The sequence below is a fragment of the Panthera pardus genome, unplaced genomic scaffold (assembly GCF_024362965.1).
Source record: "Panthera pardus isolate Hobbes unplaced genomic scaffold, ASM2436296v1 HiC_scaffold_316, whole genome shotgun sequence".
Taxonomy (NCBI): Eukaryota; Metazoa; Chordata; class Mammalia; order Carnivora; family Felidae; genus Panthera; species Panthera pardus.
In genome coordinates this window covers 1,205,104-1,276,074 of record NW_026526895.1, presented here as the reverse complement: position 1 = coordinate 1,276,074, position 70,971 = coordinate 1,205,104, and positions in this window count along the sequence as shown.

The window sequence follows — 70,971 nt, the reverse complement described above, 5'->3', positions numbered from 1 at the left end:
TGGAGCCTCCTGGGACCTAACCCTAACCCTAACCCCACACCGAACGGGGACCCTCCACCGAAACCTAAGCCGGCCTCGACCCCTAACCCTGCACTGGAGCCGCCTTGCTGCATGGGCCCTCACTTCAGCCCTCGAGGGAGATCACGAGACCGGAGTCGCTTCGGCCCTGGCCACGTCCCTGGACCGAACCCTAACCCTAGCTAAGGCTCTCTCCCCAAGAGGACCCAATGCCAACGTCTGACAACACCACGCGCCTGGGGTCCGGAAGAGGTGCAGGCTGACTCGGCATGGAACCTGGAAGCTCACCAGGTCGTTTCCCAGGCCCGGCTGCAGCTGCCCAGAGGATTCCGGAGGGCTCCTCGACCAGGGGCCCAATCACGTGTGTGGCCTTGGCAGCCAAAGACGGATCCTGACCGGCACGGTCCCTTGTGCCCTCCACTCAGCCCTTCGGGGAGAACACTGCCCTGCTGTGGGTTGGGCGCCTGGAGCCTCCTGGGACCTAACCCTAACCCTAACCGTACCCCGAACCGGGACCCTCCACCGCAACGTAAGCCTGCCTCGAACCCTAACCCTGCAATGGAGCCGCCTTCTGGCATGGGCCCTCACTTCAGCCCTCGAGGGAGATCACGAGACTGGAGTCGATTCAGCCCTGGCGACGTCCCTGGACCAAACCCTAACCCTAGCTAAGGCTCGCTCCCCATGGGGACCCCATGCCAAAGTCTGACAAGACCACGCGCCTGGGGTCCAGAGGCGGTGCAGGCTGACTCGGCATGGAAGCTGCAAGCTCACCATGTGGTTTCCCAGGCCCGTGTGCAGCTGACCGAGAGGATTCCGGAGGCCTCCTCGAACAGGGGCCGATCGACCTGTGTTACCTTGGCAGCCAAAGACGGATCCTGACCGGCACGGTCCCTTGTGCCCTCAACTCAGGCCTTCGGGAAGACCACTGCCCTGCTGTGGGTTCGGCGCCTGGAGCTTCCTGGGACCTAACCCTAACCCTAACCCCACACCGAACGGGGTCCCTCCACCGAAACCTAAGCCGGCCTCGACCCCTAACCCTGCACTGGAGCCGCCTTGCTGCATGGGCCCTCACTTCAGCCCTCGAGGGAGATCACGAGACCGGAGTCGCTTCGGCCCTGGCCACGTCCCTGGACCGAACCCTAACCCTAGCTAAGGCTCTCTCCCCAAGAGGACCCAATGCCAACGTCTGACAACACCACGCGCCTGGGGTCCGGAAGAGGTGCAGGCTGACTCGGCATGGAACCTGGAAGCTCACCAGGTCGTTTCCCAGGCCCGGCTGCAGCTGCCCAGAGGATTCCGGAGGCCTCCTGGACCAGGGGCCCAATCACGTGTGTGGCCTTGGCAGCCAAAGACGGATCCTGACCGGCACGGTCCCTTGTGCCCTCAACTCAGCCCTTCGGGGAGACCACTGCCCTGCTGTGGGTTGGGCGCCTGGAGCCTCCTGGGACCTAACCCTAACGCTAACCGTACCCCGAACCGGGACCCTCCACCGCAACGTAAGCCTGCCTCGAACCCTAACCCTGCAATGGAGCCGCCTTCTGGCATGGGCCCTCACTTCATCCCTCCAGGGAGATCACGAGACTGGAGTCGATTCGGCCCTGGCGACGTCCCTGGACCGAACCCTAACCCTAGCTAAGGCTCGCTCCCCATGGGGACCCCATGCCAAAGTCTGACAAGACCACGCGCCTGGGGTCCAGAGGCGGTGCAGGCTGACTCGGCATGGAAGCTGCAAGCTCACCATGTGGTTTCCCAGGCCCGTGTGCAGCTGACCGAGAGGATTCCGGAGGCCTCCTCGAATAGGGGCCGATCGACGTGTGTGGCCTTGGCAGCCAAAGACGGATCCTGACCGGCACGGTCCCTTGTGCCCTCAACTCAGGCCTTCGGGAAGACCACTGCCCTGCTGTGGGTTCGGCGCCTGGAGCCTCCTGGGACCTAACCCTAACCCTAACCCCACACCGAACGGGGACCCTCCACCGAAACCTAAGCCGGCCTCGACCCCTAACCCTGCACTGGAGCCGCCTTGCTGCATGGGCCCTCACTTCAGCCCTCGAGGGAGATCACGAGACCGGAGTCGCTTCGGCCCTGGCCACGTCCCTGGACCGAACCCTAACCCTAGCTAAGGCTCTCTCCCCAAGAGGACCCAATGCCAACGTCTGACAACACCACGCGCCTGGGGTCCGGAAGAGGTGCAGGCTGACTCGGCATGGAACCTGGAAGCTCACCAGGTCGTTTCCCAGGCCCGGCTGCAGCTGCCCAGAGGATTCCGGAGGCCTCCTGGACCAGGGGCCCAATCACGTGTGTGGCCTTGGCAGTCAAAGACGGATCCTGACCGGCACGGTCCCTTGTGCCCTCCACTCAGCCCTTCGGGGAGAACACTGCCCTGCTGTGGGTTGGGCGCCTGGAGCCTCCTGGGACCTAACCCTAACCCTAACCGTACCCCGAACCGGGACCCTCCACCGCAACGTAAGCCTGCCTCGAACCCTAACCCTGCAATGGAGCCGCCTTCTGGCATGGGCCCTCACTTCAGCCCTCGAGGGAGATCACGAGACTGGAGTCGATTCAGCCCTGGCGACGTCCCTGGGCCAAACCCTAACCCTAGCTAAGGCTCGCTCCCCATGGGGACCCCATGCCAAAGTCTGACAAGACCACGCGCCTGGGGTCCAGAGGCGGTGCAGGCTGACTCGGCATGGAAGCTGCAAGCTCACCATGTGGTTTCCCAGGCCCGTGTGCAGCTGACCGAGAGGATTCCGGAGGCCTCCTCGAACAGGGGCCGATCGACGTGTGTGGCCTTGGCAGCCAAAGACGGATCCTGACCGGCACGGTCCCTTGTGCCCTCAACTCAGGCCTTCGCGAAGACCACTGCCCTACTGTGGGTTCGGCGCCTGGAGCCTCCTGGGACCTAACCCTAACCCTAACCCCACACCGAACAGGGACCCTCCACCGAAACCTAAGCCGGCCTCGACCCCTAACCCTGCACTGGAGCCGCCTTGCTGCATGGGCCCTCACTTCAGCCCTCGAGGGAGATCACGAGACCGGAGTCGCTTCGGCCCTGGCCACGTCCCTGGACCGAACCCTAACCCTAGCTAAGGCTCTCTCCCCAAGAGGACCCAATGCCAACGTCTGACAACACCACGCGCCTGGGGTCCGGAAGAGGTGCAGGCTGACTCGGCATGGAACCTGGAAGCTCACCAGGTCGTTTCCCAGGCCCGGCTGCAGCTGCCCAGAGGATTCCGGAGGCCTCCTCGACCAGGGGCCCAATCACGTGTGTGGCCTTGGCAGCCAAAGACGGATCCTGACTGGCACGGTCCCTTGTGCCCTCAACTCAGTCCTTCGGGGAGAACACTGCCCTGCTGTGGGTTGGGCGCCTGGAGCCTCCTGGGACCTAACCCTAACCCTAACCGTACCCCGAACCGGGACCCTCCACCGCAACGTAAGCCTGCCTCGAACCCTAACCCTGCAATGGAGCCGCCTTCTTGCATGGGCCCTCACTTCAGCCCTCGAGGGAGATCACGAGACTGGAGTCGATTCAGCCCTGGCGACGTCCCTGGACCAAACCCTAACCCTAGCTAAGGCTCGCTCCCCATGGGGACCCCATGCCAAAGTCTGACAAGACCACGCGCCTGGGGTCCAGAGGCGGTGCAGGCTGACTCGGCATGGAAGCTGCAAGCTCACCATGTGGTTTCCCAGGCCCGTGTGCAGCTGACCGAGAGGATTCCGGAGGCCTCCTCGAACAGGGGCCGATCGACCTGTGTTTCCTTGGCAGCCAAAGACGGATCCTGACCGGCACGGTCCCTTGTGCCCTCAACTCAGGCCTTCGGGAAGTCCACTGCCCTGCTGTGGGTTCGGCGCCTGGAACCTCCTGGGACCTAACCCTAACCCTAACCCCACACCGAACGGGGACCCTCCACCGAAACCTAAGCCGGCCTCGACCCCTAACCCTGCACTGGAGCCGCCTTGCTGCATGGGCCCTCACTTCAGCCCTCGAGGGAGATCACGAGACCGGAGTCGCTTCGGCCCTGGCCACGTCCCTGGACCGAACCCTAACCCTAGCTAAGGCTCTCTCCCCAAGAGGACCCAACGCCAACGTCTGACAACACCACGCGCCTGGGGTCCGGAAGAGGTGCAGGCTGACTCGGCATGGAACCTGGAAGCTCACCATGTCGTTTCCCAGGCCCGGCTGCAGCTGCCCAGAGGATTCCGGAGACCTCCTCGACCAGGGGCCCAATCACGTGTGTGGCCTTGGCAGCCAAAGACGGATCCTGACCGGCACGGTCCCTTGTGCCCTCCACTCAGCCCTTCGGGGAGAACACTGCCCTGCTGTGGGTTGGGCGCCTGGAGCCTCCTGGGACCTAACCCTAACCCTAACCGTACCCCGAACCGGGACCCTCCACCGCAACGTAAGCCTGCCTCGAACCCTAACCCTGCAATGGAGCCGCCTTCTGGCATGGGCCCTCACTTCAGCCCTCGAGGGAGATCACGAGACTGGAGTCGATTCAGCCCTGGCGACGTCCCTGGACCAAACCCTAACCCTAGCTAAGGCTCCCTCCCCATGGGGACCCCATGCCAAAGTCTGACAAGACCACGCGCCTGGGGTCCAGAGGCGGTGCAGGCTGACTCGGCATGGAAGCTGCAAGCTCACCATGTGGTTTCCCAGGCCCGTGTGCAGCTGACCGAGAGGATTCCGGAGGCCTCCTCGAACAGGGGCCGATCGACGTGTGTGGCCTTGGCAGCCAAAGACGGATCCTGACCGGCACGGTCCCTTGTGCCCTCAACTCAGGCCTTCGGGAAGACCACTGCCCTGCTGTGGGTTCGGCGCCTGGAGCCTCCTGGGACCTAACCCTAACCCTAACCCCACACCGAACGGGGACCCTCCACCGAAACCTAAGCCGGCCTCGACCCCTAACCCTGCACTGGAGCCGCCTTGCTGCATGGGCCCTCACTTCAGCCCTCGAGGGAGATCACGAGACCGGAGTCGCTTCGGCCCTGGCCACGTCCCTGGACCGAACCCTAACCCTAGCTAAGGCTCTCTCCCCAAGAGGACCCAACGCCAACGTCTGACAACACCACGCGCCTGGGGTCCGGAAGAGGTGCAGGCTGACTCGGCATGGAACCTGGAAGCTCACCATGTCGTTTCCCAGGCCCGGCTGCAGCTGCCCAGAGGATTCCGGAGACCTCCTCGACCAGGGGCCCAATCACGTGTGTGGCCTTGGCAGCCAAAGACGGATCCTGACCGGCACAGTCCCTTGTGCCCTCCACTCAGCCCTTCGGGGAGAACACTGCCCTGCTGTGGGTTGGGCGCCTGGAGCCTCCTGGGACCTAACCCTAACCCTAACCGTACCCCGAACCGGGACCCTCCACCGCAACGTAAGCCTGCCTCGAACCCTAACCCTGCAATGGAGCCGCCTTGTGGCATGGGCCCTCACTTCAGCCCTCGAGGGAGATCACGAGACTGGAGTCGATTCAGCCCTGGCGACGTCCCTGGACCAAACCCTAACCCTACCTAAGGCTCGCTCCCCATGGGGACCCCATGCCAAAGTCTGACAAGACCACGCGCCTGGGGTCCAGAGGCGGTGCAGGCTGACTCGGCATGGAAGCTGCAAGCTCACCATGTGGTTTCCCAGGCCCGTGTGCAGATGACCGAGAGGATTCCGGAGGCCTCCTCGAACAGGGGCCGATCGACGTGTGTGGCCTTGGCAGCCAAAGACGGATCCTGACCGGCACGGTCCCTTGTGCCCTCAACTCAGGCCTTCGGGAAGACCACTGCCCTGCTGTGGGTTCGGCGCCTGGAGCCTCCTGGGACCTAACCCTAACCCTAACCCCACACCGAACGGGGACCCTCCACCGAAACCTAAGCCGGCCTCGACCCCTAACCCTGCACTGGAGCCGCCTTGCTGCATGGGCCCTCACTTCAGCCCTCGAGGGAGATCACGAGACCGGAGTCGCTTCGGCCCTGGCCACGTCCCTGGACCGAACCCTAACCCTAGCTAAGGCTCTCTCCGCAAGAGGACCCAATGCCAACGTCTGACAACACCACGCGCCTGGGGTCCGGAAGAGGTGCAGGCTGACTCGGCATGGAACCTGGAAGCTCACCAGGTCGTTTCCCAGGCCCGGCTGCAGCTGCCCAGAGGATTCCGGAGGCCTCCTCGACCAGGGGCCCAGTCACGTGTGTGGCCTTGGCAGCCAAAGACGGATCCTGACCGGCACGGTCCCTTGTGCCCTCCACTCAGCCCTTCGGGGAGAACACTGCCCTGCTGTGGGTTGGGCGCCTGGAGCCTCCTGGGACCTAACCCTAACCCTAACCGTACCCCGAACCGGGACCCTCCACCGCAACGTAAGCCTGCCTCGAACCCTAACCCTGCAATGGAGCCGCCTTCTGGCATGGGCCCTCACTTCAGCCCTCGAGGGAGATCACGAGACTGGAGTCGATTCAGCCCTGGCGACGTCCCTGGGCCAAACCCTAACCCTAGCTAAGGCTCGCTCCCCATGGGGACCCCATGCCAAAGTCTGACAAGACCACGCGCCTGGGGTCCAGAGGCGGTGCAGGCTGACTCGGCATGGAAGCTGCAAGCTCACCATGTGGTTTCCCAGGCCCGTGTGCAGCTGACCGAGAGGATTCCGGAGGCCTCCTCGAACAGGGGCCGATCGACGTGTGTGGCCTTGGCAGCCAAAGACGGATCCTGACCGGCACGGTCCCTTGTGCCCTCAACTCAGGCCTTCGCGAAGACCACTGCCCTACTGTGGGTTCGGCGCCTGGAGCCTCCTGGGACCTAACCCTAACCCTAACCCCACACCGAACAGGGACCCTCCACCGAAACCTAAGCCGGCCTCGACCCCTAACCCTGCACTGGAGCCGCCTTGCTGCATGGGCCCTCACTTCAGCCCTCGAGGGAGATCACGAGACCGGAGTCGCTTCGGCCCTGGCCACGTCCCTGGACCGAACCCTAACCCTAGCTAAGGCTCTCTCCCCAAGAGGACCCAATGCCAACGTCTGACAACACCACGCGCCTGGGGTCCGGAAGAGGTGCAGGCTGACTCGGCATGGAACCTGGAAGCTCACCAGGTCGTTTCCCAGGCCCGGCTGCAGCTGCCCAGAGGATTCCGGAGGCCTCCTCGACCAGGGGCCCAATCACGTGTGTGGCCTTGGCAGCCAAAGACGGATCCTGACTGGCACGGTCCCTTGTGCCCTCAACTCAGTCCTTCGGGGAGAACACTGCCCTGCTGTGGGTTGGGCGCCTGGAGCCTCCTGGGACCTAACCCTAACCCTAACCGTACCCCGAACCGGGACCCTCCACCGCAACGTAAGCCTGCCTCGAACCCTAACCCTGCAATGGAGCCGCCTTCTTGCATGGGCCCTCACTTCAGCCCTCGAGGGAGATCACGAGACTGGAGTCGATTCAGCCCTGGCGACGTCCCTGGACCAAACCCTAACCCTAGCTAAGGCTCGCTCCCCATGGGGACCCCATGCCAAAGTCTGACAAGACCACGCGCCTGGGGTCCAGAGGCGGTGCAGGCTGACTCGGCATGGAAGCTGCAAGCTCACCATGTGGTTTCCCAGGCCCGTGTGCAGCTGACCGAGAGGATTCCGGAGGCCTCCTCGAACAGGGGCCGATCGACCTGTGTTTCCTTGGCAGCCAAAGACGGATCCTGACCGGCACGGTCCCTTGTGCCCTCAACTCAGGCCTTCGGGAAGTCCACTGCCCTGCTGTGGGTTCGGCGCCTGGAACCTCCTGGGACCTAACCCTAACCCTAACCCCACACCGAACGGGGACCCTCCACCGAAACCTAAGCCGGCCTCGACCCCTAACCCTGCACTGGAGCCGCCTTGCTGCATGGGCCCTCACTTCAGCCCTCGAGGGAGATCACGAGACCGGAGTCGCTTCGGCCCTGGCCACGTCCCTGGACCGAACCCTAACCCTAGCTAAGGCTCTCTCCCCAAGAGGACCCAACGCCAACGTCTGACAACACCACGCGCCTGGGGTCCGGAAGAGGTGCAGGCTGACTCGGCATGGAACCTGGAAGCTCACCATGTCGTTTCCCAGGCCCGGCTGCAGCTGCCCAGAGGATTCCGGAGACCTCCTCGACCAGGGGCCCAATCACGTGTGTGGCCTTGGCAGCCAAAGACGGATCCTGACCGGCACAGTCCCTTGTGCCCTCCACTCAGCCCTTCGGGGAGAACACTGCCCTGCTGTGGGTTGGGCGCCTGGAGCCTCCTGGGACCTAACCCTAACCCTAACCGTACCCCGAACCGGGACCCTCCACCGCAACGTAAGCCTGCCTCGAACCCTAACCCTGCAATGGAGCCGCCTTGTGGCATGGGCCCTCACTTCAGCCCTCGAGGGAGATCACGAGACTGGAGTCGATTCAGCCCTGGCGACGTCCCTGGACCAAACCCTAACCCTACCTAAGGCTCGCTCCCCATGGGGACCCCATGCCAAAGTCTGACAAGACCACGCGCCTGGGGTCCAGAGGCGGTGCAGGCTGACTCGGCATGGAAGCTGCAAGCTCACCATGTGGTTTCCCAGGCCCGTGTGCAGATGACCGAGAGGATTCCGGAGGCCTCCTCGAACAGGGGCCGATCGACGTGTGTGGCCTTGGCAGCCAAAGACGGATCCTGACCGGCACGGTCCCTTGTGCCCTCAACTCAGGCCTTCGGGAAGACCACTGCCCTGCTGTGGGTTCGGCGCCTGGAGCCTCCTGGGACCTAACCCTAACCCTAACCCCACACCGAACGGGGACCCTCCACCGAAACCTAAGCCGGCCTCGACCCCTAACCCTGCACTGGAGCCGCCTTGCTGCATGGGCCCTCACTTCAGCCCTCGAGGGAGATCACGAGACCGGAGTCGCTTCGGCCCTGGCCACGTCCCTGGACCGAACCCTAACCCTAGCTAAGGCTCTCTCCGCAAGAGGACCCAATGCCAACGTCTGACAACACCACGCGCCTGGGGTCCGGAAGAGGTGCAGGCTGACTCGGCATGGAACCTGGAAGCTCACCAGGTCGTTTCCCAGGCCCGGCTGCAGCTGCCCAGAGGATTCCGGAGGCCTCCTCGACCAGGGGCCCAGTCACGTGTGTGGCCTTGGCAGCCAAAGACGGATCCTGACCGGCACGGTCCCTTGTGCCCTCCACTCAGCCCTTCGGGGAGAACACTGCCCTGCTGTGGGTTGGGCGCCTGGAGCCTCCTGGGACCTAACCCTAACCCTAACCGTACCCCGAACCGGGACCCTCCACCGCAACGTAAGCCTGCCTCGAACCCTAACCCTGCAATGGAGCCGCCTTCTGGCATGGGCCCTCACTTCAGCCCTCGAGGGAGATCACGAGACTGGAGTCGATTCAGCCCTGGCGACGTCCCTGGGCCAAACCCTAACCCTAGCTAAGGCTCGCTCCCCATGGGGACCCCATGCCAAAGTCTGACAAGACCACGCGCCTGGGGTCCAGAGGCGGTGCAGGCTGACTCGGCATGGAAGCTGCAAGCTCACCATGTGGTTTCCCAGGCCCGTGTGCAGCTGACCGAGAGGATTCCGGAGGCCTCCTCGAACAGGGGCCGATCGACGTGTGTGGCCTTGGCAGCCAAAGACGGATCCTGACCGGCACGGTCCCTTGTGCCCTCAACTCAGGCCTTCGCGAAGACCACTGCCCTACTGTGGGTTCGGCGCCTGGAGCCTCCTGGGACCTAACCCTAACCCTAACCCCACACCGAACAGGGACCCTCCACCGAAACCTAAGCCGGCCTCGACCCCTAACCCTGCACTGGAGCCGCCTTGCTGCATGGGCCCTCACTTCAGCCCTCGAGGGAGATCACGAGACCGGAGTCGCTTCGGCCCTGGCCACGTCCCTGGACCGAACCCTAACCCTAGCTAAGGCTCTCTCCCCAAGAGGACCCAATGCCAACGTCTGACAACACCACGCGCCTGGGGTCCGGAAGAGGTGCAGGCTGACTCGGCATGGAACCTGGAAGCTCACCAGGTCGTTTCCCAGGCCCGGCTGCAGCTGCCCAGAGGATTCCGGAGGCCTCCTCGACCAGGGGCCCAATCACGTGTGTGGCCTTGGCAGCCAAAGACGGATCCTGACTGGCACGGTCCCTTGTGCCCTCAACTCAGTCCTTCGGGGAGAACACTGCCCTGCTGTGGGTTGGGCGCCTGGAGCCTCCTGGGACCTAACCCTAACCCTAACCGTACCCCGAACCGGGACCCTCCACCGCAACGTAAGCCTGCCTCGAACCCTAACCCTGCAATGGAGCCGCCTTCTTGCATGGGCCCTCACTTCAGCCCTCGAGGGAGATCACGAGACTGGAGTCGATTCAGCCCTGGCGACGTCCCTGGACCAAACCCTAACCCTAGCTAAGGCTCGCTCCCCATGGGGACCCCATGCCAAAGTCTGACAAGACCACGCGCCTGGGGTCCAGAGGCGGTGCAGGCTGACTCGGCATGGAAGCTGCAAGCTCACCATGTGGTTTCCCAGGCCCGTGTGCAGCTGACCGAGAGGATTCCGGAGGCCTCCTCGAACAGGGGCCGATCGACCTGTGTTTCCTTGGCAGCCAAAGACGGATCCTGACCGGCACGGTCCCTTGTGCCCTCAACTCAGGCCTTCGGGAAGTCCACTGCCCTGCTGTGGGTTCGGCGCCTGGAACCTCCTGGGACCTAACCCTAACCCTAACCCCACACCGAACGGGGACCCTCCACCGAAACCTAAGCCGGCCTCGACCCCTAACCCTGCACTGGAGCCGCCTTGCTGCATGGGCCCTCACTTCAGCCCTCGAGGGAGATCACGAGACCGGAGTCGCTTCGGCCCTGGCCACGTCCCTGGACCGAACCCTAACCCTAGCTAAGGCTCTCTCCCCAAGAGGACCCAACGCCAACGTCTGACAACACCACGCGCCTGGGGTCCGGAAGAGGTGCAGGCTGACTCGGCATGGAACCTGGAAGCTCACCATGTCGTTTCCCAGGCCCGGCTGCAGCTGCCCAGAGGATTCCGGAGACCTCCTCGACCAGGGGCCCAATCACGTGTGTGGCCTTGGCAGCCAAAGACGGATCCTGACCGGCACGGTCCCTTGTGCCCTCCACTCAGCCCTTCGGGGAGAACACTGCCCTGCTGTGGGTTGGGCGCCTGGAGCCTCCTGGGACCTAACCCTAACCCTAACCGTACCCCGAACCGGGACCCTCCACCGCAACGTAAGCCTGCCTCGAACCCTAACCCTGCAATGGAGCCGCCTTCTGGCATGGGCCCTCACTTCAGCCCTCGAGGGAGATCACGAGACTGGAGTCGATTCAGCCCTGGCGACGTCCCTGGACCAAACCCTAACCCTAGCTAAGGCTCCCTCCCCATGGGGACCCCATGCCAAAGTCTGACAAGACCACGCGCCTGGGGTCCAGAGGCGGTGCAGGCTGACTCGGCATGGAAGCTGCAAGCTCACCATGTGGTTTCCCAGGCCCGTGTGCAGCTGACCGAGAGGATTCCGGAGGCCTCCTCGAACAGGGGCCGATCGACGTGTGTGGCCTTGGCAGCCAAAGACGGATCCTGACCGGCACGGTCCCTTGTGCCCTCAACTCAGGCCTTCGGGAAGACCACTGCCCTGCTGTGGGTTCGGCGCCTGGAGCCTCCTGGGACCTAACCCTAACCCTAACCCCACACCGAACGGGGACCCTCCACCGAAACCTAAGCCGGCCTCGACCCCTAACCCTGCACTGGAGCCGCCTTGCTGCATGGGCCCTCACTTCAGCCCTCGAGGGAGATCACGAGACCGGAGTCGCTTCGGCCCTGGCCACGTCCCTGGACCGAACCCTAACCCTAGCTAAGGCTCTCTCCCCAAGAGGACCCAATGCCAACGTCTGACAACACCACGCGCCTGGGGTCCGGAAGAGGTGCAGGCTGACTCGGCATGGAACCTGGAAGCTCACCAGGTCGTTTCCCAGGCCCGGCTGCAGCTGCCCAGAGGATTCCGGAGGGCTCCTCGACCAGGGGCCCAATCACGTGTGTGGCCTTGGCAGCCAAAGACGGATCCTGACCGGCACGGTCCCTTGTGCCCTCCACTCAGCCCTTCGGGGAGAACACTGCCCTGCTGTGGGTTGGGCGCCTGGAGCCTCCTGGGACCTAACCCTAACCCTAACCGTACCCCGAACCGGGACCCTCCACCGCAACGTAAGCCTGCCTCGAACCCTAACCCTGCAATGGAGCCGCCTTCTGGCATGGGCCCTCACTTCAGCCCTCGAGGGAGATCACGAGACTGGAGTCGATTCAGCCCTGGCGACGTCCCTGGACCAAACCCTAACCCTAGCTAAGGCTCGCTCCCCATGGGGACCCCATGCCAAAGTCTGACAAGACCACGCGCCTGGGGTCCAGAGGCGGTGCAGGCTGACTCGGCATGGAAGCTGCAAGCTCACCATGTGGTTTCCCAGGCCCGTGTGCAGCTGACCGAGAGGATTCCGGAGGCCTCCTCGAACAGGGGCCGATCGACCTGTGTTACCTTGGCAGCCAAAGACGGATCCTGACCGGCACGGTCCCTTGTGCCCTCAACTCAGGCCTTCGGGAAGACCACTGCCCTGCTGTGGGTTCGGCGCCTGGAGCTTCCTGGGACCTAACCCTAACCCTAACCCCACACCGAACGGGGTCCCTCCACCGAAACCTAAGCCGGCCTCGACCCCTAACCCTGCACTGGAGCCGCCTTGCTGCATGGGCCCTCACTTCAGCCCTCGAGGGAGATCACGAGACCGGAGTCGCTTCGGCCCTGGCCACGTCCCTGGACCGAACCCTAACCCTAGCTAAGGCTCTCTCCCCAAGAGGACCCAATGCCAACGTCTGACAACACCACGCGCCTGGGGTCCGGAAGAGGTGCAGGCTGACTCGGCATGGAACCTGGAAGCTCACCAGGTCGTTTCCCAGGCCCGGCTGCAGCTGCCCAGAGGATTCCGGAGGCCTCCTCGACCAGGGGCCCAATCACGTGTGTGGCCTTGGCAGCCAAAGACGGATCCTGACTGGCACGGTCCCTTGTGCCCTCAACTCAGTCCTTCGGGGAGAACACTGCCCTGCTGTGGGTTGGGCGCCTGGAGCCTCCTGGGACCTAACCCTACCCCTAACCGTACCCCGAACCGGGACCCTCCACCGCAACGTAAGCCTGCCTCGAACCCTAACCCTGCAATGGAGCCGCCTTCTGGCATGGGCCCTCACTTCAGCCCTCGAGGGAGATCACGAGACTGGAGTCGATTCAGCCCTGGCGACGTCCCTGGACCAAACCCTAACCCTAGCTAAGGCTCGCTCCCCATGGGGACCCCATGCCAAAGTCTGACAAGACCACGCGCCTGGGGTCCAGAGGCGGTGCAGGCTGACTCGGCATGGAAGCTGCAAGCTCACCATGTGGTTTCCCAGGCCCGTGTGCAGCTGACCGAGAGGATTCCGGAGGCCTCCTCGAACAGGGGCCGATCGACCTGTGTTTCCTTGGCAGCCAAAGACGGATCCTGACCGGCACGGTCCCTTGTGCCCTCAACTCAGGCCTTCGGGAAGTCCACTGCCCTGCTGTGGGTTCGGCGCCTGGAACCTCCTGGGACCTAACCCTAACCCTAACCCCACACCGAACGGGGACCCTCCACCGAAACCTAAGCCGGCCTCGACCCCTAACCCTGCACTGGAGCCGCCTTGCTGCATGGGCCCTCACTTCAGCCCTCGAGGGAGATCACGAGACCGGAGTCGCTTCGGCCCTGGCCACGTCCCTGGACCGAACCCTAACCCTAGCTAAGGCTCTCTCCCCAAGAGGACCCAACGCCAACGTCTGACAACACCACGCGCCTGGGGTCCGGAAGAGGTGCAGGCTGACTCGGCATGGAACCTGGAAGCTCACCATGTCGTTTCCCAGGCCCGGCTGCAGCTGCCCAGAGGATTCCGGAGACCTCCTCGACCAGGGGCCCAATCACGTGTGTGGCCTTGGCAGGCAAAGACGGATCCTGACCGGCACGGTCCCTTGTGCCCTCCACTCAGCCCTTCGGGGAGAACACTGCCCTGCTGTGGGTTGGGCGCCTGGAGCCTCCTGGGACCTAACCCTAACCCTAACCGTACCCCGAACCGGGACCCTCCACCGCAACGTAAGCCTGCCTCGAACCCTAACCCTGCAATGGAGCCGCCTTCTGGCATGGGCCCTCACTTCAGCCCTCGAGGGAGATCACGAGACTGGAGTCGATTCAGCCCTGGCGACGTCCCTGGACCAAACCCTAACCCTAGCTAAGGCTCCCTCCCCATGGGGACCCCATGCCAAAGTCTGACAAGACCACGCGCCTGGGGTCCAGAGGCGGTGCAGGCTGACTCGGCATGGAAGCTGCAAGCTCACCATGTGGTTTCCCAGGCCCGTGTGCAGCTGACCGAGAGGATTCCGGAGGCCTCCTCGAACAGGGGCCGATCGACGTGTGTGGCCTTGGCAGCCAAAGACGGATCCTGACCGGCACGGTCCCTTGTGCCCTCAACTCAGGCCTTCGGGAAGACCACTGCCCTGCTGTGGGTTCGGCGCCTGGAGCCTCCTGGGACCTAACCCTAACCCTAACCCCACACCGAACGGGGACCCTCCACCGAAACCTAAGCCGGCCTCGACCCCTAACCCTGCACTGGAGCCGCCTTGCTGCATGGGCCCTCACTTCAGCCCTCGAGGGAGATCACGAGACCGGAGTCGCTTCGGCCCTGGCCACGTCCCTGGACCGAACCCTAACCCTAGCTAAGGCTCTCTCCCCAAGAGGACCCAATGCCAACGTCTGACAACACCACGCGCCTGGGGTCCGGAAGAGGTGCAGGCTGACTCGGCATGGAACCTGGAAGCTCACCAGGTCGTTTCCCAGGCCCGGCTGCAGCTGCCCAGAGGATTCCGGAGGGCTCCTCGACCAGGGGCCCAATCACGTGTGTGGCCTTGGCAGCCAAAGACGGATCCTGACCGGCACGGTCCCTTGTGCCCTCCACTCAGCCCTTCGGGGAGAACACTGCCCTGCTGTGGGTTGGGCGCCTGGAGCCTCCTGGGACCTAACCCTAACCCTAACCGTACCCCGAACCGGGACCCTCCACCGCAACGTAAGCCTGCCTCGAACCCTAACCCTGCAATGGAGCTGCCTTCTGGCATGGGCCCTCACTTCAGCCCTCGAGGGAGATCACGAGACTGGAGTCGATTCAGCCCTGGCGACGTCCCTGGACCAAACCCTAACCCTAGCTAAGGCTCGCTCCCCATGGGGACCCCATGCCAAAGTCTGACAAGACCACGCGCCTGGGGTCCAGAGGCGGTGCAGGCTGACTCGGCATGGAAGCTGCAAGCTCACCATGTGGTTTCCCAGGCCCGTGTGCAGCTGACCGAGAGGATTCCGGAGGCCTCCTCGAACAGGGGCCGATCGACCTGTGTTTCCTTGGCAGCCAAAGACGGATCCTGACCGGCACGGTCCCTTGTGCCCTCAACTCAGTCCTTCGGGAAGACCACTGCCCTGCTGTGGGTTCGGCGCCTGGAGCTTCCTGGGACCTAACCCTAACCCTAACCCCACACCGAACGGGGTCCCTCCACCGAAACCTAAGCCGGCCTCGACCCCTAACCCTGCACTGGAGCCGCCTTGCTGCATGGGCCCTCACTTCAGCCCTCGAGGGAGATCACGAGACCGGAGTCGCTTCGGCCCTGGCCACGTCCCTGGACCGAACCCTAACCCTAGCTAAGGCTCTCTCCCCAAGAGGACCCAATGCCAACGTCTGACAACACCACGCGCCTGGGGTCCGGAAGAGGTGCAGGCTGACTCGGCATGGAACCTGGAAGCTCACCAGGTCGTTTCCCAGGCCCGGCTGCAGCTGCCCAGAGGATTCCGGAGGCCTCCTGGACCAGGGGCCCAATCACGTGTGTGGCCTTGGCAGCCAAAGACGGATCCTGACCGGCACGGTCCCTTGTGCCCTCAACTCAGCCCTTCGGGGAGACCACTGCCCTGCTGTGGGTTGGGCGCCTGGAGCCTCCTGGGACCTAACCCTAACGCTAACCGTACCCCGAACCGGGACCCTCCACCGCAACGTAAGCCTGCCTCGAACCCTAACCCTGCAATGGAGCCGCCTTCTGGCATGGGCCCTCACTTCAGCCCTCCAGGGAGATCACGAGACTGGAGTCGATTCGGCCCTGGCGACGTCCCTGGACCGAACCCTAACCCTAGCTAAGGCTCGCTCCCCATGGGGACCCCATGCCAAAGTCTGACAAGACCACGCGCCTGGGGTCCAGAGGCGGTGCAGGCTGACTCGGCATGGAAGCTGCAAGCTCACCATGTGGTTTCCCAGGCCCGTGTGCAGCTGACCGAGAGGATTCCGGAGGCCTCCTCGAATAGGGGCCGATCGACGTGTGTGGCCTTGGCAGCCAAAGACGGATCCTGACCGGCACGGTCCCTTGTGCCCTCAACTCAGGCCTTCGGGAAGACCACTGCCCTGCTGTGGGTTCGGCGCCTGGAGCCTCCTGGGACCTAACCCTAACCCTAACCCCACACCGAACGGGGACCCTCCACCGAAACCTAAGCCGGCCTCGACCCCTAACCCTGCACTGGAGCCGCCTTGCTGCATGGGCCCTCACTTCAGCCCTCGAGGGAGATCACGAGACCGGAGTCGCTTCGGCCCTGGCCACGTCCCTGGACCGAACCCTAACCCTAGCTAAGGCTCTCTCCCCAAGAGGACCCAATGCCAACGTCTGACAACACCACGCGCCTGGGGTCCGGAAGAGGTGCAGGCTGACTCGGCATGGAACCTGGAAGCTCACCATGTCGTTTCCCAGGCCCGGCTGCAGCTGCCCAGAGGATTCCGGAGGCCTCCTCGACCAGGGGCCCAGTCACGTGTGTGGCCTTGGCAGCCAAAGACGGATCCTGACCGGCACGGTCCCTTGTGCCCTCCACTCAGCCCTTCGGGGAGAACACTGCCCTGCTGTGGGTTGGGCGCCTGGAGCCTCCTGGGACCTAACCCTAACCCTAACCGTACCCCGAACCGGGACCCTCCACCGCAACGTAAGCCTGCCTCGAACCCTAACCCTGCAATGGAGCCGCCTTCTGGCATGGGCCCTCACTTCAGCCCTCGAGGGAGATCACGAGACTGGAGTCGATTCAGCCCTGGCGACGTCCCTGGGCCAAACCCTAACCCTAGCTAAGGCTCGCTCCCCATGGGGACCCCATGCCAAAGTCTGACAAGACCACGTGCCTGGGGTCCAGAGGCGGTGCAGGCTGACTCGGCATGGAAGCTGCAAGCTCACCATGTGGTTTCCCAGCCCCGTGTGCAGCTGACCGAGAGGATTCCGGAGGCCTCCTCGAACAGGGGCCGATCGACCTGTGTTTCCTTGGCAGCCAAAGACGGATCCTGACCGGCACGGTCCCTTGTGCCCTCAACTCAGGCCTTCGGGAAGACCACTGCCCTGCTGTGGGTTCGGCGCCTGGAGCCTCCTGGGACCTAACCCTAACCCTAACCCCACACCGAACGGGGACCCTCCACCGAAACCTAAGCCGGCCTCGACCCCTAACCCTGCACTGGAGCCGCCTTGCTGCATGGGCCCTCACTTCAGCCCTCGAGGGAGATCACGAGACCGGAGTCGCTTCGGCCCTGGCCACGTCCCTGGACCGAACCCTAACCCTAGCTAAGGCTCTCTCCGGAAGAGGACCCAATGCCAACGTCTGACAAAACCACGAGCCTGGGGTCCGGAAGAGGTGCAGGCTGACTCGGCATGGAACCTGGAAGCTCACCATGTCGTTTCCCAGGCCCGGCTGCAGCTGCCCAGAGGATTCCGGAGGCCTCCTCGACCAGGGGCCCAATCACGTGTGTGGCCTTGGCAGCCAAAGACGGATCCTGACCGGCACGGTCCCTTGTGCCCTCCACTCAGCCCTTCGGGGAGAACACTGCCCTGCTGTGGGTTGGGCGCCTGGAGCCTCCTGGGACCTAACCCTAACCCTAACCGTACCCCGAACCGGGACCCTCCACCGCAACGTAAGCCTGCCTCGAACCCTAACCCTGCAATGGAGCCGCCTTCTGGCATGGGCCCTCACTTCAGCCCTCGAGGGAGATCACGAGACTGGAGTCGATTCAGCCCTGGCGACGTCCCTGGACCAAACCCTAACCCTAGCTAAGGCTCGCTCCCCATGGGGACCCCATGCCAAAGTCTGACAAGACCACGCGCCTGGGGTCCAGAGGCGGTGCAGGCTGACTCGGCATGGAAGCTGCAAGCTCACCATGTGGTTTCCCAGGCCCGTGTGCAGCTGACCGAGAGGATTCCGGAGGCCTCCTCGAACAGGGGCCGATCGACGTGTGTGGCCTTGGCAGCCAAAGACGGATCCTGACCGGCACGGTCCCTTGTGCCCTCAACTCAGGCCTTCGGGAAGACCACTGCCCTGCTGTGGGTTCGGCGCCTGGAGCCTCCTGGGACCTAACCCTAACCCTGACCCCACACCGAACGGGGACCCTCCACCGAAACCTAAGCCGGCCTCGACCCCTAACCCTGCACTGGAGCCGCCTTGCTGCATGGGCCCTCACTTCAGCCCTCGAGGGAGATCACGAGACCGGAGTCGCTTCGGCCCTGGCCACGTCCCTGGACCGAACCCTAACCCTAGCTAAGGCTCTCTCCCCAAGAGGACCCAATGCCAACGTCTGACAACACCACGCGCCTGGGGTCCGGAAGAGGTGCAGGCTGACTCGGCATGGAACCTGGAAGCTCACCAGGTCGTTTCCCAGGCCCGGCTGCAGCTGCCCAGAGGATTCCGGAGGCCTCCTCGACCAGGGGCCCAATCACGTGTGTGGCCTTGGCAGCCAAAGACGGATCCTGACCGGCACGGTCCCTTGTGCCCTCAACTCAGTCCTTCGGGGAGAACACTGCCCTGCTGTGGGTTGGGCGCCTGGAGCCTCCTGGGACCTAACCCTAACCCTAACCGTACCCCGAACCGGGACCCTCCACCGCAACGTAAGCCTGTCTCGAACCCTAACCCTGCAATGGAGCCGCCTTCTGGCATGGGCCCTCACTTCAGCCCTCGAGGGAGATCACGAGACTGGAGTCGATTCAGCCCTGGCGACGTCCCTGGACCAAACCCTAACCCTAGCTAAGGCTCGCTCCCCATGGGGACCCCATTGCAATGTCTGACAAGACCACGCGCCTGGGGTCCAGAGGCGGTGCAGGCTGACTCGGCATGGAAGCTGCAAGCTCACCATGTGGTTTCCCAGGCCCGTGTGCAGCTGACCGAGAGGATTCCGGAGGCCTCCTCGAACAGGGGCCGATCGACGTGTGTGGCCTTGGCAGCCAAAGACGGATCCTGACCGGCACGTTCCCTTGTGCCCTCAACTCAGGCCTTCGGGAAGACCACTGCCCTGCTGTGGGTTCGGCGCCTGGAGCCTCCTGGGACCTAACCCTAACCCTAACCCCACACCGAACGGGGACCCTCCACCGAAACCTAAGCCGGCCTCGACCCCTAACCCTGCACTTGAGCCGCCTTGCTGCATGGGCCCTCACTTCAGCCCTCGAGGGAGATCACGAGACCGGAGTCGCTTCGGCCCTGGCCACGTCCCTGGACCGAACCCTAACCCTAGCTAAGGCTCTCTCCCCAAGAGGACCCAACGCCAACGTCTGACAACACCACGCGCCTGGGGTCCGGAAGAGGTGCAGGCTGACTCGGCATGGAACCTGGAAGCTCACCAGGTCGTTTCCCAGGCCCGGCTGCAGCTGCCCAGAGGATTCCGGAGGGCTCCTCGACCAGGGGCCCAATCACGTGTGTGGCCTTGGCAGCCAAAGACGGATCCTGACCGGCACGGTCCCTTGTGCCCTCCACTCAGCCCTTCGGGGAGAACACTGCCCTGCTGTGGGTTGGGCGCCTGGAGCCTCCTGGGACCTAACCCTAACCCTAACCGTACCCCGAACCGGGACCCTCCACCGCAACGTAAGCCTGCCTCGAACCCTAACCCTGCAATGGAGCCGCCTTCTGGCATGGGCCCTCACTTCAGCCCTCGAGGGAGATCACGAGACTGGAGTCGATTCAGCCCTGGCGACGTCCCTGGACCAAACCCTAACCCTAGCTAAGGCTCGCTCCCCATGGGGACCCCATGCCAAAGTCTGACAAGACCACGCGCCTGGGGTCCAGAGGCGGTGCAGGCTGACTCGGCATGGAAGCTGCAAGCTCACCATGTGGTTTCCCAGGCCCGTGTGCAGCTCACCGAGAGGATTCCGGAGGCCTCCTCGAACAGGGGCCGATCGACGTGTGTGGCCTTGGCAGCCAAAGACGGATCCTGACCGGCACGGTCCCTTGTGCCCTCAACTCAGGCCTTCGCGAAGACCACTGCCCTACTGTGGGTTCGGCGCCTGGAGCCTCCTGGGACCTAACCCTAACCCTAACCCCACACCGAACAGGGACCCTCCACCGAAACCTAAGCCGGCCTCGACCCCTAACCCTGCACTGGAGCCGCCTTGCTGCATGGGCCCTCACTTCAGCCCTCGAGGGAGATCACGAGACCGGAGTCGCTTCGGCCCTGGCCACGTCCCTGGACCGAACCCTAACCCTAGCTAAGGCTCTCTCCCCAAGAGGACCCAATGCCAACGTCTGACAACACCACGCGCCTGGGGTCCGGAAGAGGTGCAGGCTGACTCGGCATGGAACCTGGAAGCTCACCAGGTCGTTTCCCAGGCCCGGCTGCAGCTGCCCAGAGGATTCCGGAGGCCTCCTCGACCAGGGGCCCAATCACGTGTGTGGCCTTGGCAGCCAAAGACGGATCCTGACTGGCACGGTCCCTTGTGCCCTCAACTCAGTCCTTCGGGGAGAACACTGCCCTGCTGTGGGTTGGGCGCCTGGAGCCTCCTGGGACCTAACCCTACCCCTAACCGTACCCCGAACCGGGACCCTCCACCGCAACGTAAGCCTGCCTCGAACCCTAACCCTGCAATGGAGCCGCCTTCTGGCATGGGCCCTCACTTCAGCCCTCGAGGGAGATCACGAGACTGGAGTCGATTCAGCCCTGGCGACGTCCCTGGACCAAACCCTAACCCTAGCTAAGGCTCGCTCCCCATGGGGACCCCATGCCAAAGTCTGACAAGACCACGCGCCTGGGGTCCAGAGGCGGTGCAGGCTGACTCGGCATGGAAGCTGCAAGCTCACCATGTGGTTTCCCAGGCCCGTGTGCAGCTGACCGAGAGGATTCCGGAGGCCTCCTCGAACAGGGGCCGATCGACCTGTGTTTCCTTGGCAGCCAAAGACGGATCCTGACCGGCACGGTCCCTTGTGCCCTCAACTCAGGCCTTCGGGAAGTCCACTGCCCTGCTGTGGGTTCGGCGCCTGGAACCTCCTGGGACCTAACCCTAACCCTAACCCCACACCGAACGGGGACCCTCCACCGAAACCTAAGCCGGCCTCGACCCCTAACCCTGCACTGGAGCCGCCTTGCTGCATGGGCCCTCACTTCAGCCCTCGAGGGAGATCACGAGACCGGAGTCGCTTCGGCCCTGGCCACGTCCCTGGACCGAACCCTAACCCTAGCTAAGGCTCTCTCCCCAAGAGGACCCAACGCCAACGTCTGACAACACCACGCGCCTGGGGTCCGGAAGAGGTGCAGGCTGACTCGGCATGGAACCTGGAAGCTCACCATGTCGTTTCCCAGGCCCGGCTGCAGCTGCCCAGAGGATTCCGGAGACCTCCTCGACCAGGGGCCCAATCACGTGTGTGGCCTTGGCAGCCAAAGACGGATCCTGACCGGCACGGTCCCTTGTGCCCTCCACTCAGCCCTTCGGGGAGAACACTGCCCTGCTGTGGGTTGGGCGCCTGGAGCCTCCTGGGACCTAACCCTAACCCTAACCGTACCCCGAACCGGGACCCTCCACCGCAACGTAAGCCTGCCTCGAACCCTAACCCTGCAATGGAGCCGCCTTCTGGCATGGGCCCTCACTTCAGCCCTCGAGGGAGATCACGAGACTGGAGTCGATTCAGCCCTGGCGACGTCCCTGGACCAAACCCTAACCCTAGCTAAGGCTCCCTCCCCATGGGGACCCCATGCCAAAGTCTGACAAGACCACGCGCCTGGGGTCCAGAGGCGGTGCAGGCTGACTCGGCATGGAAGCTGCAAGCTCACCATGTGGTTTCCCAGGCCCGTGTGCAGCTGACCGAGAGGATTCCGGAGGCCTCCTCGAACAGGGGCCGATCGACGTGTGTGGCCTTGGCAGCCAAAGACGGATCCTGACCGGCACGTTCCCTTGTGCCCTCAACTCAGGCCTTCGGGAAGACCACTGCCCTGCTGTGGGTTCGGCGCCTGGAGCCTCCTGGGACCTAACCCTAACCCTAACCCCACACCGAACGGGGACCCTCCACCGAAACCTAAGCCGGCCTCGACCCCTAACCCTGCACTGGAGCCGCCTTGCTGCATGGGCCCTCACTTCAGCCCTCGAGGGAGATCACGAGACCGGAGTCGCTTCGGCCCTGGCCACGTCCCTGGACCGAACCCTAACCCTAGCTAAGGCTCTCTCCCCAAGAGGACCCAATGCCAACGTCTGACAACACCACGCGCCTGGGGTCCGGAAGAGGTGCAGGCTGACTCGGCATGGAACCTGGAAGCTCACCAGGTCGTTTCCCAGGCCCGGCTGCAGCTGCCCAGAGGATTCCGGAGGGCTCCTCGACCAGGGGCCCAATCACGTGTGTGGCCTTGGCAGCCAAAGACGGATCCTGACCGGCACGGTCCCTTGTGCCCTCCACTCAGCCCTTCGGGGAGAACACTGCCCTGCTGTGGGTTGGGCGCCTGGAGCCTCCTGGGACCTAACCCTAACCCTAACCGTACCCCGAACCGGGACCCTCCACCGCAACGTAAGCCTGCCTCGAACCCTAACCCTGCAATGGAGCCGCCTTCTGGCATGGGCCCTCACTTCAGCCCTCGAGGGAGATCACGAGACTGGAGTCGATTCAGCCCTGGCGACGTCCCTGGACCAAACCCTAACCCTAGCTAAGGCTCGCTCCCCATGGGGACCCCATGCCAAAGTCTGACAAGACCACGCGCCTGGGGTCCAGAGGCGGTGCAGGCTGACTCGGCATGGAAGCTGCAAGCTCACCATGTGGTTTCCCAGGCCCGTGTGCAGCTGACCGAGAGGATTCCGGAGGCCTCCTCGAACAGGGGCCGATCGACCTGTGTTTCCTTGGCAGCCAAAGACGGATCCTGACCGGCACGGTCCCTTGTGCCCTCAACTCAGTCCTTCGGGAAGACCACTGCCCTGCTGTGGGTTCGGCGCCTGGAGCTTCCTGGGACCTAACCCTAACCCTAACCCCACACCGAACGGGGTCCCTCCACCGAAACCTAAGCCGGCCTCGACCCCTAACCCTGCACTGGAGCCGCCTTGCTGCATGGGCCCTCACTTCAGCCCTCGAGGGAGATCACGAGACCGGAGTCGCTTCGGCCCTGGCCACGTCCCTGGACCGAACCCTAACCCTAGCTAAGGCTCTCTCCCCAAGAGGACCCAATGCCAACGTCTGACAACACCACGCGCCTGGGGTCCGGAAGAGGTGCAGGCTGACTCGGCATGGAACCTGGAAGCTCACCAGGTCGTTTCCCAGGCCCGGCTGCAGCTGCCCAGAGGATTCCGGAGGCCTCCTCGACCAGGGGCCCAATCACGTGTGTGGCCTTGGCAGCCAAAGACGGATCCTGACCGGCACGGTCCCTTGTGCCCTCAACTCAGCCCTTCGGGGAGACCACTGCCCTGCTGTGGGTTGGGCGCCTGGAGCCTCCTGGGACCTAACCCTAACGCTAACCGTACCCCGAACCGGGACCCTCCACCGCAACGTAAGCCTGCCTCGAACCCTAACCCTGCAATGGAGCCGCCTTCTGGCATGGGCCCTCACTTTCAGCCCTCCAGGGAGATCACGAGACTGGAGTCGATTCGGCCCTGGCGACGTCCCTGGACCGAACCCTAACCCTAGCTAAGGCTCGCTCCCCATGGGGACCCCATGCCAAAGTCTGACAAGACCACGCGCCTGGGGTCCAGAGGCGGTGCAGGCTGACTCGGCATGGAAGCTGCAAGCTCACCATGTGGTTTCCCAGGCCCGTGTGCAGCTGACCGAGAGGATTCCGGAGGCCTCCTCGAATAGGGGCCGATCGACGTGTGTGGCCTTGGCAGCCAAAGACGGATCCTGACCGGCACGGTCCCTTGTGCCCTCAACTCAGGCCTTCGGGAAGACCACTGCCCTGCTGTGGGTTCGGCGCCTGGAGCCTCCTGGGACCTAACCCTAACCCTAACCCCACACCGAACGGGGACCCTCCACCGAAACCTAAGCCGGCCTCGACCCCTAACCCTGCACTGGAGCCGCCTTGCTGCATGGGCCCTCACTTCAGCCCTCGAGGGAGATCACGAGACCGGAGTCGCTTCGGCCCTGGCCACGTCCCTGGACCGAACCCTAACCCTAGCTAAGGCTCTCTCCCCAAGAGGACCCAATGCCAACGTCTGACAACACCACGCGCCTGGGGTCCGGAAGAGGTGCAGGCTGACTCGGCATGGAACCTGGAAGCTCACCATGTCGTTTCCCAGGCCCGGCTGCAGCTGCCCAGAGGATTCCGGAGGCCTCCTCGACCAGGGGCCCAGTCACGTGTGTGGCCTTGGCAGCCAAAGACGGATCCTGACCGGCACGGTCCCTTGTGCCCTCCACTCAGCCCTTCGGGGAGAACACTGCCCTGCTGTGGGTTGGGCGCCTGGAGCCTCCTGGGACCTAACCCTAACCCTAACCGTACCCCGAACCGGGACCCTCCACCGCAACGTAAGCCTGCCTCGAACCCTAACCCTGCAATGGAGCCGCCTTCTGGCATGGGCCCTCACTTCAGCCCTCGAGGGAGATCACGAGACTGGAGTCGATTCAGCCCTGGCGACGTCCCTGGGCCAAACCCTAACCCTAGCTAAGGCTCGCTCCCCATGGGGACCCCATGCCAAAGTCTGACAAGACCACGTGCCTGGGGTCCAGAGGCGGTGCAGGCTGACTCGGCATGGAAGCTGCAAGCTCACCATGTGGTTTCCCAGCCCCGTGTGCAGCTGACCGAGAGGATTCCGGAGGCCTCCTCGAACAGGGGCCGATCGACCTGTGTTTCCTTGGCAGCCAAAGACGGATCCTGACCGGCACGGTCCCTTGTGCCCTCAACTCAGGCCTTCGGGAAGTCCACTGCCCTGCTGTGGGTTCGGCGCCTGGAACCTCCTGGGACCTAACCCTAACCCTAACCCCCACACCGAACGGGGACCCTCCACCGAAACCTAAGCCGGCCTCGACCCCTAACCCTGCACTGGAGCCGCCTTGCTGCATGGGCCCTCACTTCAGCCCTCGAGGGAGATCACGAGACCGGAGTCGCTTCGGCCCTGGCCACGTCCCTGGACCGAACCCTAACCCTAGCTAAGGCTCTCTCCCCAAGAGGACCCAACGCCAACGTCTGACAACACCACGCGCCTGGGGTCCGGAAGAGGTGCAGGCTGACTCGGCATGGAACCTGGAAGCTCACCATGTCGTTTCCCAGGCCCGGCTGCAGCTGCCCAGAGGATTCCGGAGACCTCCTCGACCAGGGGCCCAATCACGTGTGTGGCCTTGGCAGCCAAAGACGGATCCTGACCGGCACGGTCCCTTGTGCCCTCCACTCAGCCCTTCGGGGAGAACACTGCCCTGCTGTGGTTGGGCGCCTGGAGCCTCCTGGGACCTAACCCTAACCCTAACCGTACCCCGAACCGGGACCCTCCACCGCAACGTAAGCCTGCCTCGAACCCTAACCCTGCAATGGAGCCGCCTTCTGGCATGGGCCCTCACTTCAGCCCTCGAGGGAGATCACGAGACTGGAGTCGATTCAGCCCTGGCGACGTCCCTGACCAAACCCTAACCCTAGCTAAGGCTCCCTCCCCATGGGGACCCCATGCCAAAGTCTGACAAGACCACGCGCCTGGGGTCCAGAGGCGGTGCAGGCTGACTCGGCATGGAAGCTGCAAGCTCACCATGTGGTTTCCCAGGCCCGTGTGCAGCTGACCGAGAGGATTCCGGAGGCCTCCTCGAACAGGGGCCGATCGACGTGTGTGGCCTTGGCAGCCAAAGACGGATCCTGACCGGCACGTTCCCTTGTGCCCTCAACTCAGGCCTTCGGGAAGACCACTGCCCTGCTGTGGGTTCGGCGCCTGGAGCCTCCTGGGACCTAACCCTAACCCTAACCCCACACCGAACGGGGACCCTCCACCGAAACCTAAGCCGGCCTCGACCCCTAACCCTGCACTGGAGCCGCCTTGCTGCATGGGCCCTCACTTCAGCCCTCGAGGGAGATCACGAGACCGGAGTCGCTTCGGCCCTGGCCACGTCCCTGGACCGAACCCTAACCCTAGCTAAGGCTCTCTCCCCAAGAGGACCCAATGCCAACGTCTGACAACACCACGCGCCTGGGGTCCGGAAGAGGTGCAGGCTGACTCGGCATGGAACCTGGAAGCTCACCAGGTCGTTTCCCAGGCCCGGCTGCAGCTGCCCAGAGGATTCCGGAGGGCTCCTCGACCAGGGGCCCAATCACGTGTGTGGCCTTGGCAGCCAAAGACGGATCCTGACCGGCACGGTCCCTTGTGCCCTCCACTCAGCCCTTCGGGGAGAACACTGCCCTGCTGTGGGTTGGGCGCCTGGAGCCTCCTGGGACCTAACCCTAACCCTAACCGTACCCCGAACCGGGACCCTCCACCGCAACGTAAGCCTGCCTCGAACCCTAACCCTGCAATGGAGCTGCCTTCTGGCATGGGCCCTCACTTCAGCCCTCGAGGGAGATCACGAGACTGGAGTCGATTCAGCCCTGGCGACGTCCCTGGACCAAACCCTAACCCTAGCTAAGGCTCGCTCCCCATGGGGACCCCATGCCAAAGTCTGACAAGACCACGCGCCTGGGGTCCAGAGGCGGTGCAGGCTGACTCGGCATGGAAGCTGCAAGCTCACCATGTGGTTTCCCAGGCCCGTGTGCAGCTGACCGAGAGGATTCCGGAGGCCTCCTCGAACAGGGGCCGATCGACCTGTGTTTCCTTGGCAGCCAAAGACGGATCCTGACCGGCACGGTCCCTTGTGCCCTCAACTCAGTCCTTCGGGAAGACCACTGCCCTGCTGTGGGTTCGGCGCCTGGAGCTTCCTGGGACCTAACCCTAACCCTAACCCCACACCGAACGGGGTCCCTCCACCGAAACCTAAGCCGGCCTCGACCCCTAACCCTGCACTGGAGCCGCCTTGCTGCATGGGCCCTCACTTCAGCCCTCGAGGGAGATCACGAGACCGGAGTCGCTTCGGCCCTGGCCACGTCCCTGGACCGAACCCTAACCCTAGCTAAGGCTCTCTCCCCAAGAGGACCCAATGCCAACGTCTGACAACACCACGCGCCTGGGGTCCGGAAGAGGTGCAGGCTGACTCGGCATGGAACCTGGAAGCTCACCAGGTCGTTTCCCAGGCCCGGCTGCAGCTGCCCAGAGGATTCCGGAGGCCTCCTGGACCAGGGGCCCAATCACGTGTGTGGCCTTGGCAGCCAAAGACGGATCCTGACCGGCACGGTCCCTTGTGCCCTCAACTCAGCCCTTCGGGGAGACCACTGCCCTGCTGTGGGTTGGGCGCCTGGAGCCTCCTGGGACCTAACCCTAACGCTAACCGTACCCCGAACCGGGACCCTCCACCGCAACGTAAGCCTGCCTCGAACCCTAACCCTGCAATGGAGCCGCCTTCTGGCATGGGCCCTCACTTCAGCCCTCCAGGGAGATCACGAGACTGGAGTCGATTCGGCCCTGGCGACGTCCCTGGACCGAACCCTAACCCTAGCTAAGGCTCGCTCCCCATGGGGACCCCATGCCAAAGTCTGACAAGACCACGCGCCTGGGGTCCAGAGGCGGTGCAGGCTGACTCGGCATGGAAGCTGCAAGCTCACCATGTGGTTTCCCAGGCCCGTGTGCAGCTGACCGAGAGGATTCCGGAGGCCTCCTCGAATAGGGGCCGATCGACGTGTGTGGCCTTGGCAGCCAAAGACGGATCCTGACCGGCACGGTCCCTTGTGCCCTCAACTCAGGCCTTCGGGAAGACCACTGCCCTGCTGTGGGTTCGGCGCCTGGAGCCTCCTGGGACCTAACCCTAACCCTAACCCCACACCGAACGGGGACCCTCCACCGAAACCTAAGCCGGCCTCGACCCCTAACCCTGCACTGGAGCCGCCTTGCTGCATGGGCCCTCACTTCAGCCCTCGAGGGAGATCACGAGACCGGAGTCGCTTCGGCCCTGGCCACGTCCCTGGACCGAACCCTAACCCTAGCTAAGGCTCTCTCCCCAAGAGGACCCAATGCCAACGTCTGACAACACCACGCGCCTGGGGTCCGGAAGAGGTGCAGGCTGACTCGGCATGGAACCTGGAAGCTCACCATGTCGTTTCCCAGGCCCGGCTGCAGCTGCCCAGAGGATTCCGGAGGCCTCCTCGACCAGGGGCCCAGTCACGTGTGTGGCCTTGGCAGCCAAAGACGGATCCTGACCGGCACGGTCCCTTGTGCCCTCCACTCAGCCCTTCGGGGAGAACACTGCCCTGCTGTGGGTTGGGCGCCTGGAGCCTCCTGGGACCTAACCCTAACCCTAACCGTACCCCGAACCGGGACCCTCCACCGCAACGTAAGCCTGCCTCGAACCCTAACCCTGCAATGGAGCCGCCTTCTGGCATGGGCCCTCACTTCAGCCCTCGAGGGAGATCACGAGACTGGAGTCGATTCAGCCCTGGCGACGTCCCTGGGCCAAACCCTAACCCTAGCTAAGGCTCGCTCCCCATGGGGACCCCATGCCAAAGTCTGACAAGACCACGTGCCTGGGGTCCAGAGGCGGTGCAGGCTGACTCGGCATGGAAGCTGCAAGCTCACCATGTGGTTTCCCAGCCCCGTGTGCAGCTGACCGAGAGGATTCCGGAGGCCTCCTCGAACAGGGGCCGATCGACCTGTGTTTCCTTGGCAGCCAAAGACGGATCCTGACCGGCACGGTCCCTTGTGCCCTCAACTCAGGCCTTCGGGAAGACCACTGCCCTGCTGTGGGTTCGGCGCCTGGAGCCTCCTGGGACCTAACCCTAACCCTAACCCCACACCGAACGGGGACCCTCCACCGAAACCTAAGCCGGCCTCGACCCCTAACCCTGCACTGGAGCCGCCTTGCTGCATGGGCCCTCACTTCAGCCCTCGAGGGAGATCACGAGACCGGAGTCGCTTCGGCCCTGGCCACGTCCCTGGACCGAACCCTAACCCTAGCTAAGGCTCTCTCCGGAAGAGGACCCAATGCCAACGTCTGACAAAACCACGAGCCTGGGGTCCGGAAGAGGTGCAGGCTGACTCGGCATGGAACCTGGAAGCTCACCATGTCGTTTCCCAGGCCCGGCTGCAGCTGCCCAGAGGATTCCGGAGGCCTCCTCGACCAGGGGCCCAATCACGTGTGTGGCCTTGGCAGCCAAAGACGGATCCTGACCGGCACGGTCCCTTGTGCCCTCCACTCAGCCCTTCGGGGAGAACACTGCCCTGCTGTGGGTTGGGCGCCTGGAGCCTCCTGGGACCTAACCCTAACCCTAACCGTACCCCGAACCGGGACCCTCCACCGCAACGTAAGCCTGCCTCGAACCCTAACCCTGCAATGGAGCCGCCTTCTGGCATGGGCCCTCACTTCAGCCCTCGAGGGAGATCACGAGACTGGAGTCGATTCAGCCCTGGCGACGTCCCTGGACCAAACCCTAACCCTAGCTAAGGCTCGCTCCCCATGGGGACCCCATGCCAAAGTCTGACAAGACCACGCGCCTGGGGTCCAGAGGCGGTGCAGGCTGACTCGGCATGGAAGCTGCAAGCTCACCATGTGGTTTCCCAGGCCCGTGTGCAGCTGACCGAGAGGATTCCGGAGGCCTCCTCGAACAGGGGCCGATCGACGTGTGTGGCCTTGGCAGCCAAAGACGGATCCTGACCGGCACGGTCCCTTGTGCCCTCAACTCAGGCCTTCGGGAAGACCACTGCCCTGCTGTGGGTTCGGCGCCTGGAGCCTCCTGGGACCTAACCCTAACCCTGACCCCACACCGAACGGGGACCCTCCACCGAAACCTAAGCCGGCCTCGACCCCTAACCCTGCACTGGAGCCGCCTTGCTGCATGGGCCCTCACTTCAGCCCTCGAGGGAGATCACGAGACCGGAGTCGCTTCGGCCCTGGCCACGTCCCTGGACCGAACCCTAACCCTAGCTAAGGCTCTCTCCCCAAGAGGACCCAATGCCAACGTCTGACAACACCACGCGCCTGGGGTCCGGAAGAGGTGCAGGCTGACTCGGCATGGAACCTGGAAGCTCACCAGGTCGTTTCCCAGGCCCGGCTGCAGCTGCCCAGAGGATTCCGGAGGCCTCCTCGACCAGGGGCCCAATCACGTGTGTGGCCTTGGCAGCCAAAGACGGATCCTGACCGGCACGGTCCCTTGTGCCCTCAACTCAGTCCTTCGGGGAGAACACTGCCCTGCTGTGGGTTGGGCGCCTGGAGCCTCCTGGGACCTAACCCTAACCCTAACCGTACCCCGAACCGGGACCCTCCACCGCAACGTAAGCCTGTCTCGAACCCTAACCCTGCAATGGAGCCGCCTTCTGGCATGGGCCCTCACTTCAGCCCTCGAGGGAGATCACGAGACTGGAGTCGATTCAGCCCTGGCGACGTCCCTGGACCAAACCCTAACCCTAGCTAAGGCTCGCTCCCCATGGGGACCCCATTGCAATGTCTGACAAGACCACGCGCCTGGGGTCCAGAGGCGGTGCAGGCTGACTCGGCATGGAAGCTGCAAGCTCACCATGTGGTTTCCCAGGCCCGTGTGCAGCTGACCGAGAGGATTCCGGAGGCCTCCTCGAACAGGGGCCGATCGACGTGTGTGGCCTTGGCAGCCAAAGACGGATCCTGACCGGCACGTTCCCTTGTGCCCTCAACTCAGGCCTTCGGGAAGACCACTGCCCTGCTGTGGGTTCGGCGCCTGGAGCCTCCTGGGACCTAACCCTAACCCTAACCCCACACCGAACGGGGACCCTCCACCGAAACCTAAGCCGGCCTCGACCCCTAACCCTGCACTTGAGCCGCCTTGCTGCATGGGCCCTCACTTCAGCCCTCGAGGGAGATCACGAGACCGGAGTCGCTTCGGCCCTGGCCACGTCCCTGGACCGAACCCTAACCCTAGCTAAGGCTCTCTCCCCAAGAGGACCCAACGCCAACGTCTGACAACACCACGCGCCTGGGGTCCGGAAGAGGTGCAGGCTGACTCGGCATGGAACCTGGAAGCTCACCAGGTCGTTTCCCAGGCCCGGCTGCAGCTGCCCAGAGGATTCCGGAGGGCTCCTCGACCAGGGGCCCAATCACGTGTGTGGCCTTGGCAGCCAAAGACGGATCCTGACCGGCACGGTCCCTTGTGCCCTCCACTCAGCCCTTCGGGGAGAACACTGCCCTGCTGTGGGTTGGGCGCCTGGAGCCTCCTGGGACCTAACCCTAACCCTAACCGTACCCCGAACCGGGACCCTCCACCGCAACGTAAGCCTGCCTCGAACCCTAACCCTGCAATGGAGCCGCCTTCTGGCATGGGCCCTCACTTCAGCCCTCGAGGGAGATCACGAGACTGGAGTCGATTCAGCCCTGGCGACGTCCCTGGACCAAACCCTAACCCTAGCTAAGGCTCGCTCCCCATGGGGACCCCATGCCAAAGTCTGACAAGACCACGCGCCTGGGGTCCAGAGGCGGTGCAGGCTGACTCGGCATGGAAGCTGCAAGCTCACCATGTGGTTTCCCAGGCCCGTGTGCAGCTCACCGAGAGGATTCCGGAGGCCTCCTCGAACAGGGGCCGATCGACGTGTGTGGCCTTGGCAGCCAAAGACGGATCCTGACCGGCACGGTCCCTTGTGCCCTCAACTCAGGCCTTCGCGAAGACCACTGCCCTACTGTGGGTTCGGCGCCTGGAGCCTCCTGGGACCTAACCCTAACCCTAACCCCACACCGAACAGGGACCCTCCACCGAAACCTAAGCCGGCCTCGACCCCTAACCCTGCACTGGAGCCGCCTTGCTGCATGGGCCCTCACTTCAGCCCTCGAGGGAGATCACGAGACCGGAGTCGCTTCGGCCCTGGCCACGTCCCTGGACCGAACCCTAACCCTAGCTAAGGCTCTCTCCCCAAGAGGACCCAATGCCAACGTCTGACAACACCACGCGCCTGGGGTCCGGAAGAGGTGCAGGCTGACTCGGCATGGAACCTGGAAGCTCACCAGGTCGTTTCCCAGGCCCGGCTGCAGCTGCCCAGAGGATTCCGGAGGCCTCCTCGACCAGGGGCCCAATCACGTGTGTGGCCTTGGCAGCCAAAGACGGATCCTGACTGGCACGGTCCCTTGTGCCCTCAACTCAGTCCTTCGGGGAGAACACTGCCCTGCTGTGGGTTGGGCGCCTGGAGCCTCCTGGGACCTAACCCTACCCCTAACCGTACCCCGAACCGGGACCCTCCACCGCAACGTAAGCCTGCCTCGAACCCTAACCCTGCAATGGAGCCGCCTTCTGGCATGGGCCCTCACTTCAGCCCTCGAGGGAGATCACGAGACTGGAGTCGATTCAGCCCTGGCGACGTCCCTGGACCAAACCCTAACCCTAGCTAAGGCTCGCTCCCCATGGGGACCCCATGCCAAAGTCTGACAAGACCACGCGCCTGGGGTCCAGAGGCGGTGCAGGCTGACTCGGCATGGAAGCTGCAAGCTCACCATGTGGTTTCCCAGGCCCGTGTGCAGCTGACCGAGAGGATTCCGGAGGCCTCCTCGAACAGGGGCCGATCGACCTGTGTTTCCTTGGCAGCCAAAGACGGATCCTGACCGGCACGGTCCCTTGTGCCCTCAACTCAGGCCTTCGGGAAGTCCACTGCCCTGCTGTGGGTTCGGCGCCTGGAACCTCCTGGGACCTAACCCTAACCCTAACCCCACACCGAACGGGGACCCTCCACCGAAACCTAAGCCGGCCTCGACCCCTAACCCTGCACTGGAGCCGCCTTGCTGCATGGGCCCTCACTTCAGCCCTCGAGGGAGATCACGAGACCGGAGTCGCTTCGGCCCTGGCCACGTCCCTGGACCGAACCCTAACCCTAGCTAAGGCTCTCTCCCCAAGAGGACCCAACGCCAACGTCTGACAACACCACGCGCCTGGGGTCCGGAAGAGGTGCAGGCTGACTCGGCATGGAACCTGGAAGCTCACCATGTCGTTTCCCAGGCCCGGCTGCAGCTGCCCAGAGGATTCCGGAGACCTCCTCGACCAGGGGCCCAATCACGTGTGTGGCCTTGGCAGCCAAAGACGGATCCTGACCGGCACGGTCCCTTGTGCCCTCCACTCAGCCCTTCGGGGAGAACACTGCCCTGCTGTGGGTTGGGCGCCTGGAGCCTCCTGGGACCTAACCCTAACCCTAACCGTACCCCGAACCGGGACCCTCCACCGCAACGTAAGCCTGCCTCGAACCCTAACCCTGCAATGGAGCCGCCTTCTGGCATGGGCCCTCACTTCAGCCCTCGAGGGAGATCACGAGACTGGAGTCGATTCAGCCCTGGCGACGTCCCTGGACCAAACCCTAACCCTAGCTAAGGCTCCCTCCCCATGGGGACCCCATGCCAAAGTCTGACAAGACCACGCGCCTGGGGTCCAGAGGCGGTGCAGGCTGACTCGGCATGGAAGCTGCAAGCTCACCATGTGGTTTCCCAGGCCCGTGTGCAGCTGACCGAGAGGATTCCGGAGGCCTCCTCGAACAGGGGCCGATCGACGTGTGTGGCCTTGGCAGCCAAAGACGGATCCTGACCGGCACGTTCCCTTGTGCCCTCAACTCAGGCCTTCGGGAAGACCACTGCCCTGCTGTGGGTTCGGCGCCTGGAGCCTCCTGGGACCTAACCCTAACCCTAACCCCACACCGAACGGGGACCCTCCACCGAAACCTAAGCCGGCCTCGACCCCTAACCCTGCACTGGAGCCGCCTTGCTGCATGGGCCCTCACTTCAGCCCTCGAGGGAGATCACGAGACCGGAGTCGCTTCGGCCCTGGCCACGTCCCTGGACCGAACCCTAACCCTAGCTAAGGCTCTCTCCCCAAGAGGACCCAATGCCAACGTCTGACAACACCACGCGCCTGGGGTCCGGAAGAGGTGCAGGCTGACTCGGCATGGAACCTGGAAGCTCACCAGGTCGTTTCCCAGGCCCGGCTGCAGCTGCCCAGAGGATTCCGGAGGGCTCCTCGACCAGGGGCCCAATCACGTGTGTGGCCTTGGCAGCCAAAGACGGATCCTGACCGGCACGGTCCCTTGTGCCCTCCACTCAGCCCTTCGGGGAGAACACTGCCCTGCTGTGGGTTGGGCGCCTGGAGCCTCCTGGGACCTAACCCTAACCCTAACCGTACCCCGAACCGGGACCCTCCACCGCAACGTAAGCCTGCCTCGAACCCTAACCCTGCAATGGAGCCGCCTTCTGGCATGGGCCCTCACTTCAGCCCTCGAGGGAGATCACGAGACTGGAGTCGATTCAGCCCTGGCGACGTCCCTGGACCAAACCCTAACCCTAGCTAAGGCTCGCTCCCCATGGGGACCCCATGCCAAAGTCTGACAAGACCACGCGCCTGGGGTCCAGAGGCGGTGCAGGCTGACTCGGCATGGAAGCTGCAAGCTCACCATGTGGTTTCCCAGGCCCGTGTGCAGCTGACCGAGAGGATTCCGGAGGCCTCCTCGAACAGGGGCCGATCGACCTGTGTTTCCTTGGCAGCCAAAGACGGATCCTGACCGGCACGGTCCCTTGTGCCCTCAACTCAGTCCTTCGGGAAGACCACTGCCCTGCTGTGGGTTCGGCGCCTGGAGCTTCCTGGGACCTAACCCTAACCCTAACCCCACACCGAACGGGGTCCCTCCACCGAAACCTAAGCCGGCCTCGACCCCTAACCCTGCACTGGAGCCGCCTTGCTGCATGGGCCCTCACTTCAGCCCTCGAGGGAGATCACGAGACCGGAGTCGCTTCGGCCCTGGCCACGTCCCTGGACCGAACCCTAACCCTAGCTAAGGCTCTCTCCCCAAGAGGACCCAATGCCAACGTCTGACAACACCACGCGCCTGGGGTCCGGAAGAGGTGCAGGCTGACTCGGCATGGAACCTGGAAGCTCACCAGGTCGTTTCCCAGGCCCGGCTGCAGCTGCCCAGAGGATTCCGGAGGCCTCCTGGACCAGGGGCCCAATCACGTGTGTGGCCTTGGCAGCCAAAGACGGATCCTGACCGGCACGGTCCCTTGTGCCCTCAACTCAGCCCTTCGGGGAGACCACTGCCCTGCTGTGGGTTGGGCGCCTGGAGCCTCCTGGGACCTAACCCTAACGCTAACCGTACCCCGAACCGGGACCCTCCACCGCAACGTAAGCCTGCCTCGAACCCTAACCCTGCAATGGAGCCGCCTTCTGGCATGGGCCCTCACTTCAGCCCTCCAGGGAGATCACGAGACTGGAGTCGATTCGGCCCTGGCGACGTCCCTGGACCGAACCCTAACCCTAGCTAAGGCTCGCTCCCCATGGGGACCCCATGCCAAAGTCTGACAAGACCACGCGCCTGGGGTCCAGAGGCGGTGCAGGCTGACTCGGCATGGAAGCTGCAAGCTCACCATGTGGTTTCCCAGGCCCGTGTGCAGCTGACCGAGAGGATTCCGGAGGCCTCCTCGAATAGGGGCCGATCGACGTGTGTGGCCTTGGCAGCCAAAGACGGATCCTGACCGGCACGGTCCCTTGTGCCCTCAACTCAGGCCTTCGGGAAGACCACTGCCCTGCTGTGGGTTCGGCGCCTGGAGCCTCCTGGGACCTAACCCTAACCCTAACCCCACACCGAACGGGGACCCTCCACCGAAACCTAAGCCGGCCTCGACCCCTAACCCTGCACTGGAGCCGCCTTGCTGCATGGGCCCTCACTTCAGCCCTCGAGGGAGATCACGAGACCGGAGTCGCTTCGGCCCTGGCCACGTCCCTGGACCGAACCCTAACCCTAGCTAAGGCTCTCTCCCCAAGAGGACCCAATGCCAACGTCTGACAACACCACGCGCCTGGGGTCCGGAAGAGGTGCAGGCTGACTCGGCATGGAACCTGGAAGCTCACCATGTCGTTTCCCAGGCCCGGCTGCAGCTGCCCAGAGGATTCCGGAGGCCTCCTCGACCAGGGGCCCAGTCACGTGTGTGGCCTTGGCAGCCAAAGACGGATCCTGACCGGCACGGTCCCTTGTGCCCTCCACTCAGCCCTTCGGGGAGAACACTGCCCTGCTGTGGGTTGGGCGCCTGGAGCCTCCTGGGACCTAACCCTAACCCTAACCGTACCCCGAACCGGGACCCTCCACCGCAACGTAAGCCTGCCTCGAACCCTAACCCTGCAATGGAGCCGCCTTCTGGCATGGGCCCTCACTTCAGCCCTCGAGGGAGATCACGAGACTGGAGTCGATTCAGCCCTGGCGACGTCCCTGGGCCAAACCCTAACCCTAGCTAAGGCTCGCTCCCCATGGGGACCCCATGCCAAAGTCTGACAAGACCACGTGCCTGGGGTCCAGAGGCGGTGCAGGCTGACTCGGCATGGAAGCTGCAAGCTCACCATGTGGTTTCCCAGCCCCGTGTGCAGCTGACCGAGAGGATTCCGGAGGCCTCCTCGAACAGGGGCCGATCGACCTGTGTTTCCTTGGCAGCCAAAGACGGATCCTGACCGGCACGGTCCCTTGTGCCCTCAACTCAGGCCTTCGGGAAGTCCACTGCCCTGCTGTGGGTTCGGCGCCTGGAACCTCCTGGGACCTAACCCTAACCCTAACCCCACACCGAACGGGGACCCTCCACCGAAACCTAAGCCGGCCTCGACCCCTAACCCTGCACTGGAGCCGCCTTGCTGCATGGGCCCTCACTTCAGCCCTCGAGGGAGATCACGAGACCGGAGTCGCTTCGGCCCTGGCCACGTCCCTGGACCGAACCCTAACCCTAGCTAAGGCTCTCTCCCCAAGAGGACCCAACGCCAACGTCTGACAACACCACGCGCCTGGGGTCCGGAAGAGGTGCAGGCTGACTCGGCATGGAACCTGGAAGCTCACCATGTCGTTTCCCAGGCCCGGCTGCAGCTGCCCAGAGGATTCCGGAGACCTCCTCGACCAGGGGCCCAATCACGTGTGTGGCCTTGGCAGCCAAAGACGGATCCTGACCGGCACGGTCCCTTGTGCCCTCCACTCAGCCCTTCGGGGAGAACACTGCCCTGCTGTGGGTTGGGCGCCTGGAGCCTCCTGGGACCTAACCCTAACCCTAACCGTACCCCGAACCGGGACCCTCCACCGCAACGTAAGCCTGCCTCGAACCCTAACCCTGCAATGGAGCCGCCTTCTGGCATGGGCCCTCACTTCAGCCCTCGAGGGAGATCACGAGACTGGAGTCGATTCAGCCCTGGCGACGTCCCTGGACCAAACCCTAACCCTAGCTAAGGCTCCCTCCCCATGGGGACCCCATGCCAAAGTCTGACAAGACCACGCGCCTGGGGTCCAGAGGCGGTGCAGGCTGACTCGGCATGGAAGCTGCAAGCTCACCATGTGGTTTCCCAGGCCCGTGTGCAGCTGACCGAGAGGATTCCGGAGGCCTCCTCGAACAGGGGCCGATCGACGTGTGTGGCCTTGGCAGCCAAAGACGGATCCTGACCGGCACGTTCCCTTGTGCCCTCAACTCAGGCCTTCGGGAAGACCACTGCCCTGCTGTGGGTTCGGCGCCTGGAGCCTCCTGGGACCTAACCCTAACCCTAACCCCACACCGAACGGGGACCCTCCACCGAAACCTAAGCCGGCCTCGACCCCTAACCCTGCACTGGAGCCGCCTTGCTGCATGGGCCCTCACTTCAGCCCTCGAGGGAGATCACGAGACCGGAGTCGCTTCGGCCCTGGCCACGTCCCTGGACCGAACCCTAACCCTAGCTAAGGCTCTCTCCCCAAGAGGACCCAATGCCAACGTCTGACAACACCACGCGCCTGGGGTCCGGAAGAGGTGCAGGCTGACTCGGCATGGAACCTGGAAGCTCACCAGGTCGTTTCCCAGGCCCGGCTGCAGCTGCCCAGAGGATTCCGGAGGGCTCCTCGACCAGGGGCCCAATCACGTGTGTGGCCTTGGCAGCCAAAGACGGATCCTGACCGGCACGGTCCCTTGTGCCCTCCACTCAGCCCTTCGGGGAGAACACTGCCCTGCTGTGGGTTGGGCGCCTGGAGCCTCCTGGGACCTAACCCTAACCCTAACCGTACCCCGAACCGGGACCCTCCACCGCAACGTAAGCCTGCCTCGAACCCTAACCCTGCAATGGAGCCGCCTTCTGGCATGGGCCCTCACTTCAGCCCTCGAGGGAGATCACGAGACTGGAGTCGATTCAGCCCTGGCGACGTCCCTGGACCAAACCCTAACCCTAGCTAAGGCTCGCTCCCCATGGGGACCCCATGCCAAAGTCTGACAAGACCACGCGCCTGGGGTCCAGAGGCGGTGCAGGCTGACTCGGCATGGAAGCTGCAAGCTCACCATGTGGTTTCCCAGGCCCGTGTGCAGCTGACCGAGAGGATTCCGGAGGCCTCCTCGAACAGGGGCCGATCGACCTGTGTTTCCTTGGCAGCCAAAGACGGATCCTGACCGGCACGGTCCCTTGTGCCCTCAACTCAGTCCTTCGGGAAGACCACTGCCCTGCTGTGGGTTCGGCGCCTGGAGCTTCCTGGGACCTAACCCTAACCCTAACCCCACACCGAACGGGGTCCCTCCACCGAAACCTAAGCCGGCCTCGACCCCTAACCCTGCACTGGAGCCGCCTTGCTGCATGGGCCCTCACTTCAGCCCTCGAGGGAGATCACGAGACCGGAGTCGCTTCGGCCCTGGCCACGTCCCTGGACCGAACCCTAACCCTAGCTAAGGCTCTCTCCCCAAGAGGACCCAATGCCAACGTCTGACAACACCACGCGCCTGGGGTCCGGAAGAGGTGCAGGCTGACTCGGCATGGAACCTGGAAGCTCACCAGGTCGTTTCCCAGGCCCGGCTGCAGCTGCCCAGAGGATTCCGGAGGCCTCCTGGACCAGGGGCCCAATCACGTGTGTGGCCTTGGCAGCCAAAGACGGATCCTGACCGGCACGGTCCCTTGTGCCCTCAACTCAGCCCTTCGGGGAGACCACTGCCCTGCTGTGGGTTGGGCGCCTGGAGCCTCCTGGGACCTAACCCTAACGCTAACCGTACCCCGAACCGGGACCCTCCACCGCAACGTAAGCCTGCCTCGAACCCTAACCCTGCAATGGAGCCGCCTTCTGGCATGGGCCCTCACTTCAGCCCTCCAGGGAGATCACGAGACTGGAGTCGATTCGGCCCTGGCGACGTCCCTGGACCGAACCCTAACCCTAGCTAAGGCTCGCTCCCCATGGGGACCCCATGCCAAAGTCTGACAAGACCACGCGCCTGGGGTCCAGAGGCGGTGCAGGCTGACTCGGCATGGAAGCTGCAAGCTCACCATGTGGTTTCCCAGGCCCGTGTGCAGCTGACCGAGAGGATTCCGGAGGCCTCCTCGAATAGGGGCCGATCGACGTGTGTGGCCTTGGCAGCCAAAGACGGATCCTGACCGGCACGGTCCCTTGTGCCCTCAACTCAGGCCTTCGGGAAGACCACTGCCCTGCTGTGGGTTCGGCGCCTGGAGCCTCCTGGGACCTAACCCTAACCCTAACCCCACACCGAACGGGGACCCTCCACCGAAACCTAAGCCGGCCTCGACCCCTAACCCTGCACTGGAGCCGCCTTGCTGCATGGGCCCTCACTTCAGCCCTCGAGGGAGATCACGAGACCGGAGTCGCTTCGGCCCTGGCCACGTCCCTGGACCGAACCCTAACCCTAGCTAAGGCTCTCTCCCCAAGAGGACCCAATGCCAACGTCTGACAACACCACGCGCCTGGGGTCCGGAAGAGGTGCAGGCTGACTCGGCATGGAACCTGGAAGCTCACCATGTCGTTTCCCAGGCCCGGCTGCAGCTGCCCAGAGGATTCCGGAGGCCTCCTCGACCAGGGGCCCAGTCACGTGTGTGGCCTTGGCAGCCAAAGACGGATCCTGACCGGCACGGTCCCTTGTGCCCTCCACTCAGCCCTTCGGGGAGAACACTGCCCTGCTGTGGGTTGGGCGCCTGGAGCCTCCTGGGACCTAACCCTAACCCTAACCGTACCCCGAACCGGGACCCTCCACCGCAACGTAAGCCTGCCTCGAACCCTAACCCTGCAATGGAGCCGCCTTCTGGCATGGGCCCTCACTTCAGCCCTCGAGGGAGATCACGAGACTGGAGTCGATTCAGCCCTGGCGACGTCCCTGGGCCAAACCCTAACCCTAGCTAAGGCTCGCTCCCCATGGGGACCCCATGCCAAAGTCTGACAAGACCACGTGCCTGGGGTCCAGAGGCGGTGCAGGCTGACTCGGCATGGAAGCTGCAAGCTCACCATGTGGTTTCCCAGCCCCGTGTGCAGCTGACCGAGAGGATTCCGGAGGCCTCCTCGAACAGGGGCCGATCGACCTGTGTTTCCTTGGCAGCCAAAGACGGATCCTGACCGGCACGGTCCCTTGTGCCCTCAACTCAGGCCTTCGGGAAGTCCACTGCCCTGCTGTGGGTTCGGCGCCTGGAACCTCCTGGGACCTAACCCTAACCCTAACCCCACACCGAACGGGGACCCTCCACCGAAACCTAAGCCGGCCTCGACCCCTAACCCTGCACTGGAGCCGCCTTGCTGCATGGGCCCTCACTTCAGCCCTCGAGGGAGATCACGAGACCGGAGTCGCTTCGGCCCTGGCCACGTCCCTGGACCGAACCCTAACCCTAGCTAAGGCTCTCTCCCCAAGAGGACCCAACGCCAACGTCTGACAACACCACGCGCCTGGGGTCCGGAAGAGGTGCAGGCTGACTCGGCATGGAACCTGGAAGCTCACCATGTCGTTTCCCAGGCCCGGCTGCAGCTGCCCAGAGGATTCCGGAGACCTCCTCGACCAGGGGCCCAATCACGTGTGTGGCCTTGGCAGCCAAAGACGGATCCTGACCGGCACGGTCCCTTGTGCCCTCCACTCAGCCCTTCGGGGAGAACACTGCCCTGCTGTGGGTTGGGCGCCTGGAGCCTCCTGGGACCTAACCCTAACCCTAACCGTACCCCGAACCGGGACCCTCCACCGCAACGTAAGCCTGCCTCGAACCCTAACCCTGCAATGGAGCCGCCTTCTGGCATGGGCCCTCACTTCAGCCCTCGAGGGAGATCACGAGACTGGAGTCGATTCAGCCCTGGCGACGTCCCTGGACCAAACCCTAACCCTAGCTAAGGCTCCCTCCCCATGGGGACCCCATGCCAAAGTCTGACAAGACCACGCGCCTGGGGTCCAGAGGCGGTGCAGGCTGACTCGGCATGGAAGCTGCAAGCTCACCATGTGGTTTCCCAGGCCCGTGTGCAGCTGACCGAGAGGATTCCGGAGGCCTCCTCGAACAGGGGCCGATCGACGTGTGTGGCCTTGGCAGCCAAAGACGGATCCTGACCGGCACGTTCCCTTGTGCCCTCAACTCAGGCCTTCGGGAAGACCACTGCCCTGCTGTGGGTTCGGCGCCTGGAGCCTCCTGGGACCTAACCCTAACCCTAACCCCACACCGAACGGGGACCCTCCACCGAAACCTAAGCCGGCCTCGACCCCTAACCCTGCACTGGAGCCGCCTTGCTGCATGGGCCCTCACTTCAGCCCTCGAGGGAGATCACGAGACCGGAGTCGCTTCGGCCCTGGCCACGTCCCTGGACCGAACCCTAACCCTAGCTAAGGCTCTCTCCCCAAGAGGACCCAATGCCAACGTCTGACAACACCACGCGCCTGGGGTCCGGAAGAGGTGCAGGCTGACTCGGCATGGAACCTGGAAGCTCACCAGGTCGTTTCCCAGGCCCGGCTGCAGCTGCCCAGAGGATTCCGGAGGGCTCCTCGACCAGGGGCCCAATCACGTGTGTGGCCTTGGCAGCCAAAGACGGATCCTGACCGGCACGGTCCCTTGTGCCCTCCACTCAGCCCTTCGGGGAGAACACTGCCCTGCTGTGGGTTGGGCGCCTGGAGCCTCCTGGGACCTAACCCTAACCCTAACCGTACCCCGAACCGGGACCCTCCACCGCAACGTAAGCCTGCCTCGAACCCTAACCCTGCAATGGAGCCGCCTTCTGGCATGGGCCCTCACTTCAGCCCTCGAGGGAGATCACGAGACTGGAGTCGATTCAGCCCTGGCGACGTCCCTGGACCAAACCCTAACCCTAGCTAAGGCTCGCTCCCCATGGGGACCCCATGCCAAAGTCTGACAAGACCACGCGCCTGGGGTCCAGAGGCGGTGCAGGCTGACTCGGCATGGAAGCTGCAAGCTCACCATGTGGTTTCCCAGGCCCGTGTGCAGCTGACCGAGAGGATTCCGGAGGCCTCCTCGAACAGGGGCCGATCGACCTGTGTTTCCTTGGCAGCCAAAGACGGATCCTGACCGGCACGGTCCCTTGTGCCCTCAACTCAGTCCTTCGGGAAGACCACTGCCCTGCTGTGGGTTCGGCGCCTGGAGCTTCCTGGGACCTAACCCTAACCCTAACCCCACACCGAACGGGGTCCCTCCACCGAAACCTAAGCCGGCCTCGACCCCTAACCCTGCACTGGAGCCGCCTTGCTGCATGGGCCCTCACTTCAGCCCTCGAGGGAGATCACGAGACCGGAGTCGCTTCGGCCCTGGCCACGTCCCTGGACCGAACCCTAACCCTAGCTAAGGCTCTCTCCCCAAGAGGACCCAATGCCAACGTCTGACAACACCACGCGCCTGGGGTCCGGAAGAGGTGCAGGCTGACTCGGCATGGAACCTGGAAGCTCACCAGGTCGTTTCCCAGGCCCGGCTGCAGCTGCCCAGAGGATTCCGGAGGCCTCCTGGACCAGGGGCCCAATCACGTGTGTGGCCTTGGCAGCCAAAGACGGATCCTGACCGGCACGGTCCCTTGTGCCCTCAACTCAGCCCTTCGGGGAGACCACTGCCCTGCTGTGGGTTGGGCGCCTGGAGCCTCCTGGGACCTAACCCTAACGCTAACCGTACCCCGAACCGGGACCCTCCACCGCAACGTAAGCCTGCCTCGAACCCTAACCCTGCAATGGAGCCGCCTTCTGGCATGGGCCCTCACTTCAGCCCTCCAGGGAGATCACGAGACTGGAGTCGATTCGGCCCTGGCGACGTCCCTGGACCGAACCCTAACCCTAGCTAAGGCTCGCTCCCCATGGGGACCCCATGCCAAAGTCTGACAAGACCACGCGCCTGGGGTCCAGAGGCGGTGCAGGCTGACTCGGCATGGAAGCTGCAAGCTCACCATGTGGTTTCCCAGGCCCGTGTGCAGCTGACCGAGAGGATTCCGGAGGCCTCCTCGAATAGGGGCCGATCGACGTGTGTGGCCTTGGCAGCCAAAGACGGATCCTGACCGGCACGGTCCCTTGTGCCCTCAACTCAGGCCTTCGGGAAGACCACTGCCCTGCTGTGGGTTCGGCGCCTGGAGCCTCCTGGGACCTAACCCTAACCCTAACCCCACACCGAACGGGGACCCTCCACCGAAACCTAAGCCGGCCTCGACCCCTAACCCTGCACTGGAGCCGCCTTGCTGCATGGGCCCTCACTTCAGCCCTCGAGGGAGATCACGAGACCGGAGTCGCTTCGGCCCTGGCCACGTCCCTGGACCGAACCCTAACCCTAGCTAAGGCTCTCTCCCCAAGAGGACCCAATGCCAACGTCTGACAACACCACGCGCCTGGGGTCCGGAAGAGGTGCAGGCTGACTCGGCATGGAACCTGGAAGCTCACCATGTCGTTTCCCAGGCCCGGCTGCAGCTGCCCAGAGGATTCCGGAGGCCTCCTCGACCAGGGGCCCAGTCACGTGTGTGGCCTTGGCAGCCAAAGACGGATCCTGACCGGCACGGTCCCTTGTGCCCTCCACTCAGCCCTTCGGGGAGAACACTGCCCTGCTGTGGGTTGGGCGCCTGGAGCCTCCTGGGACCTAACCCTAACCCTAACCGTACCCCGAACCGGGACCCTCCACCGCAACGTAAGCCTGCCTCGAACCCTAACCCTGCAATGGAGCCGCCTTCTGGCATGGGCCCTCACTTCAGCCCTCGAGGGAGATCACGAGACTGGAGTCGATTCAGCCCTGGCGACGTCCCTGGGCCAAACCCTAACCCTAGCTAAGGCTCGCTCCCCATGGGGACCCCATGCCAAAGTCTGACAAGACCACGTGCCTGGGGTCCAGAGGCGGTGCAGGCTGACTCGGCATGGAAGCTGCAAGCTCACCATGTGGTTTCCCAGCCCCGTGTGCAGCTGACCGAGAGGATTCCGGAGGCCTCCTCGAACAGGGGCCGATCGACCTGTGTTTCCTTGGCAGCCAAAGACGGATCCTGACCGGCACGGTCCCTTGTGCCCTCAACTCAGGCCTTCGGGAAGACCACTGCCCTGCTGTGGTTTCGGCGCCTGGAGCCTCCTGGGACCTAACCCTAACCCTAACCCCACACCGAACGGGGACCCTCCACCGAAACCTAAGCCGGCCTCGACCCCTAACCCTGCACTGGAGCCGCCTTGCTGCATGGGCCCTCACTTCAGCCCTCGAGGGAGATCACGAGACCGGAGTCGCTTCGGCCCTGGCCACGTCCCTGGACCGAACCCTAACCCTAGCTAAGGCTCTCTCCGGAAGAGGACCCAATGCCAACGTCTGACAACACCACGAGCCTGGGGTCCGGAAGAGGTGCAGGCTGACTCGGCATGGAACCTGGAAGCTCACCATGTCGTTTCCCAGGCCCGGCTGCAGCTGCCCAGAGGATTCCGGAGGCCTCCTCGACCAGGGGCCCAATCACGTGTGTGGCCTTGGCAGCCAAAGACGGATCCTGACCGGCACGGTCCCTTGTGCCCTCCACTCAGCCCTTCGGGGAGAACACTGCCCTGCTGTGGGTTGGGCGCCTGGAGCCTCCTGGGACCTAACCCTAACCCTAACCGTACCCCGAACCGGGACCCTCCACCGCAACGTAAGCCTGCCTCGAACCCTAACCCTGCAATGGAGCCGCCTTCTGGCATGGGCCCTCACTTCAGCCCTCGAGGGAGATCACGAGACTGGAGTCGATTCAGCCCTGGCGACGTCCCTGGACCAAACCCTAACCCTAGCTAAGGCTCGCTCCCCATGGGGACCCCATGCCAAAGTCTGACAAGACCACGCGCCTGGGGTCCAGAGGCGGTGCAGGCTGACTCGGCATGGAAGCTGCAAGCTCACCATGTGGTTTCCCAGGCCCGTGTGCAGCTGACCGAGAGGATTCCGGAGGCCTCCTCGAACAGGGGCCGATCGACGTGTGTGGCCTTGGCAGCCAAAGACGGATCCTGACCGGCACGGTCCCTTGTGCCCTCAACTCAGGCCTTCGGGAAGACCACTGCCCTGCTGTGGGTTCGGCGCCTGGAGCCTCCTGGGACCTAACCCTAACCCTGACCCCACACCGAACGGGGACCCTCCACCGAAACCTAAGCCGGCCTCGACCCCTAACCCTGCACTGGAGCCGCCTTGCTGCATGGGCCCTCACTTCAGCCCTCGAGGGAGATCACGAGACCGGAGTCGCTTCGGCCCTGGCCACGTCCCTGGACCGAACCCTAACCCTAGCTAAGGCTCTCTCCCCAAGAGGACCCAATGCCAACGTCTGACAACACCACGCGCCTGGGGTCCGGAAGAGGTGCAGGCTGACTCGGCATGGAACCTGGAAGCTCACCAGGTCGTTTCCCAGGCCCGGCAGCAGCTGCCCAGAGGATTCCGGAGGCCTCCTCGACCAGGGGCCCAATCACGTGTGTGGCCTTGGCAGCCAAAGACGGATCCTGACCGGCACGGTCCCTTGTGCCCTCAACTCAGTCCTTCGGGGAGAACACTGCCCTGCTGTGGGTTGGGCGCCTGGAGCCTCCTGGGACCTAACCCTAACCCTAACCGTACCCCGAACCGGGACCCTCCACCGCAACGTAAGCCTGTCTCGAACCCTAACCCTGCAATGGAGCCGCCTTCTGGCATGGGCCCTCACTTCAGCCCTCGAGGGAGATCACGAGACTGGAGTCGATTCAGCCCTGGCGACGTCCCTGGACCAAACCCTAACCCTAGCTAAGGCTCGCTCCCCATGGGGACCCCATTGCAATGTCTGACAAGACCACGCGCCTGGGGTCCAGAGGCGGTGCAGGCTGATTCGGCATGGAAGCTGCAAGCTCACCATGTGGTTTCCCAGGCCCGTGTGCAGCTGACCGAGAGGATTCCGGAGGCCTCCTCGAACAGGGGCCGATCGACGTGTGTGGCCTTGGCAGCCAAAGACGGATCCTGACCGGCACGTTCCCTTGTGCCCTCAACTCAGGCCTTCGGGAAGACCACTGCCCTGCTGTGGGTTCGGCGCCTGGAGCCTCCTGGGACCTAACCCTAACCCTAACCCCACACCGAACGGGGACCCTCCACCGAAACCTAAGCCGGCCTCGACCCCTAACCCTGCACTTGAGCCGCCTTGCTGCATGGGCCCTCACTTCAGCCCTCGAGGGAGATCACGAGACCGGAGTCGCTTCGGCCCTGGCCACGTCCCTGGACCGAACCCTAACCCTAGCTAAGGCTCTCTCCCCAAGAGGACCCAACGCCAACGTCTGACAACACCACGCGCCTGGGGTCCGGAAGAGGTGCAGGCTGACTCGGCATGGAACCTGGAAGCTCACCATGTCGTTTGCCAGGCCCGGCTGCAGCTGCCCAGAGGATTCCGGAGTCCTCCTGGACCAGGGGCCCAATCACGTGTGTGGCCTTGGCAGCCAAAGACGGATCCTGACCGGCACGGTCCCTTGTGCCCTCCACTCAGCCCTTCGGGGAGACCACTGCCCTGCTGTGGGTTGGGCGCCTGGAGCCTCCTGGGACCTAACCCTAACGCTAACCGTACCCCGAACCGGGACCCTCAACCGCAACGTAAGCCTGCCTCGAACCCTAACCCTGCAATGGAGCCGCCTTCTGGCATGGGCCCTCACTTCAGCCCTCCAGGGAGATCACGAGACTGGAGTCGATTCGGCCCTGGCGACGTCCCTGGACCGAACCCTAACCCTAGCTAAGGCTCCCTCCCCATGGGGACCCCATGCCAAAGTCTGACAAGACCACGCGCCTGGGGTCCAGAGGCGGTGCAGGCTGACTCGGCATGGAAGCTGCAAGCTCACCATGTGGTTTCCCAGGCCCGTGTGCAGATGACCGAGAGGATTCCGGAGGCCTCCTCGAACAGGGGCCGATCGACGTCTGTGGCCTTGGCAGCCAAAGACGGATCCTGACCGGCACGGTCCCTTGTGCCCTCAACTCAGGCCTTCGCGAAGACCACTGCCCTGCTGTGGGTTCGGCGCCTGGAGCCTCCTGGGACCTAACCCTAACCCTAACCCCACACCGAACGGGGACCCTCCACCGAAACCTAAGCCGGCCTCGACCCCTAACCCTGCACTGGAGCCGCCTTGCTGCATGAGCCCTCACTTCAGCCCTCGAGGGAGATCACGAGACCGGAGTCGCTTCTGCCCTGGCCACGTCCCTGGACCGAACCCTAACCCTAGCTAAGGCTCTCTCCCCAAGAGGACCCAATGCCAACGTCTGACAACACCACGCGCCTGGGGTCCGGTAGAGGTGCAGGGTGACTCGGCATGGAACCTGGAAGCTCACCATGTCGTTTGCCAGGCCCGGCTGCAGCTGCCCAGAGGATTCCGGGGGCCTCCTGGACCAGGGGCCCAATGACGTGTGTGGCCTTGGCAGCCAAAGACGGATCCTGACCGGCACGGTCCCTTGTGCCCTCAAGTCAGCCCTTCGGGGAGACCACTGCCCTGCTGTGGGTTGGGCGCCTGGAGCCTCCTGGGACCTAACCCTAACCCTAACCGTACCCCGAACCGGGACCCTCCACCGCAACGTAAGCCTGCCTCGAACCCTAACCCTGCAATGGAGCCGCCTTCTGGCATGGGCCCTCACTTCAGCCCTCGAGGGAGATCACGAGACTGGAGTCGATTCAGCCCTGGCGACGTCCCTGGACCAAACCCTAACCCTAGCTAAGGCTCCCTCCCCATGGGGACCCCATGCCAAAGTCTGACAAGACCACGCGCCTGGGGTCCAGAGGCGGTGCAGGCTGACTCGGCATGGAAGCTGCAAGCTCACCATGTGGTTTCCCAGGCCCGTGTGCAGCTGACCGAGAGGATTCCGGAGGCCTCCTCGAACAGGGGCCGAACGACGTCTGTGGCCTTGGCAGCCAAAGACGGATCCTGACCGGCACGGTCCCTTGTGCCCTCAACTCAGGCCTTCGCGAAGACCACTGCCCTGCTGTGGGTTCGGCGCCTGGAGCCTCCTGGGACCTAACCCTAACCCTAACCCCACACCGAACGGGGACCCTCCACCGAAACCTAAGCCGGCCTCGACCCCCAACCCTGCACTTGAGCCGCCTTGCCGCATGGGCCCTCACTTCAGCCCTCGAAGGAGATCACGAGACCGGAGTCGCTTCGGCCCTGGCCACGTCCCTGGACCGAACCCTAACCCTAGCTAAGGCTCTCTCCCCAAGAGGACCCAATGCCAACGTCTGACAACACCACGCCCCTGGCGTCCGGAAGAGGTGCAGGCTGACTCGGCATGGAACCTGGAAGCTCACCATGTGGTTTCCCAGGCCCGGATGCAGCTGCCCAGAGGATTCCGGAGGCCTCCTGGACCAGGGTCCCAATCACGTGTGTGGCCTTGGCAGCCAAAGACGGATCCTGACCGGCACGGTCCCTTGTGCCCTCCACTCAGCCCTTCGGGGAGACCACTGCCCTGCTGTGAGTTGGGCGCCTGGAGCCTCCTGGGACCTAACCCTAACCCTAACCGTACCCCGAACCGGGACCCTCCACCGCAACGTAAGCCTGCCTCGAACCCTAACCCTGCAATGGAGCCGCCTTCTGGCATGGGCCCTCACTTCAGCCCTCCAGGGAGATCACGAGACTGGAGTCGATTCGGCCCTGGCGACGTCCCTGGAGCGAACCCTAACCCTAGCTAAGGCTCCCTCCCCATGGGGACCCCATGCCAAAGTCTGACAAGACCACGCGCCTGGGGTCCAGAGGCGGTGCAGGCTGACTCGGCATGGAAGCTGCAAGCTCACCATGTGGTTTCCCAGCCCGGGTGCAGCTGACCGAGAGGATTCCGGAGGCCTCCTCGAACAGGGGCCGATCGACGTCTGTGGCCTTGGCAGCCAAAGACGGATCCTGACCGGCACGGTCCCTTGTGCCCTCAACTCAGGCCTTCGCGAAGACCACTGCCCTGCTGTGGGTTCGGCGCCTGGAGCCTCCTGGGACCTAACCCTAACCCTAACCCCACACCGAACGGGGACCCTCCACCGAAACCTAAGCCGGCCTCGACCCCTAACCCTGCACTGGAGCCGCCTTGCTGCATGGGCCCTCACTTCAGCCCTCGAGGGAGATCACGAGACCGGAGTCGCTTCGGCCCTGGCCACGTCCCTGGACCGAACCCTAACCCTAGCTAAGGCTCTCTCCCCAAGAGGACCCAATGCCAACGTCTGACAACACCACGCGCCTGGGGTCCGGAAGAGGTGCAGGCTGACTCGGCATGGAACCTGGAAGCTCACCATGTGGTTTCCCAGGCCCGGCTGCAGCTGCCCAGAGGATTCCGGAGGCCTCCTGGACCAGGGGCCCAATCACGTGTGTGGCCTTGGCAGCCAAAGACGGATCCTGACCGGCACGGTCCCTTGTGCCCTCCACTCAGCCCTTCGGGGAGTCCACTGCCCTGCTGTGGGTTGGGCGCCTGGAGCCTCCTGGGACCTAACCCTAACGCTAACCGTACCCCGAACCGGGACCCTCCAACGCAACGTAAGCCTGCCTCGAACCCTAACCCTGCAATGGAGCCGCCTTCTGGCATGGGCCCTCACTTCAGCCCTCCAGGGAGATCACGAGACTGGAGTCAATTCGGCCCTGGCGACGTCCCTGGACCGAACCCTAACCCTAGCTAAGGCTCCCTTCCCATGGGGACCCCATGCCAAAGTCTGACAAGACCACGCGCCTGGGGTCCAGAGGCGGTGCAGGCTGACTCGGCATGGAAGCTGCAAGCTCACCATGTGGTTTCCCAGGCCCGTGTGCAGCTGACCGAGAGGATTCCGGAGGCCTCCTCGAACAGGGGCCGATCGAAGACTGTGGCCTTGGCAGCCAAAGACGGATCCTGACCGGCACGGTCCCTTGTGCCCTCAACTCAGGCCTTTGCGAAGACGACTGCCCTGCTGTGGGTTCGGCGCCTGGAGCCTCCTGGGACCTAACCCTAACCCTAACCCCACACCGAACGGGGACCCTCCACCGAAACCTAAGCCGGCCTCGACCCCTAACCCTCACTGGGGCTGCCTTGCTGCATGGGCCCTCACTTCAGCCCTCGAGGGAGATCACGAGACCGGAGTCGCTTCGGCCCTGGCCACGTCCCTGGACCGAACCCTAACCCTAGCTAAGGCTCTCTCCCCAAGAGGACCCAATGCCAACGTCTGACAACACCACGCGCCTGGGGTCCGGTAGAGGTGCAGGCTGACTCGGCATGGAACCTGGAAGCTCACCATGTCGTTTGCCAGGCCCGGCTGCAGCTGCCCAGAGGATTCCGGGGGCCTCCTGGACCAGGGGCCCAATCACGTGTGTGGCCTTGGCAGCCAAAGACGGATCCTGACCGGCACGGTCCCTTGTGCCCTCCACTCAGCCCTTCGGGGAGACCACTGCCCTGCTGTGGGTTGGGCGCCTGGAGCCTCCTGGGACCTAACCCTAACCCTAACCGTACCCCGAACCGGGACCCTCCACCGCAACGTAAGCCTGCCTCGAACCCTAACCCTGCAATGGAGCCGCCTTCTGGCATGGGCCCTCACTTCAGCCCTCCAGGGAGATCACGAGACTGGAGTCGATTCGGCCCTGGCGACGTCCCTGGACCGAACCCTAACCCTAGCTAAGGCTCCCTCCCCATGGGGACCCCATGCCAAAGTCTGACAAGACCACGCGCCTGGGGTCCAGAGGCGGTGCAGGCTGACTCGGCATGGAAGCTGCAAGCTCACCATGTGGTTTCCCAGGCCCGTGTGCAGCTGACCGAGAGGATTCCGGAGGCCTCCTCGAACAGGGGCCGATCGACGTCTGTGGCCTTGGCAGCCAAAGACGGATCCTGACCGGCACGGTCCCTTGTGCCCTCAACTCAGGCCTTCGGGAAGACCACTGCCCTGCTGTGGGTTCGGCGCCTGGAGCCTCCTGGGACCTAACCCTAACCCTAACCCCACACCGAACGGGGACCCTCCACCGAAACCTAAGCCGGCCTCGACCCCCAACCCTGCACTTGAGCCGCCTTGCCGCATGGGCCCTCACTTCAGCCCTCGAGGGAGATCACGAGACCGGAGTCGCTTCGGCCCTGGCCACGTCCCTGGACCGAACCCTAACCCTAGCTAAGGCTCTCTCCCCAAGAGGACCCAATGCCAACGTCTGACAACACCACGCGCCTGGGGTCCGGACGAGGTGCAGGCTGACTCGGCATGGAACCTGGAAGCTCACCATGTGGTTTCCCAGGCCCGGCTGCAGCTGCCCAGAGGATTCCGGAGGCCTCCTGGACCAGGGGCCCAATCACGTGTGTGGCCTTGGCAGCCAAAGACGGATCCTGACCGGCACGGTCCCTTGTGCCCTCCACTCAGCCCTTCGGGGAGACCACTGCCCTGCTGTGGGTTGGGCGCCTGGAGCCTCCTGGGACCTAACCCTAACCCTAACCGTACCCCGAAACGGGACCCTCCACCGCAACGTAAGCCTGCCTCGAACCCTAACCCTGCAATGGAGCCGCCTTCTGGCATGGGCCCTCACTTCAGCCCTCCAGGGAGATCACGAGACTGGAGTCGATTCGGCCCTGGCGACGTCCCTGGACCGAACCCTAACCCTAGCTAAGGCTCCCTCCCCATGGGGACCCCATGCCAAAGTCTGACAAGACCACGCGCCTGGGGTCCAGAGGCGGTGCAGGCTGACTCGGCATGGAAGCTGCAAGCTCACCATGTGGTTTCCCAGGCCCGTGTGCAGCTGACCGAGAGGATTCCGGAGGCCTCCTCGAACAGGGGCCGAACGACGTCTGTGGCCTTGGCAGCCAAAGACGGATCCTGACCGGCACGGTCCCTTGTGCCCTCAACTCAGGCCTTCGCGAAGACCACTGCCCTGCTGTGGGTTCGGCGCCTGGAGCCTCCTGGGACCTAACCCTAACCCTAACCCCACACCGAACGGGGACCCTCCACCGAAACCTAAGACGGCCTCGACCCCCAACCCTGCACTTGAGCCGCCTTGCCGCATGGGCCCTCACTTCAGCCCTCGAAGGAGATCACGAGACCGGAGTCGCTTCGGCCCTGGCCACGTCCCTGGACCGAACCCTAACCCTAGCTAAGGCTCTCTCCCCAAGAGGACCCAATGCCAACGTCTGACAACACCACGCCCCTGGCGTCCGGAAGAGGTGCAGGCTGACTCGGCATGGAACCTGGAAGCTCACCATGTGGTTTCCCAGGCCCGGCTGCAGCTGCCCAGAGGATTCCGGAGGCCTCCTGGACCAGGGTCCCAATCACGTGTGTGGCCTTGGCAGCCAAAGACGGATCCTGACCGGCACGGTCCCTTGTGCCCTCCACTCAGCCCTTCGGGGAGACCACTGCCCTGCTGTGGTTTGGGCGCCTGGAGCCTCCTGGGACCGAACCCTAACCCTAACCGTACCCCGAACCGGGACCCTCCACCGCAACGTAAGCCTGCCTCGAACCCTAACCCTGCAATGGAGCCGCCTTCTGGCATGGGCCCTCACTTCAGCCCTCCAGGGAGATCACGAGACTGGAGTCGATTCGGCCCTGGCGACGTCCCTGGAGCGAACCCTAACCCTAGCTAAGGCTCCCTCCCCATGGGGACCCCATGCCAAAGTCTGACAAGACCACGCGCCTGGGGTCCAGAGGCGGTGCAGGCTGACTCGGCATGGAAGCTGCAAGCTCACCATGTGGTTTCCCAGCCCGGGTGCAGCTGACCGAGAGGATTCCGGAGGCCTCCTCGAACAGGGGCCGATCGACGTCTGTGGCCTTGGCAGCCAAAGACGGATCCTGACCGGCACGGTCCCTTGTGCCCTCAACTCAGGCCTTCGCGAAGACCACTGCCCTGCTGTGGGTTCGGCGCCTGGAGCCTCCTGGGACCTAACCCTAACCCTAACCCCACACCGAACGGGGACCCTCCACCGAAACCTAAGCCGGCCTCGACCCCTAACCCTGCACTGGAGCCGCCTTGCTGCATGGGCCCTCACTTCAGCCCTCGAGGGAGATCACGAGACCGGAGTCGCTTCGGCCCTGGCCACGTCCCTGGACCGAACCCTAACCCTAGCTAAGGCTCTCTCCCCAAGAGGACCCAATGCCAACGTCTGACAACACCACGCGCCTGGGGTCCGGACGAGGTGCAGGCTGACTCGGCATGGAACCTGGAAGCTCACCATGTGGTTTCCCAGGCCCGGCTGCAGCTGCCCAGAGGATTCCGGAGGCCTCCTGGACCAGGGGCCCAATCACGTGTGTGGCCTTGGCAGCCAAAGACGGATCCTGACCGGCACGGTCCCTTGTGCCCTCCACTCAGCCCTTCGGGGAGACCACTGCCCTGCTGTGGGTTGGGCGCCTGGAGCCTCCTGGGACCTAACCCTAACCCTAACCGTACCCCGAAACGGGACCCTCCACCGCAACGTAAGCCTGCCTCGAACCCTAACCCTGCAATGGAGCCGCCTTCTGGCATGGGCCCTCACTTCAGCCCTCCAGGGAGATCACGAGACTGGAGTCGATTCGGCCCTGGCGACGTCCCTGGACCGAACCCTAACCCTAGCTAAGGCTCCCTCCCCATGGGGACCCCATGCCAAAGTCTGACAAGACCACGCGCCTGGGGTCCAGAGGCGGTGCAGGCTGACTCGGCATGGAAGCTGCAAGCTCACCATGTGGTTTCCCAGGCCCGTGTGCAGCTGACCGAGAGGATTCCGGAGGCCTCCTCGAACAGGGGCCGAACGACGTCTGTGGCCTTGGCAGCCAAAGACGGATCCTGACCGGCACGGTCCCTTGTGCCCTCAACTCAGGCCTTCGCGAAGACCACTGCCCTGCTGTGGGTTCGGCGCCTGGAGCCTCCTGGGACCTAACCCTAACCCTAACCCCACACCGAACGGGGACCCTCCACCGAAACCTAAGACGGCCTCGACCCCCAACCCTGCACTTGAGCCGCCTTGCCGCATGGGCCCTCACTTCAGCCCTCGAAGGAGATCACGAGACCGGAGTCGCTTCGGCCCTGGCCACGTCCCTGGACCGAACCCTAACCCTAGCTAAGGCTCTCTCCCCAAGAGGACCCAATGCCAACGTCTGACAACACCACGCCCCTGGCGTCCGGAAGAGGTGCAGGCTGACTCGGCATGGAACCTGGAAGCTCACCATGTGGTTTCCCAGGCCCGGCTGCAGCTGCCCAGAGGATTCCGGAGGCCTCCTGGACCAGGGTCCCAATCACGTGTGTGGCCTTGGCAGCCAAAGACGGATCCTGACCGGCACGGTCCCTTGTGCCCTCCACTCAGCCCTTCGGGGAGACCACTGCCCTGCTGTGGTTTGGGCGCCTGGAGCCTCCTGGGACCGAACCCTAACCCTAACCGTACCCCGAACCGGGACCCTCCACCGCAACGTAAGCCTGCCTCGAACCCTAACCCTGCAATGGAGCCGCCTTCTGGCATGGGCCCTCACTTCAGCCCTCCAGGGAGATCACGAGACTGGAGTCGATTCGGCCCTGGCGACGTCCCTGGAGCGAACCCTAACCCTAGCTAAGGCTCCCTCCCCATGGGGACCCCATGCCAAAGTCTGACAAGACCACGCGCCTGGGGTCCAGAGGCGGTGCAGACTGACTCGGCATGGAAGCTGCAAGCTCACCATGTGGTTTCCCAGCCCGGGTGCAGCTGACCGAGAGGATTCCGGAGGCCTCCTCGAACAGGGGCCGATCGACGTCTGTGGCCTTGGCAGCCAAAGACGGATCCTGACCGGCACGGTCCCTTGTGCCCTCAACTCAGGCCTTCGCGAAGACCACTGCCCTGCTGTGGGTTCGGCGCCTGGAGCCTCCTGGGACCTAACCCTAACCCTAACCCCACACCGAACGGGGACCCTCCACCGAAACCTAAGCCGGCCTCGACCCCTAACCCTGCACTGGAGCCGCCTTGCTGCATGGGCCCTCACTTCAGCCCTCGAGGGAGATCACGAGACCGGAGTCGCTTCGGCCCTGGCCACGTCCCTGGACCGAACCCTAACCCTAGCTAAGGCTCTCTCCCCAAGAGGACCCAATGCCAACGTCTGACAACACCACGCGCCTGGGGTCCGGAAGAGGTGCAGGCTGACTCGGCATGGAACCTGGAAGCTCACCATGTGGTTTCCCAGGCCCGGCTGCAGCTGCCCAGAGGATTCCGGAGGCCTCCTGGACCAGGGGCCCAATCACGTGTGTGGCCTTGGCAGCCAAAGACGGATCCTGACCGGCACGGTCCCTTGTGCCCTCCACTCAGCCCTTCGGGGAGTCCACTGCCCTGCTGTGGGTTGGGCGCCTGGAGCCTCCTGGGACCTAACCCTAACGCTAACCGTACCCCGAACCGGGACCCTCCACCGCAACGTAAGCCTGCCTCGAACCCTAACCCTGCAATGGAGCCGCCTTCTGGCATGGGCCCTCACTTCAGCCCTCCAGGGAGATCACGAGACTGGAGTCGATTCGGCCCTGGCGACGTCCCTGGACCGAACCCTAACCCTAGCTAAGGCTCCCTCCCCATGGGGACCCCATGCCAAAGTCTGACAAGACCACGCGCCTGGGGTCCAGAGGCGGTGCAGGCTGACTCGGCATGGAAGCTGCAAGCTCACCATGTGGTTTCCCAGGCCCGTGTGCAGCTGACCGAGAGGATTCCGGAGGCCTCCTCGAACAGGGGCCGATCGACGTCTGTGGCCTTGGCAGCCAAAGACGGATCCTGACCGGCACGGTCCCTTGTGCCCTCAACTCAGGCCTTCGCGAAGACCACTGCCCTGCTGTGGGTTCGGCGCCTGGAGCCTCCTGGGACCTAACCCTAACCCTAACCCCACACCGAACGGGGACCCTCCACCGAAACCTAAGCCGGCCTCGACGCCTAACCCTGCACTTGAGCCGCCTTGCTGCATGGGCCCTCACTTCAGCCCTCGAGGGAGATCACGAGACCGGAGTCGCTTCGGCCCTGGCCACGTCCCTAGACCGAACCCTAACCCTAGCTAAGGCTCTCTCCCCATGAGGACCCAATGCCAACGTCTGACAACACCACGCGCCTGGGGTCCGGAAGAGGTGCAGGCTGACTTGGCATGGAACCTGGAAGCTCACCATGTGGTTTCCCAGGCCCGGCTGCAGCTGCCCAGAGGATTCCGGAGGCCTCCTGGACCAGGGGCCCAATCACGTGTGTGGCCTTGGCAGCCAAAGACGGATCCTGACCGGCACGGTCCCTTGTGCCCTCCACTCAGCCCTTCGGGGAGACCACTGCCCTGCTGTGGGTTGGGCGCCTGGAGCCTCCTTGGACCTAACCCTAACCCTAACCGTACCCCGAACCTGGACCCTCCACCGCAACGTAAGCCTGCCTCGAACCCTAACCCTGCAATGGAGCCGCCTTCTGGCATGGGCCCTCACTTCAGCCCTCCAGGGAGATCACGAGACTGGAGTAGATTCGGCCCTGGCGACGTCCCTGGACCGAACCCTAACCCTAGCTAAGGCTCCCTTCCCATGGGGACCCCATGCCAAAGTCTGACAAGACCACGCGCCTGGGGTCCAGAGGCGGTGCAGGCTGATTCGGCATGGAAGCTGCAAGCTCACCATGTGGTTTCCCAGGCCCGTGTGCAGCTGACCGAGAGGATTCCGGAGGCCTCCTCGAACAGGGGCCGATCGAAGACTGTGGCCTTGGCAGCCAAAGACGGATCCTGACCGGCACGGTCCCTTGTGCCCTCAACTCAGGCCTTTGCGAAGACCACTGCCCTGCTGTGGGTTCGGCGCCTGGAGCCTCCTGGGACCTAACCCTAACCCTAACCCCACACCGAACGGGGACCCTCCACCGAAACCTAAGCCGGCCTCGACCCCTAACCCTCACTGGGGCTGCCTTGCTGCATGGGCCCTCACTTCAGCCCTCGAGGGAGATCACGAGACCGGAGTCGCTTCGGCCCTGGCCACGTCCCTGGACCGAACCCTAACCCTAGCTAAGGCTCTCTCCCCAAGAGGACCCAATGCCAACGTCTGACAACACCACGCGCCTGGGGTCCGGTAGAGGTGCAGGCTGACTCGGCATGGAACCTGGAAGCTCACCATGTCGTTTGCCAGGCCCGGCTGCAGCTGCCCAGAGGATTCCGGGGGCCTCCTGGACCAGGGGCCCAATCACGTGTGTGGCCTTGGCAGCCAAAGACGGATCCTGACCGGCACGGTCCCTTGTGCCCTCCACTCAGCCCTTCGGGGAGACCACTGCCCTGCTGTGGGTTGGGCGCCTGGAGCCTCCTGGGACCTAACCCTAACCCTAACCGTACCCCGAACCGGGACCCTCCACCGCAACGTAAGCCTGCCTCGAACCCTAACCCTGCAATGGAGCCGCCTTCTGGCATGGGCCCTCACTTCAGCCCTCCAGGGAGATCACGAGACTGGAGTCGATTCGGCCCTGGCGACGTCCCTGGACCGAACCCTAACCCTAGCTAAGGCTCCCTCCCCATGGGGACCCCATGCCAAAGTCTGACAAGACCACGCGCCTGGGGTCCAGAGGCGGTGCAGGCTGACTCGGCATGGAAGCTGCAAGCTCACCATGTGGTTTCCCAGGCCCGTGTGCAGCTGACCGAGAGGATTCCGGAGGCCTCCTCGAACAGGGGCCGATCGACGTCTGTGGCCTTGGCAGCCAAAGACGGATCCTGACCGGCACGGTCCCTTGTGCCCTCAACTCAGGCCTTCGGGAAGACCACTGCCCTGCTGTGGGTTCGGCGCCTGGAGCCTCCTGGGACCTAACCCTAACCCTAACCCCACACCGAACGGGGACCCTCCACCGAAACCTAAGCCGGCCTCGACCCCCAACCCTGCACTTGAGCCGCCTTGCCGCATGGGTCCTCACTTCAGCCCTCGAGGGAGATCACGAGACCGGAGTCGCTTCGGCCCTGGCCACGTCCCTGGACCGAACCCTAACCCTAGCTAAGGCTCTCTCCCCAAGAGGACCCAATGCCAACGTCTGACAACACCACGCGCCTGGGGTCCGGACGAGGTGCAGGCTGACTCGGCATGGAACCTGGAAGCTCACCATGTGGTTTCCCAGGCCCGGCTGCAGCTGCCCAGAGGATTCCGGAGGCCTCCTGGACCAGGGGCCCAATCACGTGTGTGGCCTTGGCAGTCAAAGACGGATCCTGACCGGCACGGTCCCTTGTGCCCTCCACTCAGCCCTTCGGGGAGACCACTGCCCTGCTGTGGGTTGGGCGCCTGGAGCCTCCTGGGACCTAACCCTAACCCTAACCGTACCCCGAAACGGGACCCTCCACCGCAACGTAAGCCTGCCTCGAACCCTAACCCTGCAATGGAGCCGCCTTCTGGCATGGGCCCTCACTTCAGCCCTCCAGGGAGATCACGAGACTGGAGTCGATTCGGCCCTGGCGACGTCCCTGGACCGAACCCTAACCCTAGCTAAGGCTCCCTCCCCATGGGGACCCCATGCCAAAGTCTGACAAGACCACGCGCCTGGGGTCCAGAGGCGGTGCAGGCTGACTCGGCATGGAAGCTGCAAGCTCACCATGTGGTTTCCCAGGCCCGTGTGCAGCTGACCGAGAGGATTCCGGAGGCCTCCTCGAACAGGGGCCGATCGACGTCTGTGGCCTTGGCAGCCAAAGACGGATCCTGACCGGCACGGTCCCTTGTGCCCTCAACTCAGGCCTTCGCGAAGACCACTGCCCTGCTGTGGGTTCGGCGCCTGGAGCCTCCTGGGACCTAACCCTAACCCTAACCCCACACCGAACGGGGACCCTCCACCGAAACCTAAGCCGGCCTCGACCCCTAACCCTGCACTGGAGCCGCCTTGCTGCATGGGCCCTCACTTCAGCCCTCGAGGGAGATCACGAGACCGGAGTCGCTTCGGCCCTGGCCACGTCCCTGGACCGAACCCTAACCCTAGCTAAGGCTCTCTCCCCAAGAGGACCCAATGCCAACGTCTGACAACACCACGCGCCTGGGGTCCGGAAGAGGTGCAGGCTGACTCGGCATGGAACCTGGAAGCTCAACATGTCGTTTCCCAGGCCCGGCTGCAGCTGCCCAGAGGATTCCGGAGGCCTCCTGGACCAGGGGCCCAATCACGTGTGTGGCCTTGGCAGCCAAAGACGGATCCTGACCGGCACGGTCCCTTGTGCCCTCAACTCAGCCCTTCGGGGAGACCACTGCCCTGCTGTGGGTTGGGCGCCTGGAGCCTCCTGGGACCTAACCCTAACCCTAACCGTACCCCGAACCGGGACCCTCCACCGCAACGTAAGCCTGCCTCGAACCCTAACCCTGCAATGGAGCCGCCTTCTGGCATGGGCCCTCACTTCAGCCCTCGAGGGAGATCACGAGACTGGAGTCGATTCAGCCCTGGCGACGTCCCTGGACCAAACCCTAACCCTAGCTAAGGCTCCCTCCCCATGGGGACCCCATGCCAAAGTCTGACAAGACCACGCGCCTGGGGTCCAGAGGCGGTGCAGACTGACTCGGCATGGAAGCTGCAAGCTCACCATGTGGTTTCCCAGGCCCGTGTGCAGCTGACCGAGAGGATTCCGGAGGCCTCCTCGAACAGGGGCCGATCGACGTCTGTGGCCTTGGCTGCCAAAGACGGATCCTGACCGGCACGGTCCCTTGTGCCCTCAACTCAGGCCTTCGGGAAGACCACTGCCCTGCTGTGGGTTCGGCGCCTGGAGCCTCCTGGGACCTAACCCTAACCCTAACCCCACACCGAACGGGGACCCTCCACCGAAACCTAAGCCGGCCTCGACCCCTAACCCTGCACTGGAGCCGCCTTGCTGCATGAGCCCTCACTTCAGCCCTCGAGGGAGATCACGAGACCGGAGTCGCTTCGGCCCTGGCCACGTCCCTGGACCGAACCCTAACCCTAGCTAAGGCTCTCTCCCCAAGACGACCCAACGCCAACGTCTGACAACACCACGCGCCTGGGGTCCGGAAGAGGTGCAGGCTGACTCGGCATGGAACCTGGAAGCTCATCATGTCGTTTCCCAGGCCCGGCTGCAGCTGCCCAGAGGATTCCGGAGGCCTCCTCGACCAGGGGCCCAATCACGTGTGTGGCCTTGGCAGCCAAAGACGGATCCTGACCGGCACGGTCCCTTGTGCCCTCAACTCAGCCCTTCGGGGAGAACACTGTCCTGCTGTGGGTTGGGCGCCTGGAGCCTTCTGGGACCTAACCCTAACCCTAACCGTACCCCGAACCGGGACCCTCCACCGCAACGTAAGCCTGCCTCGAACCCTAACCCTGCAATGGAGCCGCCTTCTGGCATGGGCCCTCACTTCAGCCCTCGAGGGAGATCACGAGACTGGAGTCGATTCAGCCCTGGCGACGTCCCTGGACCAAACCCTAACCCTAGCTAAGGCTCGCTCCCCATGGGGACCCCATGCCAAAGTCTGACAAGACCACGCGCCTGGGGTCCAGAGGCGGTGCAGGCTGACTCGGCATGGAAGCTGCAAGCTCACCATGTGGTTTCCCAGGCCCGTGTGCAGCTGACCGAGAGGATTCCGGAGACCTCCTCGAACAGGGGCCGATCGACGTGTGTGGCCTTGGCAGCCAAAGACGGATCCTGACCGGCACGGTCCCTTGTGCCCTCAACTCAGGCCTTCGGGAAGACCACTGCCCTGCTGTGGGTTCGGCGCCTGGAGCCTCCTGGGACCTAACCCTAACCCTAACCCCACACCGAACGGGGACCCTCCACCGAAACCTAAGCCGGCCTCGACCCCTAACCCTGCACTTGAGCCGCCTTGCTGCATGGGCCCTCACTTCAGCCCTCGAGGGAGATCACGAGACCGGAGTCGCTTCGGCCCTGGCCACGTCCCTGGACCGAACCCTAACCCTAGCTAAGGCTCTCTCCCCAAGAGGACCCAACGCCAACGTCTGACAACACCACGCGCCTGGGGTCCGGAAGAGGTGCAGGCTGACTCGGCATGGAACCTGGAAGCTCACCATGTCGTTTCCCAGGCCCGGCTGCAGCTGCCCAGAGGATTCCGGAGGCCTCCTCGAACAGGGGCCCAGTCACGTGTGTGGCCTTGGCAGCCAAAGACGGATCCTGACCGGCACGGTCCCTTGTGCCCTCAACTCAGCCCTTCGGGGAGAACACTGCCCTGCTGTGGGTTGGGCGCCTGGAGCCTCCTGGGACCTAACCCTAACCCTAACCGTACCCCGAACCGGGACCCTCCACCGCAACGTAAGCCTGCCTCGAACCCTAACCCTGCAATGGAGCCGCCTTCTGGCATGGGCCCTCACTTCAGCCCTCCAGGGAGATCACGAGACTGGAGTCGATTCGGCCCTGGCGACGTCCCTGGACCGAACCCTAACCCTAGCTAAGGCTCCCTCCCCATGGGGACCCCATGCCAAAGTCTGACAAGACCACGCGCCTGGGGTCCAGAGGCGGTGCAGGCTGACTCGGCATGGAAGCTGCAAGCTCACCATGTGGTTTCCCAGGCCCGTGTGCAGCTGACGGAGAGGATTCCGGACGCCTCCTCGAACAGGGGCCGATCGACGTCTGTGGCCTTGGCAGCCAAAGACGGATCCTGACCGGCACGGTCCCTTGTGCCCTCAACTCAGGCCTTTGCGAAGACCACTGCCCTGCTGTGGGTTCGGCGCCTGGAGCCTCCTGGGACCTAACCCTAACCCTAACCCCACACCGAACGGGGACCCTCCACCGAAACCTAAGCCGGCATCGACCCCTAACCCTGCACTTGAGCCGCTTTGCTGCATGGGCCCTCACTTCAGCCCTCGAGGGAGATCACGAGACCGGAGTCGCTTCGGCCCTGGCCACGTCCCTGGACCGAACCCTAACCCTAGCTAAGGCTCTCTCCCCAAGAGGACCCAATGCCAACGTCTGACAACACCACGCGCCTGGGGTCCGGTAGAGGTACAGGCTGACTCGGCATGGAACCTGGAAGCTCACCATGTCGTTTGCCAGGCCCGGCTGCAGCTGCCCAGAGGATTCCGGAGTCCTCCTGGACCAGGGGCCCAATCAAGTGTGTGGCCTTGGCAGCCAAAGACGGATCCTGACCGGCACGGTCCCTTGTGCCCTCCACTCAGCCCTTCGGGGAGACCACTGCCCTGCTGTGGGTTGGGCGCCTGGAGCCTCCTGGGACCTAACACTAACCCTAACCGTACCCCGAACCGGGACCCTCCACCGCAACGTAAGCCTGCCTCGAACCCTAACCCTGCAATGGAGCCGCCTTCTGGCATGGGCCCTCACATCAGCCCTCCAGGGAGATCACGAGACTGGAGTCGATTCGGCCCTGGCGACGTCCCTGGACCGCACCCTAAGCCTAGCTAAGGCTCCCTCCCCATGGGGACCCCATGCCAAAGTCTGACAAGACCACGCGCCTGGGGTCCAGAGGCGGTGCAGGCTGACTCGGCATGGAAGCTGCAAGCTCACCATGTGGTTTCCCAGGCCCGTGTGCAGCTGACCGAGAGGATTCCGGAGGCCTCCTCGAACAGGGGCCGATCGACGTCTGTGGCCTTGGCAGCCAAAGATGGATCCTGACCGGCACGGACCCTTGTGCCCTCAACTCAGGCCTTCGCGAAGACCACTGCCCTGCTGTGGGTTCGGCGCCTGGAGCCTCCTGGGACCTAACCCTAACCCTAACCCCACACCGAACGGGGACCCTCCACCGAAACCTAAGCCGGCCTCGACCCCTAACCCTGCACTTGAGCCGCCTTGCCGCATGGGCCCTCACTTCAGCCCTCGAGGGAGATCACGAGACCGGAGTCGCTTCGGCCCTGGCCACGTCCCTGGACCGAACCCTAACCCTAGCTAAGGCTCTCTCCCCAAGAGGACCCAATGCCAACGTCTGACAACACCACGGGCCTGGGGTCCGGAAGAGGTGCAGGCTGACTCGGCATGGAACCTGGAAGCTCACCATGTGGTTTCCCAGGCCCGGCTGCAGCTGCCCAGAGGATTCCGGAGGCCTCCTGGACCAGGGGCCCAATCACGTGTGTGGCCTTGGCAGCCAAAGACGGATCCTGACCGGCACGGTCCCTTGTGCCCTCCACTCAGCCCTTCGGGGAGACCACTGCCCTGCTGTGGGTTGGGCGCCTGGAGCCTCCTTGGACCTAACCCTAACCCTAACCGTACCCCGAACCGGGACCCTCCACCGCAACGTAAGCCTGCCTCGAACCCTAACCCTGCAATGGAGCCGCCTTCTGGCATGGGCCCTCACTTCAGCCCTCCAGGGAGATCACGAGACTGGAGTCGATTCGGCCCTGGCGACGTCCCTGGACCGAACCCTAACCCTAGCTAAGGCTCCCTCCCCATGGGGACCCCATGCCAAAGTCTGACAAGACCACGCGCCTGGGGTCCAGAGGCGGTGCAGGCTGACTCGGCATGGAAGCTGCAAGCTCACCATGTGGTTTCCCAGGCCCGTGTGCAGCTGACCGAGAGGATTCCGGAGGCCTCCTCGAACAGGGGCCGATCGACGTCTGTGGCCTTGGCAGCCAAAGACGGATCCTGACCGGCACGGTCCCTTGTGCCCTCAACTCAGGCCTTTGCGAAGACCACTGCCCTGCTGTGGGTTCGGCGCCTGGAGCCTCCTGGGACCTAACCCTAACCCTAACCCCACACCGAACGGGGACCCTCCACCGAAACCTAAGCCGGCATCGACCCCTAACCCTCACTGGGGCCGCCTTGCTGCATGGGCCCTCACTTCAGCCCTCGAGGGAGATCACGAGACCGGAGTCGCTTCGGCCCTGGCCACGTCCCTGGATCGAACCCTAACCCTAGCTAAGGCTCTCTCCCCAAGAGGACCCAATGCCAACGTCTGACAACACCACACGCCTGGGGTCCGGTAGAGGTGCAGGCTGACTCGGCATGGAACCTGGAAGCTCACCATGTGGTTTCCCAGGCCCGGCTGCAGCTGCCCAGAGGATTCCGGAGGCCTCCTGGACCAGGGGCCCAATCACGTGTGTGGCCTTGGCAGTCAAAGACGGATCCTGACCGGCACGGTCCCTTGTGCCCTCCACTCAGCCCTTCGGGGAGAACACTGCCCTGCTGTGGGTTGGGCGCCTGGAGCCTCCTGGGACCTAACCCTAACCCTAACCGTACCCCGAACCGGGACCCTCCACCGCAACGTAAGCCTGCCTCGAACCCTAACCCTGCAATGGAGCCGCCTTCTGGCATGGGCCCTCACTTCAGCCCTCGAGGGAGATCACGAGACTGGAGTCGATTCAGCCCTGGCGACGTCCCTGGGCCAAACCCTAACCCTAGCTAAGGCTCGCTCCCCATGGGGACCCCATGCCAAAGTCTGACAAGACCACGCGCCTGGGGTCCAGAGGCGGTGCAGGCTGACTCGGCATGGAAGCTGCAAGCTCACCATGTGGTTTCCCAGGCCCGTGTGCAGCTGACCGAGAGGATTCCGGAGGCCTCCTCGAACAGGGGCCGATCGACGTGTGTGGCCTTGGCAGCCAAAGACGGATCCTGACCGGCACGGTCCCTTGTGCCCTCAACTCAGGCCTTCGCGAAGACCACTGCCCTACTGTGGGTTCGGCGCCTGGAGCCTCCTGGGACCTAACCCTAACCCTAACCCCACACCGAACAGGGACCCTCCACCGAAACCTAAGCCGGCCTCGACCCCTAACCCTGCACTGGAGCCGCCTTGCTGCATGGGCCCTCACTTCAGCCCTCGAGGGAGATCACGAGACCGGAGTCGCTTCGGCCCTGGCCACGTCCCTGGACCGAACCCTAACCCTAGCTAAGGCTCTCTCCCCAAGAGGACCCAATGCCAACGTCTGACAACACCACGCGCCTGGGGTCCGGAAGAGGTGCAGGCTGACTCGGCATGGAACCTGGAAGCTCACCAGGTCGTTTCCCAGGCCCGGCTGCAGCTGCCCAGAGGATTCCGGAGGCCTCCTCGACCAGGGGCCCAATCACGTGTGTGGCCTTGGCAGCCAAAGACGGATCCTGACTGGCACGGTCCCTTGTGCCCTCAACTCAGTCCTTCGGGGAGAACACTGCCCTGCTGTGGGTTGGGCGCCTGGAGCCTCCTGGGACCTAACCCTAACCCTAACCGTACCCCGAACCGGGACCCTCCACCGCAACGTAAGCCTGCCTCGAACCCTAACCCTGCAATGGAGCCGCCTTCTTGCATGGGCCCTCACTTCAGCCCTCGAGGGAGATCACGAGACTGGAGTCGATTCAGCCCTGGCGACGTCCCTGGACCAAACCCTAACCCTAGCTAAGGCTCGCTCCCCATGGGGACCCCATGCCAAAGTCTGACAAGACCACGCGCCTGGGGTCCAGAGGCGGTGCAGGCTGACTCGGCATGGAAGCTGCAAGCTCACCATGTGGTTTCCCAGGCCCGTGTGCAGCTGACCGAGAGGATTCCGGAGGCCTCCTCGAACAGGGGCCGATCGACCTGTGTTTCCTTGGCAGCCAAAGACGGATCCTGACCGGCACGGTCCCTTGTGCCCTCAACTCAGGCCTTCGGGAAGTCCACTGCCCTGCTGTGGGTTCGGCGCCTGGAACCTCCTGGGACCTAACCCTAACCCTAACCCCACACCGAACGGGGACCCTCCACCGAAACCTAAGCCGGCCTCGACCCCTAACCCTGCACTGGAGCCGCCTTGCTGCATGGGCCCTCACTTCAGCCCTCGAGGGAGATCACGAGACCGGAGTCGCTTCGGCCCTGGCCACGTCCCTGGACCGAACCCTAACCCTAGCTAAGGCTCTCTCCCCAAGAGGACCCAACGCCAACGTCTGACAACACCACGCGCCTGGGGTCCGGAAGAGGTGCAGGCTGACTCGGCATGGAACCTGGAAGCTCACCATGTCGTTTCCCAGGCCCGGCTGCAGCTGCCCAGAGGATTCCGGAGACCTCCTCGACCAGGGGCCCAATCACGTGTGTGGCCTTGGCAGCCAAAGACGGATCCTGACCGGCACGGACCCTTGTGCCCTCCACTCAGCCCTTCGGGGAGAACACTGCCCTGCTGTGGGTTGGGCGCCTGGAGCCTCCTGGGACCTAACCCTAACCCTAACCGTACCCCGAACCGGGACCCTCCACCGCAACGTAAGCCTGCCTCGAACCCTAACCCTGCAATGGAGCCGCCTTCTGGCATGGGCCCTCACTTCAGCCCTCGAGGGAGATCACGAGACTGGAGTCGATTCAGCCCTGGCGACGTCCCTGGACCAAACCCTAACCCTAGCTAAGGCTCCCTCCCCATGGGGACCCCATGCCAAAGTCTGACAAGACCACGCGCCTGGGGTCCAGAGGCGGTGCAGGCTGACTCGGCATGGAAGCTGCAAGCTCACCATGTGGTTTCCCAGGCCCGTGTGCAGCTGACCGAGAGGATTCCGGAGGCCTCCTCGAACAGGGGCCGATCGACGTGTGTGGCCTTGGCAGCCAAAGACGGATCCTGACCGGCACGGTCCCTTGTGCCCTCAACTCAGGCCTTAGGGAAGACCACTGCCCTGCTGTGGGTTCGGCGCCTGGAGCCTCCTGGGACCTAACCCTAACCCTAACCCCACACCGAACGGGGACCCTCCACCGAAACCTAAGCCGGCCTCGACCCCTAACCCTGCACTGGAGCCGCCTTGCTGCATGGGCCCTCACTTCAGCCCTCGAGGGAGATCACGAGACCGGAGTCGCTTCGGCCCTGGCCACGTCCCTGGACCGAACCCTAACCCTAGCTAAGGCTCTCTCCCCAAGAGGACCCAACGCCAACGTCTGACAACACCACGCGCCTGGGGTCCGGAAGAGGTGCAGGCTGACTCGGCATGGAACCTGGAAGCTCACCATGTCGTTTCCCAGGCCCGGCTGCAGCTGCCCAGAGGATTCCGGAGACCTCCTCGACCAGGGGCCCAATCACGTGTGTGGCCTTGGCAGCCAAAGACGGATCCTGACCGGCACAGTCCCTTGTGCCCTCCACTCAGCCCTTCGGGGAGAACACTGCCCTGCTGTGGGTTGGGCGCCTGGAGCCTCCTGGGACCTAACCCTAACCCTAACCGTACCCCGAACCGGGACCCTCCACCGCAACGTAAGCCTGCCTCGAACCCTAACCCTGCAATGGAGCCGCCTTGTGGCATGGGCCCTCACTTCAGCCCTCGAGGGAGATCACGAGACTGGAGTCGATTCAGCCCTGGCGACGTCCCTGGACCAAACCCTAACCCTACCTAAGGCTCGCTCCCCATGGGGACCCCATGCCAAAGTCTGACAAGACCACGCGCCTGGGGTCCAGAGGCGGTGCAGGCTGACTCGGCATGGAAGCTGCAAGCTCACCATGTGGTTTCCCAGGCCCGTGTGCAGATGACCGAGAGGATTCCGGAGGCCTCCTCGAACAGGGGCCGATCGACGTGTGTGGCCTTGGCAGCCAAAGACGGATCCTGACCGGCACGGTCCCTTGTGCCCTCAACTCAGGCCTTCGGGAAGACCACTGCCCTGCTGTGGGTTCGGCGCCTGGAGCCTCCTGGGACCTAACCCTAACCCTAACCCCACACCGAACGGGGACCCTCCACCGAAACCTAAGCCGGCCTCGACCCCTAACCCTGCACTGGAGCCGCCTTGCTGCATGGGCCCTCACTTCAGCCCTCGAGGGAGATCACGAGACCGGAGTCGCTTCGGCCCTGGCCACGTCCCTGGACCGAACCCTAACCCTAGCTAAGGCTCTCTCCGCAAGAGGACCCAATGCCAACGTCTGACAACACCACGCGCCTGGGGTCCGGAAGAGGTGCAGGCTGACTCGGCATGGAACCTGGAAGCTCACCAGGTCGTTTCCCAGGCCCGGCTGCAGCTGCCCAGAGGATTCCGGAGGCCTCCTCGACCAGGGGCCCAGTCACGTGTGTGGCCTTGGCAGCCAAAGACGGATCCTGACCGGCACGGTCCCTTGTGCCCTCCACTCAGCCCTTCGGGGAGAACACTGCCCTGCTGTGGGTTGGGCGCCTGGAGCCTCCTGGGACCTAACCCTAACCCTAACCGTACCCCGAACCGGGACCCTCCACCGCAACGTAAGCCTGCCTCGAACCCTAACCCTGCAATGGAGCCGCCTTCTGGCATGGGCCCTCACTTCAGCCCTCGAGGGAGATCACGAGACTGGAGTCGATTCAGCCCTGGCGACGTCCCTGGGCCAAACCCTAACCCTAGCTAAGGCTCGCTCCCCATGGGGACCCCATGCCAAAGTCTGACAAGACCACGCGCCTGGGGTCCAGAGGCGGTGCAGGCTGACTCGGCATGGAAGCTGCAAGCTCACCATGTGGTTTCCCAGGCCCGTGTGCAGCTGACCGAGAGGATTCCGGAGGCCTCCTCGAACAGGGGCCGATCGACGTGTGTGGCCTTGGCAGCCAAAGACGGATCCTGACCGGCACGGTCCCTTGTGCCCTCAACTCAGGCCTTCGCGAAGACCACTGCCCTACTGTGGGTTCGGCGCCTGGAGCCTCCTGGGACCTAACCCTAACCCTAACCCCACACCGAACAGGGACCCTCCACCGAAACCTAAGCCGGCCTCGACCCCTAACCCTGCACTGGAGCCGCCTTGCTGCATGGGCCCTCACTTCAGCCCTCGAGGGAGATCACGAGACCGGAGTCGCTTCGGCCCTGGCCACGTCCCTGGACCGAACCCTAACCCTAGCTAAGGCTCTCTCCCCAAGAGGACCCAATGCCAACGTCTGACAACACCACGCGCCTGGGGTCCGGAAGAGGTGCAGGCTGACTCGGCATGGAACCTGGAAGCTCACCAGGTCGTTTCCCAGGCCCGGCTGCAGCTGCCCAGAGGATTCCGGAGGCCTCCTCGACCAGGGGCCCAATCACGTGTGTGGCCTTGGCAGCCAAAGACGGATCCTGACTGGCACGGTCCCTTGTGCCCTCAACTCAGTCCTTCGGGGAGAACACTGCCCTGCTGTGGGTTGGGCGCCTGGAGCCTCCTGGGACCTAACCCTAACCCTAACCGTACCCCGAACCGGGACCCTCCACCGCAACGTAAGCCTGCCTCGAACCCTAACCCTGCAATGGAGCCGCCTTCTTGCATGGGCCCTCACTTCAGCCCTCGAGGGAGATCACGAGACTGGAGTCGATTCAGCCCTGGCGACGTCCCTGGACCAAACCCTAACCCTAGCTAAGGCTCGCTCCCCATGGGGACCCCATGCCAAAGTCTGACAAGACCACGCGCCTGGGGTCCAGAGGCGGTGCAGGCTGACTCGGCATGGAAGCTGCAAGCTCACCATGTGGTTTCCCAGGCCCGTGTGCAGCTGACCGAGAGGATTCCGGAGGCCTCCTCGAACAGGGGCCGATCGACCTGTGTTTCCTTGGCAGCCAAAGACGGATCCTGACCGGCACGGTCCCTTGTGCCCTCAACTCAGGCCTTCGGGAAGTCCACTGCCCTGCTGTGGGTTCGGCGCCTGGAACCTCCTGGGACCTAACCCTAACCCTAACCCCACACCGAACGGGGACCCTCCACCGAAACCTAAGCCGGCCTCGACCCCTAACCCTGCACTGGAGCCGCCTTGCTGCATGGGCCCTCACTTCAGCCCTCGAGGGAGATCACGAGACCGGAGTCGCTTCGGCCCTGGCCACGTCCCTGGACCGAACCCTAACCCTAGCTAAGGCTCTCTCCCCAAGAGGACCCAACGCCAACGTCTGACAACACCACGCGCCTGGGGTCCGGAAGAGGTGCAGGCTGACTCGGCATGGAACCTGGAAGCTCACCATGTCGTTTCCCAGGCCCGGCTGCAGCTGCCCAGAGGATTCCGGAGACCTCCTCGACCAGGGGCCCAATCACGTGTGTGGCCTTGGCAGCCAAAGACGGATCCTGACCGGCACAGTCCCTTGTGCCCTCCACTCAGCCCTTCGGGGAGAACACTGCCCTGCTGTGGGTTGGGCGCCTGGAGCCTCCTGGGACCTAACCCTAACCCTAACCGTACCCCGAACCGGGACCCTCCACCGCAACGTAAGCCTGCCTCGAACCCTAACCCTGCAATGGAGCCGCCTTGTGGCATGGGCCCTCACTTCAGCCCTCGAGGGAGATCACGAGACTGGAGTCGATTCAGCCCTGGCGACGTCCCTGGACCAAACCCTAACCCTACCTAAGGCTCGCTCCCCATGGGGACCCCATGCCAAAGTCTGACAAGACCACGCGCCTGGGGTCCAGAGGCGGTGCAGGCTGACTCGGCATGGAAGCTGCAAGCTCACCATGTGGTTTCCCAGGCCCGTGTGCAGATGACCGAGAGGATTCCGGAGGCCTCCTCGAACAGGGGCCGATCGACGTGTGTGGCCTTGGCAGCCAAAGACGGATCCTGACCGGCACGGTCCCTTGTGCCCTCAACTCAGGCCTTCGGGAAGACCACTGCCCTGCTGTGGGTTCGGCGCCTGGAGCCTCCTGGGACCTAACCCTAACCCTAACCCCACACCGAACGGGGACCCTCCACCGAAACCTAAGCCGGCCTCGACCCCTAACCCTGCACTGGAGCCGCCTTGCTGCATGGGCCCTCACTTCAGCCCTCGAGGGAGATCACGAGACCGGAGTCGCTTCGGCCCTGGCCACGTCCCTGGACCGAACCCTAACCCTAGCTAAGGCTCTCTCCGCAAGAGGACCCAATGCCAACGTCTGACAACACCACGCGCCTGGGGTCCGGAAGAGGTGCAGGCTGACTCGGCATGGAACCTGGAAGCTCACCAGGTCGTTTCCCAGGCCCGGCTGCAGCTGCCCAGAGGATTCCGGAGGCCTCCTCGACCAGGGGCCCAGTCACGTGTGTG